We start from the raw sequence: 71,299 nt of genomic DNA, 5'->3' as shown, positions 1-71,299 counted from the left end.
CGGATCATGCAAGGCAAACTATTACATTTAACCGTGAAAAAAGGTAAGTACACCCGACGCTTATCTGCTCAAATATCAGATTTTGCTGCGGGGACTTGAAGCCCGTGCTTTAACCAGTCTCATACATAACTGTGTAGGAATGTTGGCCCAATTTTTCTTGAGTGTTTCTTCGGCTGACTGAAGTTTGCAGGTATTTGTTGCTAAGCAGGCTGAACAAGAGTGCAGTTGTTGACAGCTGTGTCTTGAGTTTGTATGTTATCAAAGCTCGCGCAAGGGTTTTATCCGGGCGCTTCGGTTTCCTTCCACGGTCCAATAATACGCATGTTGCGTTAAGTGGAGATTTTAAATTAGTGCTAGCTATGAGTGTGGGCCACCGTCTCTGCCTTGTGATGAACCAGGCATCTGTACAGTGTGTACCCAGCCTCTAAACCGCTAAGCACTAGAGATAGTCACCAGCTCCCAGGTGACGCTGAGAAGGAACAAAAAGATACAGACAGTGGATGTACGGATGTTCTTGTCCAGCCGCACCCTTTCAGTTTACTTGAAATCTGGACTTTGACTGGGCTAATAAGCGAGTTGCAGATTTCGGGTTGCGTGGTGTGTTATGGGTAAGGTTATTTTTTTTGTTTTGGGTACCAAACAACATTCAAAGGTAGCGGAAAGTAACAAAGAGAACTATGATTCTCTTCAAGACACCAGCTGTAAAACGACGCAGTCTGTCCTGTGGAGGGAGACTGTCTCTGTCTTAAGCTGGGACACTAAAGTAAAGCTTAGTTAGGCGCTTAAAGCACTGATTTGGCTAGAGGTGCGCCGAGAAAGAGCGAGTTAAAAGATGGAGGGGGGGGAACAGAGAGAGGAGAGACAGGTATTTTCTTCAGTGAAGGGGCTGGAAGCAGGTTCTAGGTTCATTGTGGCGTTTTCTCGCGACTCAAAGCACCGTACGTGTTGACGGTCTCGAGATGCCCCAGGGCACGGGAAAATATCGTAGAAGTTTTGAAAGCAATATGATGTTTTACTGTAAGCCTTATTCTATTTCTGTAATCCGCTGAAACCCAATTATCCTGAATAAAGTGTTGTTTTGGCCCCATTAACATCAGTGAAGTGATATTACAGCGTATGATGCCGCTAATTTAGACACGCAGGCAGCGTTCATCTACTATTAACTTTTCTCTGGACCCATTTCAATTATTTAAACAGTGACAGTGGACAAAATAAAATCTCTCTCTACTCTCTTCCTCTGTCTGGATCTTTCTTTTCTGTCGGGAAGCTGTGAAGAATGAATGGAGGTTTTACAACCGTATTTCTTCTTTCCGTATTTGGGTGAACTCGATGGAGCCATGCAATCGTGTTTGTTCTGACACTATTAAAGCCTATAAAGTCCATATTAGGGCAATTAAACATGGCACAAAGTGCACCGGTTATTGTACGGCACGTATATTAAAGGATCGATAAGTAATAATGAGACCTATTGGTTAAAATCAGAACAACACATATGCAATAGCTTTCAGGGAGACCCGCCATTTATCCAACTGTCCTGTATTCTGTTCTGTTTATGGTCTGTTCACCTGGCTACTCTGTTGAGTCTTCACCATAATCGATGCATCAGCAAGAGAATGTGGGCTTACTTAGTATTTATTGCTTTCTTACTTCAGAAGATACTATGCCTCTAAACAAAAAAATCACTGGAAAATCAACTGGAACGCCCTCCATAAAGTCAAAGTTCTCACTTGGAAAGTTGAAAAAACATTTTAAAGCCGGTTTTTGGATCCAATATGCCAGCTCCTCACATCAACAACAGTAAGCTGTAGAAACATGTTATTTTAAAAGACACTGGGTGTCTTATCAAATAAAAGTGGTGTTTGCATGTAGAAATTACAGCTTTAAATGACGTGTATAAGAGGCACTACAGCAGCTTTCCTGGCTGTTGCCATATTGGAATCCCACTTTGCCCAAGTTTGGGTGTGTCCCACTTTACGGGCTGCATCCTTTGAAGGAATCAACCTACGCACATTGGGCTGTTTGAAGGATGGAGCCACTGAATTGGGACACACCCTTTGTTAACTGGAACGCTGTTAACTCGCGTGTGACGTCATTCACAGTTCCACGTTCGAAATGGAACGTGACATAAATTGCTAAACAACTTTGTTTAAATTTGTCAACGATCATGCAACAAAGTGATCAGAGACACTACAGCAGTGCTGTAATAAAAAGTAATTGCCCCACTTTAATTATCACACTGAAAAGTTTTAGATTGTGAAATAAAATGTAATATTAGATAAGGATGATGTCTGTAAATCCAGACATGCTGTTGTCAAATGAGGATATAATTAATTAAACCAAAACAAGTTATCCAAGCCAGCTTAAGGTCCTGCTGCACTGTCTAAATAAAATTTGAGTCCAGACTTTGTTTAGGCCACTCCAAAACCTTAATTTGTGCTTTTTTCATTTTATAGCCCTTCATAAATTTAGTTGCTGGTAACCCAAGTGTGCTCAACCTCATGTTCAACAACCGATGACCAGACATTTTCCTTCAGGATTTTCCCGGCAAAGAGATGAATTTATGGTTCAGTCAGTTGAAGCAAGCTGCAGTTCTTTAAGAATCAAAGCTGGCCCATATCATCGAACCAACACCGCCATGTTTGACTGCAACTGTGATATTCTCATTCTAAAGTGGGTGTGTGTGTGTGTGTGGGGGGGGGGGGGGGGGGGGGGGCAGTTTTGTTCACTTTTTTTTCCTTGCCAGTCACAATAAAATGTTTCCCAAAATGAATGAGAAGTTTTATGGGGGAATGTATAACCACATTTTTGCATTATTTGGTCACCAGAGTATTTTGTTTTGTAGCTCACCCATGGATGGCATTTTTACCCGGTCTCTTTCTAATAATCAACACTGACCTTAACAGATGCAAATGAGGTCTATGGTGCTTTAGATGTTCTGGTTTCTTTTGTCAACTCCTGGACTTCTGTCAAAGCACTTTTGGAAATATTTTGGTAGGCCTGCAATTCCTGGGAAGGTTTACCGCTATTCCATGTTTTCTCCAATTGTGGATGATGGCTCCCACTGTGGCTTGCTGGACTCCCTCTTCCGACTTATAGGTGTCAGAGTCTTTGCTTCTTATCTGTTTTGAAATTTGTTTAGATGGGAATGGCATGCTGGGATATTTTTGACCTGCTTCTTGTTGCCAGACAGGTACTATTTCAGTGATTTCTTGATTCTACAGGTCAGCGGTAATCAGGCCATAAAATTTTTACAAAAGGGCAGGCTGATTTGGTTGCCATTCTTTGTCCCCCTTAATAATAAAATCATCAGTTAAAAAACTTATTTTTGTGTTTGCTCTGGATACCTTTTTGATACTGAAATGAGTTGGTTTATCTGAAACATTCAAGTGTGACAAAATGGCAAAAAGAGAAGAAATCTGTAAAAGGGTGATTTCTTTTTCAGAGAACATTGTAAAAAGAAAGGTAGAAACTACAGGAGACATTTATAATAAAAAATAAGTTAAAGAGCAACCACCTCCTCTCCACCATGTGCTTCTCTAAAAAAATCCAGTGCCATGCCCGGCCACTTGATTTAAAGTTGCTTTATCTATGAGTGCCAACACAGGTGCTATGAATGGAACAGCTTCCACTTCCTGCTATATCTGGGACATTCAAAATCAGGACTAACTGCAGCTAACTAAAGTCGCTCTGTTGATAGCAACTGCACCATTTCCAAACCCATTGAAAAACACAGCCGTGTTTTCAACCGGGTCATGAGAACTCACATAAAAAAGGGATTAACATTCAAATCATGGGGGCAAATCAAGCCCTGCGTCCACCTCATTCTCAAGCTGCCTTCTCTCTAGCTTTTTCAAAGTTTTATCCTTTTCATCAGATCTGAATATTTTCAACATGTTTTCCTCAACATAATGAAATTAAAACGCTAATAATATAATAATAACGTTTTTAGCCTGTAACTGTATAATATCAGTGCATACATTTTATTGGTGGATCTATAAACACATTTTGAATCCTCAAACAAAACCTTTTTCCCTTTTTCAAATTGAAAAGGGAACAATATAGTTACTTAAGGTGGCACAGTAAAATGTTTTGATGCGTAAAAACATATACATTGAAAACTGACTGAATAACACAATAGAAATCTTTAAACATTGTAGTGTTGGATTTTGTGAAATCCTGCACTGAAACTGAAACAACCAAGGGATATTTACAATAAAATAAATAAATAATTCCCAAATGACCTATATAATAAACAAAAGATCTCCAAATGATACTAAATTGTAATGCCTAAAAGGCATAGATTCTTCTGTTTCTTTAAAAATGTCAGCTTTATTTCCTTGGCTATAGATAGGCCACAGAATTTTTTTTTCTAGCTCTCATCAGTATCATCACTGATTATGAAGCTCCAGAGAGATAAAATACAGTCCTAATTGTACAATGAAATATTATTGATCCAGTAATATTTATCAGTTGATTTAAATTAAATACTCCAATCAATAAGTAGAATTTTACTTTTTATCATTGATTATTGAAAACTTACTTATAATATTGCTTATTATAATACATTTAATTTTAGAATAGGATGGAAAAATAGTATTCTGTCATCAATATTCACACAGTCAGTGGTTTTGAGTAGTGATTGAACACACGAATCCTGCTTTAAACATGTCAAAAAGATTCATTTGGAGGAGATGACATCACCCAAACCAAAACCAATCGTCAGGTAAGCGGACAATCAGGAGTTTAACAGCATTATAGCCTCAAGAAGACCGCATTACATTTTATCAGCAGATATAAGAGTTTAGACTCACCCTGCATGTGTTTTTTCCCCTCCCAGTCAAATCAGCGTCAACTTCGGTTGTTTTATTTAATTAAAATTTTCTGTTTACCTTTTGGAAGAAAAAAAGTAGTGAAAGAAAAAGAAATCAGAGTTTGCGTGAGATATCCTGTACCGACGCTCCGTCCGCGAGCCCGGTCCGAGCGCGCTCGCGCACCACAATCAGCAGCGCGCGCGCGCCCGTCCACCAGCTGCTGAATCATGAAGATTAAACTCTGAGTTTCTCTCGGAAACGTGACGTAGACGCGCACATATAAACATACTTATATTTGTGAATACGGCGTGTTCTTTCTATGCTTAAATCGATAAAAGACCAGCCATTTATTCACTTAAAATCTTACATGAGGGCTCTGAATCAGAAAAGTAGGTCCATGTGCTTAATTTAATTCATTGTTTAACAACATTACGCCGCATTATTGTTTATACTTAGATACTAACAGTCTTATTAATAAACAAATTAACTGTAATAAGAGCCAAATAAGCAAAGCTAGCATGTAGAATTATATTTCAGAATAAGAACAAGAGTCAAAGGCTTTTTAGGCGGTTAGGTTTTTTGTGTGTGAATGTGAGACCAAGACTGAGGACGGGTGGAAATATGTGTGTGTGTGTTACTTAATCTGATTTAATCCCAGTGAAGGGAGCCAGGAGTTGTCCTATGATGCCACAGGCTCAGTGGTTCTATAGAAAAAGGGATCAGACAGAGGATAACAGAGGGCAAACTGCAAAAAAGTTCAAAGAATGCAATAAAATCAAAATACATGCATCCTGGTTTGCATACATATATAAAAGTTTTCAAGACCAAGTATATTTTGTATACAAGAGCAGCAACTGTGTCGTTTTAACTTGCATAAGCGTTTGTGTGAAAACACTCCTGTGATTGTAATTGAACCATGGAAAATTGTCAGGGAGGAGGAGCGCAGAGGGACAGCCATGCAGGAAAGTGACGTAGGGAAGTTTGATTATGTCATCAAATTACCACAAAAACAGACACCTTAAAAAAGGATTAAAAATTAAATTAATATAAATACAAGAAGATCTAAAAAAATACTAGGATTGAGAAGTTAATTTGCAGCAGAAAGTGGAACTGTATAATATAAATTCCTTACACACATAGTAATGAACAATTCTTTGCATTTTTTGCTTCCTATTCTGCAAATATTGATGGTTATGGTTTGTAATTGAATCACTGATTCAAACTACAGTCCATGCCTTGCAAATCTTAATTTTTAATTTTTTATACCATGAAATGCTATTTATGACAGTCTAGTATTTTTTTTTTCCTTTTTAGCCATAGGGTCAAATTGGATGGTACAGGCTTCAGGTAAACTATTTATAGCGTCTTCACCTGAAAACAATGACAGAAATGGTGTGCTGGTTGAGCCCCTGCATCCTCCTCCTATTAACCAATGGAAATAAAGGACGTCACGTCCATTGGTTGTGGTGTGATAAAATGCAACGTGGTCCTGCTCAAAGCCTGTAAAATAGGATCCCTGCTCTCTCAAGCAGGGGGCGCCGACTCCCCATTGATTTAATTTGCAAAAAAATAAATAAATAAAAAACACGTGCTAGGTGCAACTGTAGAATTTTTCTTTTTAACTGGTGGTTTCTATTTCTCTCTTTCTGTTCATGTGGCACACATCAACAAACGACACTGCTTTGAACAGCTCAAAAGGTCAGAGCGGTTTATTTTTTGTTAGATCGTTTTGTTTAGCATTCAGCATTTTTGATGTGATTGAAACTTATTAAGATAAAAACAATGCCTGCATGAGGCATGAGACCGGGCAACAGAGTTCATCTCCACCTGATAAATGGTGAGCTAGCATTTCCACTTATTCATAAAAAAACAAAATTCAATGTAATTTACTATTTATCTTAACCATTTAAGAGGGTGATAAGACTAAGCAAAGAAAGGAGAAATCCTTGATGTTTTAGATGTTCCACCTTTTTTGTTTTTCAAATAAAGAACTCTAATGATAATTGTTGGTTGATGATGTATGGAAGTTAACCTGATTCTAAGCCACCGGTGTGCTTGTATCCAGCAGAGACATCCAGTCAAAGGGACTTGGAGGCTTTCCAATCTGAAATGTTTAGCTACAGGGGCTTGATGGCCGTGGATTGTCCACCTGGATTCTGAGGACATACTTACACAGACAGATTCCCAATCAGCCGCTGTGGTGGCAGTAAAGGAGACTTCTTTGAGTGATTGATGACTTCAAGGATACTGAACAGAGATAATAATGGGCACCCACTCACTGCTTTACATTGGATCTTATTCTTAAAAAAAACCCAGACTATTATTTTCCTACATGGCATTCCAAACGTATTATACCTGATTTCCTGTTTTATAACATCACAACGTATACATCATACGATGTGATACATAAAGTCATAAATGACAGTAAACAGAAGCTGCACAGTGGTGCTGTTGGTAACACTATCCCCTTGCAGTGAGAAGGTCAAATTTGGGGTCTTTCTGCTTTACATCAAGAAAGAACCCATGTACATTTCTGGATACTCTGGGCTTCTCCATGGTCCAAAAACAAGACTGTTTGGCCCAATTACCACTGAAGCTAGAACAAGTGGGTATAAAACCTTGGATGGATGATTCCAAACCGGAAGGAATGTGGTAAAGACATCCTCTCTACTTTTAAGACAAGGCTTGAAACTTTCTTATTTGATAAAGCTTATATAGTGGCTTGGGTTATCCTGAGCTATTTTTTTTAGTTATGCTGCTATAGGCTTAGGCTGCTAGAGGACATACATTTTTCTTACTCTGCTAAGTTCTCCTACTGTTCTCCAATTTTGCATTGTTTGTTGTTATTTACAACTTTGAACTTTTTGTTCTCTGTTTTTTTTTTTCTTCATAGTAGCGACACCTGGTCTGGCGTTCTGTTAGCTGTGACACCATCCAGGGGAGGCAGATCATCTGCTATTACCATATAAAATAGAAAGGATTCCTGGATCAATGTGTGCTTCTCTTTTTGTGTCTGTGTTCCCTGACGTTTGTAACAAACCCAACTGTCTGAAAATCAGGTAGAAATTCAGAGAGATGTGATTTTTTTTTGTTGGGCAAACAGTATCCTCAGTACAAATTAATGCACTGGGGTCGCGAGAGAGACCCATCCATAAATGGCGGCCACGCTGAAACGTTAGCTCCAGTAGGTAGCGCTGGCCCATGGGAAATCTATGTTGGCAACCAGCAGACAAACAGTACAACTGAAGGTTGGAAGGAGAGCTGGTGAGTGCGAGTTCGCCATCTACTGGTCGGGAGGTGTTAAACTTGTACCTATCTCTAAATGTCCTGTTTTTATCTAACCTGACCCTAGCCAGATGTATGTTGCTCCGCCTAGCTCCACTCACATCCATCTGGGACCTCTCCATAGGAATTGCCTTTTTTGAAGGCTGGGCCTTATCAAAACTTCTTGCATATGATTGGATAAGCCACTTGTCTGTCATCTTTATCAACGTGCTATTTCAACCACTCACACTGAAGCTAACCCGTGACGCTGTGAGAGCGATGCAGGAAAAAACAAAAGTTTTTTTTTTTTTTAAATGTGTTTGCGGCTTTAGTGGCAAGCATTTTATTGACAGTGAGCTGACAGGAAGAGGGGGGAAGACAGGCGGCAAAGCGCCGCGGGTCGGTGTCGATCCCGGGCCGACCGCGTCGAGGACTAAAGGCCTCCTAACATGGTTCACGCTAACCGCTCCACCACGGGCGCGCCCCGGAAAACAAAACTTGCCAAATCCGGTCGGGAGAAGGGCGAAAACATGGTTTCCACCAACAAAAGCCTTCAGAGCCGTTCTCTGATGTTCTTTTAATGAAACAATATTAGGTAGATTGGACAACACAGAAGAAATAGCAGCATCAATGTTAACGCTTGCTTCCTCGATGCAAGCTGCCATTGTTGTCTAAATCAAAACAGTCTCACGTCACGGTCGCTTCTCGACTACGTCACATCTATGAAACTCCAGCCCTGCGTCCTGATTGGCTGGACAATAAAATTGGTTGGAGAAATCACTCTTTGTGGGAGAGGTCCCAGATGGATGTGAGTGAAGCTAGGCGGCGCAAAATCCATATGGCTAGAGTCAGGTTAGTTTTTATCAGCTTTAAGCTGAAAATCGACATATCAAAAATAAAGGCTTGAAAACATCTGTCTGTGTGTAATTAATCTGTATAACGTGTTTCACTTAGTGAAATGAGATACTGCAATAAATTCATTTTTCAATAATATTTAAATGTATTGAATATAACTAGTTGACCTGTCAACAGATTCTCAATCATACAAAAAGAAAATGTCTGTTTTCTTGATTTTTCAGTCTACTAACTTTAACAACAATTCCTCAGTAATAGTGTAAATTCAACTCCCTGGTTGCTTCTTTTACATTCCAGACGGGCCTGAGAAAGATTGAGCTGAGCTCTGCGGATGGTGCAAACCGAACCGCACGAGTAACACATTCCAGATCGTATTGTGGTCGCACAAAGTCCAAGGACATGAGGGATACCTGCATCTTGGATCAGTGTTTGTTCTCTGCAAATCAAGCACAGAGGACAAATCTCAGCGATGGATCCTTTCATACCGCAGAAACTGCTGAATCAGTTCGAGAACAGAGAACAAAGGGCCGTCGGACCTAAACGTGCATCTATTTATTTAGGTGTGACAGATGCTATGATTTAGCTTTCATGAATTACTGATTGCATCGGTTTTATCAAACTAAAATTCCACAAACTACTGATTTCTTTTTATGTTTTGAAATATGTTCTGTTTTATGTCATTAAACTAAAGGCCTTTAAAATAAATGTATTTCCACAGTTTGAAAGAAAGCTTATGGAAGTGGACGCTAACTCAGCTCCGCAGAATAACCCCCTGACTTGGGTACTGAGGTAAACTGCGAAATCTGATGTGTCAGTGCAAACAGACACACGCTGTGGGGTTGGAGGTGGTTAAAAAAGAGGATCAATAACTCATCACATGTTGTGAATCAGCCTGGTCCAACAACCGTTTGTCACATACTAAAACGTCCGCCCATTTAATTAAGCCTACCGTAGGCTGAGGACAGTCAACCGGCCGGCAATTTGTCAGCCTGTTTGCTCAGAAACAATTAGGCTAATTAATTAAATGAAAGAGGAACGCAAGGACGGCCAGGAGGAGGTTAGGGAGCTGTTGGGTGTTTACATGGAGGGGGTTGTCATATTGTGACTGTCTTCTGATTGGATGTGTTGCCGATGCAGAAAATGAAGACATAAGGAAAAATCAGCATGCACCATAGAAGTTAAAGAGCACAGAGATGAAATTGTGGGGAAGTTTAAGGCAGAGTTGGGTTTAAACATCCAACAGAGGTCTGTTCAATCCATTTTCTAAATATAGAAGGAGAAAGACGCAACTGAAAACCTAAACATGGCCGTCCACCCAAACCGATGGCCTGATTAACAAAGCATTGATAGGTGAGGCTGCCTGGAGCTTCATGGCAACTTGGGAGGAGGTATGAGAGTCCCTAGGTCAGGTTGGACAATATGTTGATGGGAAAAGTGTTAGTTGTCCAGAAATTTGTCAATTGGTGTTTTGGTCAGATGTGTGTGCAGTTGAAAATTAGCTCTGCACATCCTCCTGAACACACCACGTCTTGTGTGAAACATGGTAATGGTCAGGGCTGATGGGAAGATAGAGGGACTTAAATGTAAGGGAATCCTGGACCAGAACCTCCTGTCAGAGGCGGCAAAAGGCTTCCAAAAGAAGAACATTCATGAACATATAGCCAGGGCTGCGATCTAAAATATTTAGATCAAAGCAGAATAATGCGTTAGCATGGCTGCTATTTACTCTCCAGTTATTATGACAGAGCTTGAGTGTATTGACTCAGTGGGTAGAATACTTATGAATGCAACAACTATCACATTTTTATTTGTAGAGAAAAAAAAAAAATTTTTTTTTTTCACTTAAACCTCACAATTATGCACTATATGTGTTGGTCTTTCTTATTAAATCATTAAATCAGCAAAAAATAAAAGTGTAGGTGTGAGGTGAGAAAAAGTGCAAAGAAAATTTAAGATGTGCGAATATTTTTTTGCTGTGCAGTGTGGGTGGGCTCTCTGCTGAACGTTATTTTGTTGAAGATTAGGACAGAAGATCAAAGACTTTTTTATTAAATGATTGACTAAAGCTATGCAAACAAAAATAAAAACTCTAATAAAATGAACATAAACACAGGAAAATATGTCAGATAATTAGAGCTTGCAGGGTGTGTGTTATAGTGTTATCCAAAAAATTATCTATCTATCTATCTATCTATCTATCTATCTATCTATCTATCTATCTATCTATCTATCTATCTATCTATCTATCTATCTATCTATCTATCTATCTATCTATCTATCTATCTATCTATCTATCTATCTATCTATCTATCTATCTATCTATCTATCTATCTATCTATCTATCTATCTATCTATCTATCTTTCTACCTAACTACCTACCTACCTACCTAACTACCTACCTACCTACCTACCTACCTACATACATACATCCATCCATATATATATATATATATATATATATATATATATATATATATATATATATATATATATATATATATATATATATATTAGTGCATGTTATGTCTGAGGTCAGTATATAAATACTGTGTAAAAGGGTTGGTAAATCTCCAGCAGCTCAGATAATACATATGTTTTATTTTATTTTTAAATTGGGATTGCGTGAATGCAAATGAAGTTAACTACTTTCAGATATTTTAGAGGAAAACATCTCTATATTTACTTTTAGCCAAAGTATTTTTAAATAAAATAAAAACATTTTTTTTATTAATTTAAAAATAACTCGTTGAGAGTTAAAATAATTCTTCTTTAAACCACTATAATTTACATTTATACAGACAAAATGTTACACAAAGTGTTTTAGTGGTTAAGAAGCAGACAAATAAAACACACATACACACACACACACACAAACACAGTAAAACAGTATAAATTAGCGAGGAAACACTTGAAATATATATCGAGAGAAATTAAATAAAATTCGTGCCATTTCTAAAAAAACACCAGAAGTATACATGTATCACTCGTAAGTGACTATTTAAAAAAATACTTTTGCTAAAAAACATTACAAAAATACAGATTTAATTTGTTGGTGGGTTTCAGGTTTATAGAGGAGGCAGGAAATACTTCTGCTACCCAGATGCTTGATTATAGCAACAATCATTCTCTCAGCCATTTAATTTGACCAAAAAAACAGCAATAATTTTTCTACCTCTCATCTTCGGACCTCATTTGCTTATAAGACTGATGCAAGCTAATTAACTGGGAGAAAACACATGCAGTCCAGGTCAAAGCACCAACAGGGAGCCCATTGCTCAGATAAATGTAATTAGAAATTATACTGGTTGCCTCTGCTGGCTGAGATTGATGTCCTCAGTGCAAGTAAACAGTGCAGGGCTCCGGCCTCCTTTCCCTCCATCCTGGTTTATTTTTTTTCTTCCATGGCTTCGTAAGTTAGAAAATAAACAAAAGTGTTTGAACAATGCCTCATTTAACTGGTCATAAACATTTTCCTCCTAGTTCCCTACTGAAGTTGCCTCATCAGGTTTCTTGTTACCCCGACCCTCCTACATTTCCATCCAATAAGCCTTTCTATAGGTGCGCCACCTCGTAGGAGGGAAGCAGACCACCCCAATCCCCCCCCCCCCCCCCCCCACCCACCCACTCTCATCCCCAGCTCCCCTTTTTTGGCATGCCTCTGCCAGGTATTTGTTCAAATTCCTCACACCCCGTGGGGATAGGTATGTCCATCTCTTCCCCCTCCATCGCTCTTTAGTCTGTACTGCCTGTCTGTGTCTGGCTTTATGTACGGAGCGGCTAATGTGGACTCCCCACCGGCACCGACGTGAGGTTTAGGCCGCACATTCTGCCGGCTGCAGTCACAACTTAAATCATTTCCAAGCCGCTCGGCTTTTCGGGGCTGGCAAAGCGCAGCAGTGGGTTTGACAACCGCTGAGCCAAGAACAACTCGGCGGGTAACAGGCAGCTGGGAGCTGCTTCTGATATCTCCTGAAAGGCCAGTTTATTCAGAGATGCTGCCGGAGCGTCGGCCGGTTAAACTGCACTCCCTCCCGCATGGAAAGATGTTGATCCGGGCCAGTATATTGGATAGTTAATTTCCTCTACAGTTTAAACACCAGATCGCGGTATAAATCCCTGTGTGAGGGTTGGACAGATTGAGTGCGAACAAGAGCTGTTGCGGTATTGACATTGGGTCAGAGTTGAAGTGTTAGTTATGGAGGTGCGTCACGAAATGACAGGAAATAACAGCGAAACGAGGCCCCTTTCTGAACCTCGCATGAGCAGCGAGGCTTAGCTGTGTTTAAACCTCAAATTTTACTGAAAAAGAACGGTTTAATACAACCTTTCAAGCGTATCCAAAGCAAAAACAAATGTGCACATCAGAAAGAGTTATTTAAAAAAAGAGAGGCTGTATCTGCTTTAAATTTACGTTTCTCTCTACTTGAATGGTCACAAATCTAGAATACAATGTACCAAAAGCTCACTCTATGTCTGAGAATTAAGAAAAATATTTAAAATTTAAGTGTAGGCCTCTAGTGGATCGTGCATGTACAACTTCATAGTGGTGACAGCAGAGTGCAACCTTTTAAAGTATGAATGTGGCTGCTGCGAAGAGGTTCTTCTGGTTTTGCTTTTACTATCACATTTAAATGCTTTAGAGCAGGCGTCACCAACATGGTGCCCGCTGCACCAAGTAGACCCCTAGGACCACATGTGGTGCCCCTGTTCTAAAAAAAAGCACAATCCACCAGCAAGCTGCATTTAAAACTTTATTTTATGCAGTTACTCTTCCTGTTTATTCACAATTGCATTTATATACATTTAAAAACGACAATATCTTTTTACATAAAGTTAAGGGGAACTCTTACTCTTCTAGTTCAAATGTCAGTACTGGCAGCCCATCACTATACATTTTAATATCAGACAGAGATAATCTGATTAAATATAAGTACATGATCTCATTTATTTAGGGCAAACACTATCTGAAATAACCTGGTCCTCTGTGAAAAAGTAATTTGCCCTCCTTCTGAAATCAGAACTGTAACCTGATTAAACACGTTTATTTGGAAAGCTGAGTTTAATTTCATTAGCCTTACCCAGGCCTGATTAGTGCCAGACTTGTAGATTCAATAAATCACTTGAATAAAGCCTGTCTGACGACATGAAGCAGGCGAAAAGATATTAACAAAAGAAATTCACGAACAGATGAGACGCAAGATTATTGATTCGTCTGAAAAAAAGTTACAAATTTCACAGTGAGAGTCATCATTCTCGTGGAAATATGGTGAGGGTTCCCAGGAGGGACCGGCCTTACAAAATTATTCAAAGAGGGCATCGTCGACTGATCCATGAGAAGAACCCAGAACAACGCCTAAAGTGCTGCAGGCCTTAGTGGTCTTAGTCAGCCTAAAGTATATATAAGTATGTGTATATGTATATATGTATATATATGTATACACATATGTAAATATATGTTTTTGCATATTGTTATTTATATATTTATAAATGTTAAACATATATATTTAAATGAATAAAATGCAAAATATTTCAGCACATGACTTTCTCAGTACTAGATATTTTTAGAACATAACATAAAAGTATATGGCATTTGACATTTTAAAAGTCTTAAGCCCCCCCTGAACATGAGAAAATCCTCGTTATTCGATGCTGTAGCGCACATATTCCCTAGTTACTGGGGGGAAATAGGGAGTACCAATATGGCGGCTGGTGGCTTCAAAGCGACTCGTTCAAACAGACGGTGATTAGCACTCCAGTGTATTATATAGCTCAGTGGGTCTTAGTCTGAGTTCATGACTCAACATTAAGAAAAGAGGCCAATCTGCTGACCTAAACTAACACAAAGGCCCTTCTTAGATTTACCGTAAAATTCTTCACAATTTCTAAGATTTGGGGGAAAATATTCTGTGGATTGACAAAACCTTTCGAGGCATTCATCCCATTATAGCTGGAACACCATATTGACAGTCAAACATAGGGACATGTGGCGGTGGTGTTATGATCTGGGGGCTACTTTGCTGCTTCAGGACCTGGACAACATGTCGTTACTCATGACACCACGGGTTCTGCTTTCTGCCAGAACTGGCATGAACTATGTGTCCATTAAAGTGGATCCTTCATGCATCACTGGGTATATTTACATGTTATATTTTCCAATACTGGTTCTTGAAAACTTAAACAACACTACTTTTTTCTTCTGTAAGAAAAACACATTACTGTCATTAGATGATTTATTGTTTGCAACAAAAAATAATTTTTTGCAGTTAAGCTCAGTTGTGTGAGGTACTGTATATCTGGTGTTTACCTTTGTAAGGAGGAAGTGTAGTACTCATCACAAAGGCAGCGTACTGGAGGAAAATTCTGTTTCAAATTACCATGAAAGCTGTGTCGATGCTTGTAAATTTCTCTTGGGAGGGGATTTGGTTAATAGATATAGTAGTGGTGGAGCTTCGGATGTGGAGGAGGACGAGGATTCACCTCTTGAAAAAAACCTCAAACCTCAAAAAGGACAAAAGGAAGCAAAATATCTGATTTTTGGACATTTTCAGACTAGGTGTACCAGATGGTTGTAATTAGGTTTATACTGAACTCACAACAATTTTAATTGCCCTTTTTTGTCCTATAAACTACTTTTTTCTTTTTGAATAAATTATTTCTGTAAAGATACACAATTCACCAGAGAGAGTCTTGAGTCGAGAGCAAAGAGCTGAAAGACGGATGAATGAGATGAGAGCAGAAGCAAGGTTTTAGTTTATTCTATTTCTTATCATTGCAATTAAAAATATAAGAAAATGGTAAAATATATGACTAAATTAAGTCAGTAATTTCAGTTGCAGTTACTATGAATTTTTCTATTATGAAGTTTTCACTTTGTGAAAAACATAAAATTCTTGTTTATCACAAAAATACGTCTCAAAGTCTAACACATGATAATACCTGACAGTAAAATGTAAAAAAAACTATTTGAAAAGAACAGATGTCTAATTTTAGTTTTTTTGATATGCTTACAAGGTTTTAAGCATAAACACACAGGAACACTGTTGCCTTGCAGCAAGAACATCCTAGGCATGTGTGTGTGTGTGTGTGTGTGTGTGTGTGTGTGTGTGTGTGTGTGTGTGTGTGTGTGTGTGTGTGTGTGTGTGTGTGTGTGTGTGTGTGTTAGGGCTGGGTATCATCTAGGATGAGCCGATTCGATACGATTCTCGATACACAGCTCAGCTTGCTTTGATTCCAATATCAATATTTATTACTTTGAATTAATGCTTAGTGATTCAATCACCAAAATCAGCCAAATATTATGTTTATGTTCTATTTATTGATCACAGACATATTAACAGGAAAATAAAGTGCATTTGCTTCAATGCATTTAACGTGTCACAGAAACCAAAAATGTGCCCAAACATCTGATTTTAGGGACAAAGGAGCTTCTAAAATCCTGTCGGCCGTTCCACAAATTCGTTTCACTTGCTCTCCTTCGCTGTGAACTGTAATGGTTGCGCTGTAATAACGCCCCCTAGAGGTTGGGAGGTATATCGATATTGAAAGCCAAAATATCGATATTAAATCGTTTTTAAAAATATCGATATTAATCTTTATATCGATTTTTATGCACAGCCCTAGTGTGTGTGTGTGTGTGTGTGTGTGTGTGTGTGTGTGTGTGTGTCCAGGGTGGACACACACACTCTGCCTCTTGTCCAATGACTGCTGGACATAGGGGACTTTGCACAGATAAGCATAGACAATGTATGCGTGAATGTACAAAACCACAAGAAAGAAGAAAAAAAAACACCTAAATGTCTTTATCATAAATCATTTATAAAAGGGCTATATGTAATTTATGTTAATATTTATGCTGTTTTGCTCATTTTATGGCTATTCATTGAATTTTGAGACACAGTCCTGTTTTTTCATTGTACTTGAGATTAAAAGACAAATAAACAGCTGTGTGGTCAATAACGATGAGGACTCTCATTTAATAAAACAATTAGGTTATTGTAAGCAAATATGTACATTAAAAATTAAGAAACTACATAAAACAAATGCATACAGTGATCGTAACAATGTAAGCAAATCAGCAAATAAGTTTTTTTATTGGTACAACAATCCATGTTTCGAGCTGAAACCAAGTTTTTAGAAACCCGACCCTGAGCATTTAATTGTTTGCCAAAATCTTTCTATTTATGGCCATTTTATTGGCGCTCATGTAAATTCCTCCAGCAAATTCCTGTTCAGATTTATGATTTACAGAAAGTCACCATACTATGACCTAACACATCATTTAGTGGGGCTGTAAAGCAGGAGAAATAAATGCAGACCCCGATGTTACTTTAAGCCTTTCAAATTCTTACAGCACTACTCAGAGGTGCAGCTGTGGAAAGAAACGTGTCCATAAAAAGTCATTACCCAAAACAACTAAGGCGTCCGAACCCTAATTAGAATAGAAATAGAAATATTAGAAATAAAAATATGTAGGATCAAAGCCAAGGCTCCCAAATAGATTCCAACACGGACCCAATTACTTGACAAACAAGTAGGAGCAATGATATAAAAGAAAAGTATAACTTTAAATTGAATTACATCAAAAATAAATCTTATATTTATTTCACTCAAAGGGGAGGAGGGGGGGCTTCCTGGAACCAAGCCTAATTTTACCATTGAGTCTGCAGGCGGGAGGCCCCCGTGTTTCTCATCCCACCCCCTTTCTTTGACTCTCACCAGGCTCCTCAGCAGACTCATCAGAGCGAGCAGCGCTGAGGACAGGACAGGACAGGCCAGCCCTGATCTCACCTCCAACTTCAGATGAAGACCGGCTTTAAATAGTAAACACTAGTCCTCCTCATGCTGCAGATGAAGCATCTCAAGGGATGAAAGCGGGAAGATTTCAGAATGGGAGCTGAGCTTTTTCATCCAAGGAACAGTATTTTTTAAACGCCCAGGACTTTAAAGCCCAGAAAGTAAGTTGCAAAATTATTTTTTGATTAAATTCTATTTCATTCAGCGCTTTCTGAAAATACGGATATTTTTCCCGCGAGTAAGCCCATAACTGCTCTAATAGAAAAAATATCAATTTAAAATACATTATTGACCAGAACGCCGTCTTCAAGCTTTTTAAACCTATAATTTCCTCACAATTTACCTAAGATGCGTTGTGTAGTGGCAACGCGAGACTTTAGTTTAACCGTTTTTGGATGCTCATAAAATGTAAAAGGCTGCAGATGTAATCATGCATGCAATGCGATTAATATAGCTTCCATGTAAAGGGAGCTGCGGGAAGCACAGCGGGGGCAGCGGCGGCTCCTCCAGCGGCCATCAGTAGCGCTTTAACCTCCGGAGCCGCTCGGGTCACAGGGCCGTCTCTGTCAGCCTCCTATCCGGTGTCACGAAGGCATCTCTGCTCTAAAGGCGAACATGAGGCCGTCCTTTTACTCAAAACGAGTGTTTAATGTTTTTTCCTACAGAGCGAAGCGCCAGACTCGCGTCCCGCTGCGTTATGACTCGGCAAATTTACGCGCACCGGCCCCCGTCCAAACCACCAGTGCGCAAAAGGCGCACGAGAAATGTAAACACAAAACTTGGCCATTTCTAACCTGCTTGTTAATAAGGTTGGTCCCCCCCTCTGTTCTCTTTCATGTTCCCGTACTGTTTAACCTAATTGCTGCCCCAACTGTTGACCCAAACAAGGGGGGGGGGGGGGGGGGGGGGTTCCGCGCAGATTTACCGTCATCAATTGAAGACCAACCCTCGCCTTTTAAAACCTTGCTCCCTGTGAAACAATAAAAATCGCGATGGCTGTGCCAACGAGAGCACGTTTCTGCTGAAACATAAACCATCCTGGGTTTTGCTGACATTTTCATTTAATCATGTTTATGTGACTTTCTTTGCTTTTCCCGGTGGCGGAGTTTAAAGAGGGGTAAATCAAAGTGACGCAGACGCGAAACAGGATCTGTCTTGATTATTGTTCATAATAACACACGTGTTCCACGTAGTGCCTCGCAAAAAGCGATCACACCCGCTGAGCTTTTGCTGACTTTGTCATAATACAACATCAATGTAATAAGTGGGATTTTATCTGATGAAGCAACACAAAGCAGAAAAGATTTGTGAAAGGGGATAGAAGACAATTGTTTTTATGTTAGTAAGACAAATTTAGGTATTCAGCAGCCACGTGTCCATGCTAAACCATATTTTTGGGGTACGTCTCCCTCAACTCTCAAGTTGCACCTCTGATCATAAATGGATTTGGGTGTAGACTGACTGCGCCCGTCTGGCACACTTAGATCTAAACCGTTTCAGAGCAGCCGTTATGTTTAGAGTTGTTTTGACACGCTGCAGAGTGAACCTGCTCCCCATTCTCAAGTCTTTTGCTGTCGCTTACAGGTTTACATCAGGATTTAGCTCCAACAATGTTCCTGTTATCTACCAGCTATCAGCTTTCCTGTCCTCGCTGAAGCTTCCTCACATCCTGATGCTGCGGGGCCACGTTTCATAACGTGGATTTTGTGTTTAATGTGATGTGCAGAGTTGGTTTTATGCCAAATCGCAAACAGCAACTTCTTGTTGCGCTTCTATAAAACACATTTTTTTGGACTGCATGACTAATAGTTGTCCTGTCCACAGATTCTCCCACCTGAGCAGTGGATCTCTGCAGCTACTCCAGAGTTACCAGCCTTTCAGATTAGGCGGACAGCCATGTTCTGGGTGGCTTGTAGTTGTGCCGTACTCGTGCCACTCTCAGATAACAGATTGACCAGTGCTCTGATGTTTCTATATAAAAATTGCAAAATGTGTAAAAAACAAGTTTTCCTAAGCACTACTTTGTGTTGGTCTATCATGTAAATCCCTAATAAAATAACTTTAAGTCTGTGGCTGTGATGTAACAAAGTGTGGAAAAAGTCCAATAGCTTTTAATATTTTCACATGATCTGTAACTTTCTCGAGAATCTACAGAAATTAACTGATGTTATGTTCTTCTCTCTTTTTATATTTTGATTTCTTCTCCATCAGCTGTTTGCCTTTCTGTCTCTTCTGCACTAAAATCTGAAGTTTCCCCTAACTTGCCAGCGTTTTAACATAATGGACGCTTCCTTAGCTCCTACAGCTCTCTGCACCTTGACTCCCCTCCACGACCTGTCTGTGCCCTCCTCCTCTCCCTCTGTCTCTTCATCGCCCAGCTTCGCCTCCACGGCTCTCTTCTGCTCCCTCCTCTCCCTCCTCTCCCTGCTGGGCATCACAGGAAACCTTTACACTCTGGTTCTCCTCCTGAGGCGCAGCAGAGTCAGGAGGAGACGTGCAGCAGGACCGGCCTGCTGGCTAACAAGAATACCCGTCCCCTCCTGCCTTGCGAACTCTGCCTCCCCTTCCTCCTCCCCCTCCTCCTCCTCCTCCTCCTCCTCTCTTCACCTCCAGGTGCTGAGCTTGGCACTCGCCGACCTGCTCTACCTTTTCACCGCTCCCTTCATCGTGTACGCCAGCCTGGCCTCTGGATGGGCCTTCGGGGAGCTAGGCTGCCGCCTCCTCCTCAGCCTGGACCTCCTCACCATGCACGCCTCCATCTTTACCCTCACCGCCATGAGCATGGACCGTTACAGGGCTGTAGCCCATCCCCTGCGCACCTCCTCCTCCAACTCCTCCAACTTGCTGCGGGTGAGCCTGGCGTGGGGTCTGGCGGTGGCTCTTAGCCTGCCCATGATGATCACCCTCCACCTGGAGGACAGGGAGGACGGGGAGGGACAGCTCTGCGTCCCAGCATGGGACGAACAGAGCTCCAAGGCTTATCTGAGCGTGCTTTTCTGCACCAGCATCCTCGGTCCTGGGCTGGCCATCGGAGGACTTTACGCCACTCTGGGCCGGCTCTACTGGGTGTCGCAGACTCGGCCGGCCTGGGCCAACGGGAACAGCACGGCGTGCACCCCCCGAGCGCCCAGGCCCAAAGTGCTGCTTCTCATCCTGGGTATCGTCCTGGCCTTCTGGGCTTGTTTCCTCCCCTTCTGGATATGGCAGCTGCTCCCCCTCTACCAGCCCGACATGCTTCAGACATTACCGGTGGGGACGCAGGTGACGCTGAACCGCATCCTCACGGGACTCACTTACGGAAACTCTTGCGTGAATCCGTTCTTCTACACCTTGCTGACCGGGAAACGGAAATCCAACAGGCAGGCGTCCGCAAACCAGCTCTGCCGCAAGGGAAGCCCGCTGCAGTGAAGCGGAAAGAGACACGAGATCTGACGGCGCTCAGGAGAGTGCACCATTCTGAGTTTGTGAAAAGGTGCAAAGATGCTTTAGAAGTTCCAGAACAGGCTACCAAAGATCAGCGATGGAGCCGCCGAGCTGGGAAATGAGAATAATGAGTAAAATGATGGCACTTTGTATGAAACCTTGATGAAAGGAAAATGTTTTCTCTTAAGATAATAATAGTTAATATTCAGCTTTACCTGTAAATGATGGAAGTCTTTGTAAGATGCTTAAAATCGAAATTATCTGTGTTTTTCATGATGCAGCGCCTTGCAAAAGTAACATTTTTACATATTTTTTAGAACCACAAGCTTTAATGGATTTTACTGGGATATGATTTGATCGATCGTCACAAAGTAGTGCTCGGCTGTGAGCTAGAAGAAGAGTGTGCCATGCATTTGGATCCAGCTTCCTCTGAGCCAAAACTTTCTAGAACCACCTTTTGTTGCAAATAGAGCTCAGAGCCTTTCAGGATGTGCCTCTGCCAGCTTTACACAGCTGGAGATTGAAAGTTTTATCCAATTTCTTTGTAAAATAACTCAGGTCCAGTCAGATTGGATGAAGAGCAGCTGTTAATTTTCAATTAGAGCAAAAAAAATAAAAAATGTGCAGTAAGATTTAGGTCTAACCCAGTGGTGTCCATATTTATTATTTATTTTTTTACAAAACCCGGAAGATTAAAGGACTCAGAGGTTATCGATTTGTTTTCAGCATAACCACAAAATTATTTTGTTGCCAATTGCTTTCTTTTTTTACTTGCTCAGCAATAAATTAAACTTGTATTATCTTAATGAAACATAGTAGTCCGATTTTTTTTAATTTATTGCCTTAATAAAAGAAGGTTAAATGAAAGATGGTGCCCTTCTCAGTTTTTGAGTAAGAAATGCTTTATGGTAATGGCCCTATTGACTATGAAATTGAAATGATAACAAAAGATAACTGTGCACCTAAACATTTTCTAGAAAAGAAGAATTTATTTTATCATTTAAAATCTGCAGACAGGGGCCACACAAAATTGTTTCATGGAGTAGAAATGGCCCCGAGGGTGCACTTTGGACCACCCTGGTCCAACCCATTAGAAGACATCAAAATGCTTTGATTTGGATATTATTGATTTTCATTGTCCTGCTTGAAGGTTAACCCCTCTCCCCATCCCCAACTGGATTGAACAGCGCACCGTGAGACATTCAAAGATCAGGGCAAGAGTTTACGCTTTTTCTGCTGGGTTCCTTGCTGCCCTTGATGCCATTTATTCTGTAATGTTGTCTAAGAAACATTTGAGGCCTCCAAACAACAGCTGGATTTATGCTGCAATTAAATCACAAACTGGTGGTGATTAAATTTCCTACGTAAAAGACTTCTGAGTCCAGCTGATTTTATTTAAGGCTGAGAGTTAAAAAAAAAAAGAAGCTAAAATACATATGTTGAAAATCATGTACCATTTTCTTTCCACTTCACACTTATGCACTATTTTTATAAGCTGCTCTGTCACAAAAAGTCCCAATAAAACACTCAGTAGTTTGACTAATGAGAGAAAACGTGAGTTCAACGTATGTGAACATTTTTGAAAGGCCCTGTGATTTATCTCATATATATGACATCAAAGTTTACATATTGTGTGCTTTGTTCAATGTTTAATGTAACAATGGTTAAGAGATGCAGAAATAGTCGCCACAAAAATTGAGACAGTCGGTTAATTATGCTAATAAAAGACGGCAGACCTGATATCATTTGTTGCAGGTGCACAAGCATTTCCAGTGAAACCCCCTAACAAGTGTCTGCGTGTTTTTAGAGAAAATCCAATGAAAATGTTTGTGTTTTTAGACAACTGGTTGTGTCTGGCCAGGAATACGAAGGGACACTTTTCTGAGACATTGTTTTTTTTTGACATAATGAATTATATTTAAGCATGTCCATGGGTTTTTGGTTTTCTTTTCCTGAACTTTGCCAAATCTTTTCTGTAATCTTGACCTGCATGTTCGGGTTTGAAAAAATTTACTTATTGTCATTAATCACGCTATGCTCTGCACGGCCTTAATTGATGCTGAACTTGGTTTATATCATTGGATATAGCCTTGAATAAACAGTATGCTCTCTATATACTACACTGCTAATTTCTTTCTTAATATAGATGTTATTTTCTGGTTTTAGGTCACTAACAAACAATATGACAAAGGCTATCAGTAAGAGTGTCCAAGGCTATCAATAATAGTAAACACGTGAAAAACAGCTGGGGAAGAACTGAAGTAAGAACAAAATGAATGATTTTGTTAGAAAGTAATCCTTTAGTTGCACTTTCACTTTTATTTCTGTTACTAGAGGGTTTCCCCTCAATGCAAAGGTCCGTGTCTGTCTGTCTGAACTAAAGCAAACCCCGCTGGTCTTTGACACAGATGAGCAAATATTGTTTGACAGCGAGTAGAAAGGCTAGGGATGCTGGGACAAATGGGTTGGTGGTGTTGCATTTGCTAGGTCAGATACGCTACATGTTTGGATTGATGGTGTCTGGGAGCAGTGGTCTTGGGGCTTAACAAATTGACCATGGGATGACACGCTTTCGCAGGTCTGGTACGTTTATGCCCCATATCCGTCCCCTACGCTCCTCTGCTGCATACTTTTGAGAACTTTTGAGATGGCGAAGACATAAAAACACACCGGACATTGTGCAAAAATGTTTCTTATAACTCTGAATAAGACTGAGAAAGAGGACGTTTTTATTCCCCCCTATTTTGGTTTGTCTGCTACACTTATTAGCTGCAAACCTTCCCCCCAAAAGGTTATGTCTCTTGAAAAACTAGATTTTATTGTAGCTACTAGTACAAAATAAATTACTTACATAGCCATCTTTAGATAATCTAAAAATGGCATATTTTCTAATAGACATTGGGCTAAAATATCTTTCCAAATCTAGATATTCCCGGTATTTGGAGGGAAGGTTTTGACATGAAGAGCAGGTTAGAAAGCAATCCTGACTGGGCTTAAAAATTATGTATTTTTCTTCACGCGCTCGGATCACAACATTTACATCTACTAATAGGGGTTAGTGATTTTTTTTGACAAGAGAACAACCTTCATCAAACTGCAGTTCAGCCAGAGGTTTACATACGTTGATCATAAGCATGAATGTCTTCTTACTAAATTATTATTCTTTTTCCAGGGTGGGTGTAATGTAGCAAACACTTTTAAAAACAAAAATTGGGTGAACAAGTTTGAATTCATTGTGTATTTCTCTCTAAGCCACATGTAGTACAAATTAAAGACTTTAGAGACTCAACACTTAAAAAGTCGCACAGAAACCATAAGATTTGTGTAACCATCAATGCCATCTGTAAATTCGACCACTCCTCTTAGCATAACTGGCTGAGATCATTTAAAATGGTTTATTACCTGGCAGGAACCCACCTTTTATGCACAATCAATAGATTTTCAATAGAGTTGAAGCTTGGGTTTTGGGGAGGTTGTCCATAGAGCTTAATTCTTTGCACAACCAGTTCTGATGTCTGTTTGGGCTAATTTGCATTAAATTGTCCTGTTAGATGACTTAAATGGGTCCAACATGACCAATCATTCCAAACTCTCACCATTAGATGACAGGAAATTGGTTAGGATGTTTAAGGACAACCCACGAACCAAAAAGGCTCAGGGTTATCTTAAACGGTAATTTAAAAAAAAACAAAAAAAAAAACATCAACATTGACTGTGAGATTACCAACTAAAAAAGGAAATGTCTGCTCGAAACAGACATCTGAACTCAGATTTGCAGCTGTCCAGATAGGAAAGTCAAATATTTTCTAAAGACAAAGATTGGGCTGTTGGTCAAAAATGACAAGAAGTATGTTAGGAGACATCAAGGTGAGGATTTCAAACCTGAGCAGACATGGTAGCATCATTATGAAGGGCTGATTTCACAATAATCATATATATTTGTCATTTCAACATGCATCCTAATGAAATTTGTTCACTGCATCAACCCACCCATTCCAGGGAGCAGTGGGCTGCCACTGTGCGGCGCCTGGGGACCATTCTGGGACTAAGATACAACATGCTCTAAGCCACTAGGCTCCTGCACCATGCACGTCTATTGCTGCCAGGGCTATTAATGCTCAAAAAAGTTGATGAATTATATCAAAGTTGATGACGAAATAACCCGAGAGGGGAAAACTCCTTAACTTCACCTCAAATCAACAGACATCCAAACTTGGGACACAGATGGAGAGAATGATCCCAAATCCTCGTCAAAACTGGGTTTGGAATGGAAAAAATGTATTGAATATAATTGATAACCAGAAAACTGGATCATTTAAATTCCCATTTCTGAGAGGCAGAGCGGACAAAAACGTGCAGGCAGAACTGTGCTGAGCCTGTACGGATTAAGAAAAACTCACGACATATCCAAACTTCACATGAAAACTAATTGAAGTGAAGACGTTGATGGTTAAAATGTCTAATTCTTTCATGCATGCATGTTTTTTGAGCTTGCATTAGAATAAAAACATCACACGATTCATGGCAGCAGGAGAAGCTGCAGAGGCTCTCAGGAGGTACAGGTACAGGAGACACAAGGATTTCGTCTAAGTCATTTGAGCGTTTGTCCTCACTTTGATGCCATTATTCCAGTAAACCATGCAGTCTGCATGTGTTTCCAGTTACCCAGCCCGGGTACCTCTGAACATAATGTCCCGGCTGCAGTTATATTATCCACAGTCACACGCAGGCGCGCCACAGGGGGCACTTCTGTTGTGAAGCTAATGCAAAATCCAGTCACCTTGCGCAGACAGCTGAGACTTGCACAGCGCATTTGTCCAGTTCAATGGAATTTCTTGCAGACGGAGAGCCAACTTCATTTGAAAATCACGAGCTTCCACGTGAAACCGTGTGGTTTTTGGACCCTCGGGTCATGCCACAATGACAGAAGATGGAGGCTTGCGTCTTATTTTAAGGGGAAGTGCTTCCAAAAATCATACTTAGATATTAAAGCACACAGAGAGAGAGTGTGGTTTAATTTCTCTGAGTCTACGCAGATGACAGGGTTTTGGGTATCTATGGGTAAAGCTCCATATATCATATGATTAAACTCCCCCTCAGATCTGCAGGGATGACTGAGTGTTTGATAAACGTTGAATACGTGGTGTTTGGTCAACCAAACAAAATGGATGGAAAATATTGTCTCAGTGGGGAGACCGACAGATCCATAAACTTGGTGTTTTGTTTTTGCTTCGGATGTTGCCAGCACCAGATGACCTGCTCCAATAATAACGTTTGTCCTCCCCTGCAACAGGAGCTTCTGATTTCATCCTGAGGTTACAGGGCAGCGTCTTCCTCACGCGGCCGCTGGGAAGCAGAGACGTAACTGTGTTCTACCTGAGCATTTTCATAACTCCAGCACATGTCAGTTTCCTGGAACCACCAGAGCCTCTTTCCATTGCAGCTCTGTCCCATCCCGCCCACCAGGCTCTTCCTCCCGGCCAGTGTTTGAGGCGGCTGCAGGTGCCCCTCCCCTGGGCGGCTGGCTTCAGGAAAGCACCCCGCTGCTCAGACGAGACGAGGCCAAAGCCCGGGCCAAGTTCATGCTGTGAGGTGCAGAAGAGGCTCCCACTCTAAACATGCACACACACACACAAAAAAGATTCCCCTCTGTAAAATTCAATCTGCCCCATCTGTTTTCCTTCTCTCGATCACCTCTTCTGCACCAACTCCTTTGGTACACGGAGGAGCTGGATAAACGACAGTTCATGCTCAGTGGTCTCAGTGGTATTTCACAACCTTGCAGCTTGCAGTGCCTTGCAAAAGTATTTGACTAATTTTTTTTTCATTGCATGTTGGTGGAACGTCAATTCATACACCAATACACTGTTGCACAAAAATTAGCGGAGGGAGAATGATACAAGGATTTAACATTTTTACAAATAGAAATCTTGAATGTGTGTTGTGCTGTTGTATCCAACTTAAGGCATCGTTCTTTACTCTGATACCTGTAATTTAAACCAGGGGCAACCTATATGATTGCAATTTCCGGCCTCACATCATCAGTACCAGTGTATCGTTTAATCACAGTATAAATACAGCTGTTCAGTGAAGATCTGAGAGGTTTGCTGTAGAACATCAATGAAAACAACATCACAAAGACCAAGGAGCACAGCAGACAGATCAGGCAGGAATTTAAAGCAATATTAGGTCACAAAACAATATTACAAACTGAACATCTCACAGAGCACTGTTCAATTCATCATCCAAATATAGAAAGCGTGTGGCACAACTGTGAAACCCAACAAGACAAGGCCTTGCCCTCTGTGCTTCTAAATAAAAAGCTGCATGGCCCTTTGGGAACAAAAGATATCTCTGAAAACTGTCAACAATATAAAATCTGTCACTTATATAGTTAAATTAAAGAACCTATATTTTGTTTCTCCTTGTTTTGGGGGGGAAAAAACACTTTAAACCTTTACAACAACTCAATACATAGTAGAGTTTCCCAATTGGACAATCCAAATTGGTGAAAAAATAAAAACTTATAACATAATTTATAGCCAAATCACACACCCTCCCAAAAAAAGTCATATTTTGTTTTTCCAATGTGTTTATTTATGTTTTTGACTCTTCTTTTATTTAAAAAGAAAATACTCCAAGTCTGGGAACCCCCTCCTTTAGATCATTTTTGAATGGCCTAGTCAAAGTCCAGATTAAAATCCAATTTAGAATCTGTCATACGACTTGAACAGCAATGCTCACTGATGCTTTACATCCAACAATAAGTCAGCTTGAGCTGCTTTGCAAAGTAAAATGGACAAAAAGTTAAATAGTAGAGACGTACCTCTAAAGATCTGCAGCTGTGATTTCAACTAAAGGCAGGGGCTAAATGCAAAAATGTTGAAAACCATGTGTTGTTTTCCTTCAGCTTCACAATCATGCACCATAAAATACGCAGGTGTTGTGGCTTAACATGACAAAATGTATCATTTCCAAAGGCCCTGTGAAACGATTCCAAGAAAACAAGCCACTCGTATGAAATGCACAGCGACATTAAAGAGAAAACTGCTTGCAATTACCAGTTTAACAGCAAACACTGAAATCCAGGTTCTTACAGTGTTCCTTTGTTCATTTCTTGGCATCCCCACCGAGAGGCGCCCTCCTCCCATCACGTCCCCTGATCTCACACCCCGGCGTCAGCCGCCAGGATCAGGCGAACGCCTCCAAAGGCCAGGGGTTACACTAACCAACATGCACGTTACAGTTCGCACTCCTGCTCCCGCTACACAACGCCTCCCTCGCACCGTCTCCCTCTCACCACCATCCAGCGTTTGCTCAGAGCTTTTTACTCACGCAACGTACCGCCTGGAACCAGTCATCTTCGTCAACGCAGGCGTCAAGGGTCTGCTGACCCCTGACACCACAGGGTTTCACTGCTGGAGCAAAGATCTGAGCTTAAAACGGCGGTCTGAAATCTCCAGCGGTGTTCAAACCAGACAAGCAACGTGTCACTGTGAGCTCAGGGTTCCCATAATTGTCATTCTCTGGAAGAGAGAGGTGATGAAGCATTTCAGAATGAGCTTTAAAGTCTTTATAGGGACTACATGAATGGTCTCAGTCCGACTTGTTTGCTGAATCTGATTTTATCAATTAGCTGTTCAGATAATTTAGTATTTTGACGATGAACTGAGCAGAAAGGCATCACTTAATTATAAGAGCTCTCATCCTGTCACTTCCTGTAAACCTGAGACAAGGAGAGGCCAATAATGTGAAGTTGTGTAGCTTTTTGTTTTGGCCTTTAACTTGACTATTAGTGATATATATAGTTTTTTTTATTTATTTAACCTGATGACAGGTTTGTTATATCTTTTATTTTATTATGCTTTAGTTTGACAATATCGAGACATTTCATTCATCATATTTTTTTTTGTATTTTATTTTATATTCATCTGATTAATATACTTAATATACCCATTTGTATTATAGTTCAATATAGATTTTTACTGTAAATATTTGCTTAGGTATGTTTACATATTATTAGAATTAAAAACAGTTTAAATTGTGTTTATTTATTCTATGATTTGTATTTTTATATTTTAAAAGTGCATTTATTTTCATCTATCATCTATCCATCCATTCGGTGATTATCTCCAGGGTCAAGAGTCCGAGGCAAGTTACATCCTAGACAGCTCAATTAATTTTACTCTTATCAGGATTTTAACATCAATGTTTGTTAAAATTTTTGGTTTTGTCTTGAGTGTCTCTTGTTCACCGCTGTTAACACGGATGCATTTTTTCAGTCGTTCAAACCAACACCGCATCTCTTACCAGCATCTTTTTCCCTTTGCCTTCTGTTTCTATCTTTTAAAAAATAAACTTTCCATTGCCTTCATACATGAAACCTACTATTTTAATAAAGTAGGTGAGTAAGTAAGTACGGTAATCTTTTTTTTTTATATAGCACATTCTCCTAGCCAGGTGTCATGAAGTGCTTCCCAAGAGGAGTAAACTCAACTTATTACACAGCAGAGTGCAACAGAGAAAAGAAAACAATACATTTATGATATGTATTGATGATGTATTTATGATATAAATGCATATATCATATAAGCTCAAATCTAACTAAAAGCTACCTGGACTACAAATGCCTTCTGTTGCTTATAAAATATATAAAAGTATACACAGAGTCCAAGCTAAAAAGTCTTGATTTGAAGACCTCAGACTACAGGAAGAGGTATATATTTTAATAAAATCAGAAATATTCAATGGGGCCTGTCCATGTAAAGCTCTAAAGGTTAAGATTGGTACCCAGACTGATAGCCAACGTAGCAACTTTAAAACAGAGCTTAGAGGACTTCCTCGGTTTGAGCGAATCAGTCAGCAGAGTTTGGGACAACCTGAAGGTCAGTCAGCCCATTCTTATTTGAAACAGGTCCACAGAACGTCACAGTGGTCCAGTGTCCGTGTCGAGACAAAAGCATTTATTGTCATCTCAAGTTCACTTGTTGACACAATTCATCTGAGTTTTGAGATGTTCCTCAAGTGAAAAACACGGGTTTTAACTATCTGCTTTAAATGATGCTCCAGGGAATAAAATATTCACCAAACCTAATGCCTCAATTTCTAAGACTTAATCTCCTGCGAGGGTCCTAATTCACCCAGTTACTGTTTAATGTCAGACATGGCACTGTCCAGTACAATAATCAGTTTCAAACAAGTAGTTGTTATTCAGCCCCTGGTTTATATTTGTCTAACAGTTTGCAATGTACTATCTGCACCATCATATGGTCCATTTATTGTTGCAGTACATCCTGCTGCTACTTATTCAATACTTGCACTATTCAGGTGGCCTTAAACGTAAATATTCAGTAGATATTCAATTTATTTTTTTTGGTTTGCTGCCACATTCCTAATAAATGTCAAACACTTGTCTAATGTTCGTCTTTTGTTTTTACTCAGAGCCAACAACATCTTGCTCAAATATACGGTGTAAAATGTGCCATTGACTGAAAATAAAGTATGTCTAAGTCTGAAGCAGTTAATTAAACAGGGCAGCCCGAGAACCTCAGAGAAGGAGCAGTAAAGTTGAATATCATCGGCAAAGAAGAAAATTATAAACATCACTAAACTGATGAGTTATCTGGCCAAAGGAAAGAATATATTCCAAAGACAAAACAGGCTGATTCACTGATTACTTGAAGCTTTAGTCTTAGATCTTTGGTTACATGAAAGAAGATCCTAATCTCCAATAGTCTCCAATATCACAGCTGCACTTTATCCGGAAACTTACTGCATATTTGTTTACATTGCAACTGTCTACTGTTAAATCACTGCTGCACTTTATTCGGGAATCGATTGGAATTTATCCTGTAAATTACTGCAATTTATTACAGCATTTTAATCCTGTACTGTAAATTCACAGCAACGTATCCTGTAGAGTTACTGCAATTTTTCTGAGCTGTATGAAAACGTAATTTCGTTCTGTATGCACTCTGTGCATACAAAATGACAATAAAGAAAGTCTAATCGCGAAAATCGCGAAAGTCTAATCGCGAAACTGTGGTTTGGTGTAAAATGTGCACCCAATGCCCCTCAGAGCCACTTTGCCTCCTCTTGTTGAGATCACAGTGTCAGGCTGATTTATTTGAAGACTTTTATTCACCTGCAGTTGCAGTTCGGGCATGCTGAAAATTTCAAGTTTCTGCTGCTTCATGAGCCAAGGAAGGGATGATTTGGAGGTTCTGAACTTTTGGTCTGACAAAGCAAGTAGCTTGGAAACTGAACTTTAATGATGATGAAGCAAATGCAAAACAACTAAAATGTTTCAGCTACTTTACCCATATAGGTAGACTCAAAAAAATCTTTTTATCAATATGTTAAAAATATATTATTTGGCCGCTCTATATGTTTAAGACTGAAGACTTGGTTAGTTGTCCAGAGAAAAAAGGTTAGATAGACATATAGCGCCACCTGCAGGCATGGAAGGAAAAGAACTGGGACTGAACAAAGAGGGTTCTTACAAGTGGTTTGTAAGTACAATAAAAATGATTTTGTCAAAATGTATTATTTACAGTCACTTCAAGTTCCAGTAAATACATTAAACTACTGAATTTGTACTAATTTGCTGTGTTTTTAATGAGCATTAGACTGAAACACAAATGTACAACTATTGTCCAGTTTGCATGACCATGTCATGGGTCCATCATGTCCAACATATTTCCACTCCTTTTATCAATAAAGCATCCGTACTTTGCAGTTTCTAACACATAACTTTGGACCAAAGTGTTTGGGAAACGCTGTTGCCATGCAACCATGCAATGAAAACCACCGAAGCGATAACCTGCCTTCAAATGCCCGCGCAGCATCTACAGTATGTTACACAACAAGTTCCTCCACTTGTCTGTCTTTGTGCAGACTGAACTTACAGCTCAGGTGGCTGAGTAACCGACCCAACCCGCTAACTGGTGACCCAAACAGGGGAGGACACCTGTTTGGGTCACCTCTGCAGAACACGCTCTGGTCACCTGGTATTGGGATCTCTCACAGTGATGGAAGTGAAACAGGTCAGTTCAGCTGAAAATGATTTAAAAAGCATTTCAATGAGTGTTAATGAAATGCTGCAATAAATAAATGTGTTAATAAATACAGAAATCTGCTACGTTAAACCCTAAGCTGACAATAAAATAATATCAGGAGAGTCGTACGAGTACGTCATTTTGAGAAGAAGCCATCTTATTCTTATGCACATGACATAAGTGAAAGAAAGAAATGTAAGCAGAGCTGTCGGATGTTCATCCGTGTTGCGCCTCCCCCTCCTACACAGTGCTTTTACCTTCCAGGGTTACTCGGACATGTCTCCGAGCTCCCCTGGGTGGCTTGTAATCGAACACCAGCCAGGGGGGCTTTGCCAAAACCACTAACAGGACACCTGCAGGCAAGATGCTGCAACCTGTAGCTCTGAACAAGGGGCTGCATCTTGGTGACAGCGACCAGGAGGTGACTCTCATTGTCTGTATTTAACATGTGTATTTTGATTGTAATTATCGCAGAAAACAATATCAGAAAATGTATTATTCTTAAAATAATTTTTTTGCCACATTTTCTTTAAGAGGAAGAATCCTGTTTTAATGCGGAGCCTCGCGAATGTAAAATGCATCCAAATCTACAAATGTAGAAAAATTATTATTACCATATGAGGCACCTTTCAGGCCAAATGTTTAAAAACCTTGATAAGTCTACGGTACGGTGCTGTAACTACATATTTTAATCAATCCAACAAAATAGCTTATTTTATCTCGGTAAATATAAATTAATAAGGGATACATCACTTAAACTGCTGTTGTTGTTGTTGTTACAGCTCCATATGATAAAAATTAGAAAAAAGCCAACTAAAGCATGTTGAAACAAATTTAAACAAGAAACGTGGCTTCTTAAACTTACCTTAATTGAGACGCAAGTCCGACAGCTGAATATTTTTTTTTGTCTACACCTGAAGCTTTGATGCAGACCGCAGGAGAAAGTCGCCAAGTCTGACCCCAAAGCGACGAGAAGCAGGACGGGAGAGTGCGGCTCCGGTTTCCCTTGAACTTGGAGGACTTTTTTTTTTTGCTTGCGTTTGGCGCCATCTAGTGGACAGTCTTGTAAACTGTGGTCGTGCGTGACGTCACCGGAGGCGGAAACTGGTGGTAAAAAGCAGCAGAAGAAGCAGCAGCAACAGCAGCAGCCACTGCCAGCTGAGGAAACCGTGCAGAAGTCGAATGAGGTTTAACATCAATTTATGTTTGCACTGTGAGACGAGTTAGAACTTGTTGTAACATTTTAGTAATTTTGCGGAACTCAGAGCAGCGGGTACGCGTAGAAGCTAACCGCTTGCGTATTTTCTTGTGGAAATAGTGGCTGAAATTTAAATGCCTCCAGTTAGCCGCGGCTAGCCTGCTAATGTTAGCCTTCTTATGTAATCATGTCGGTGTTCTGTCTGGCTCGTCATGTTATGGCTCGTGTTAGGGACCCGTTAATAACAATGAAACGAACCTCGTTATAAATATTTATTTATAATAAATAATCTATAACAAATAATTTGACCTGCTTTTACACCAATGTCGTATTAACAGTTTTAGTTAATTAGCAGAAGCTAATGCTAGCAGGCATGCAGAATGATTTTTTTTTGTTTCTCTCTCCGGTCCCGCTGCCCTCTCAGGCGCCGCAGTAAGTGGGACCAGCCCGACGCGGGGCCCGGAGGCCCCGGAGGGATGAAGGAGGCGGAGGCAGCGCCCTGCGGGGCTCTGGACGCTGCTGCGGCCGTGGCCGCCAAAATCAACGCCATGCTGGTGGCCAAAGGGAAGCTCAAACCCTCGCAAATAAGCTCCCCGCTCCCATCTGACAAGGTAAAAAAAAAATGCATCCATGTTAGATTAGTACATTTAGGCAGTTTGGTGGGATTTGTTGTTGTTGGCTGTTCGGCTTGTGATTTTGTTTACAATAGCTGACATTTATTATAGAGCCTAGTAAATATTTGCACAACAGCTGCAGCAAAGCCACTTAAAATGTTAGTGTGTTTGGTATTGGGATTTAAAATACTGATTTTAACATTTTAACCATCATGGCAGAACCTTCTAACTAAACGTTGGCAATGTTATTTGCAAGGATTGGCCTAGAACAAGTGTTTTATACTCTTAAATAAAATTGTAAATCATCTGTTTAGTAGTTAAGGTGGATGATATAAATCAAGATTGGTTCCCTGTCTTGCTGATCTCCCTGTCCATTTGTCCATTTATTCATCTATCAGTCTGGTTATCTGTCATTTCATCAGTCTGTCAATCTGTGTCTATGTCTGTTTATCCATCTGTTCATAGCTCCACCTGTTTGTGCATCCATCTGTTAATTAACAGCTCATTAAACCTTCAGTACTATATTATTATCTTCTAGAATTAAAGCCTGATCACTGAAGAAATGTCATCAAATTCATAATGAACGTTTGTACTGATAATTAAGGGCGAAAGCTGGAAATTATAATGTGGATAAACTGTATGAACACAGTTGTGTAGTAATGAAAGAAAGGATTTGGACTCCGTTTTGGACTAACATTTTGATGCTTTTGATGATATCTTAAAAGGAATTTTTACTAGGCAAAATTACAATTCAAGATATCTTTGATTTAGTTTTGTCTACTCATTATTTGCTTTTAAGATATCTATAATTTAGGTTTCACTAGTCAAAACTGCATATCTCCTATCTAAAATTACATTTAAGATATCTTGAATTATGGTGGCATTTGAGATGTCTTTAATTAGAATTATGACTAGTCAAAACTAAAATCGAGATATCTTGAATTTACTTCATGACTAGTCAGTAATTCATTGTAGATATCTCGAATTGACATCTCCATACAACTCAATGGTAAATCTGACGTCATTTCGACTAGTCAGAATGTAATTAGAGATATCTTAAATCGCTAAAACGTCTAGTCATAAAACAATTTGAGATATCTGGAATGTAAGGGCGGTACTACAGAATTTATGTTAAAACGGCTTGCCATACTATAAATGCTAGCTGCCATAACAAAAATTTAAGTGATCACAAAGATGTGGCCACTTAGCATAAGGCTACATAGACGCATCTTTCCTGGAGTTTCTGTCTTCTTTCAGATAGTAGCAAACACTTCTCTACAAATAGGAACGTTAACACATCTGTTGTTATCCTTGCTTTGTCAGAGTGCGGGTGCTGGGAAGTCTCCTGCCCCCACAAAAGCCAAAGATGACCTGGTGGTCGCTGAAGTCGAGATCAACGACGTACCTTTGTCCTGTCGAAATCTCCTCACACGTGGACAGACACAGGAAGAGGTCGGCAGTAAACCAGACGAACGGTTTTCCTTTTCCTTATGTGGCTCGATTGTTCCTGTGCCGTCTGTGGGACCACCGTGTGACGTCGACCATGTGACTTGTTTGCAGATCAGCAAAGTGAGCGGCGCTGCAGTTTCAACCAGAGGGCGGTACATGACAGCAGTGGAGAAGCACAAAGCAATGGCTTGGTGAATTCCTTTATCCATTTGTGTTCACTGCTAATTCACACTGTTACCATGCTCGCTTGTTCAATGCGGGTTTTGTTTCTGCACCTTGCTCACAGGGACCGACCCTTATATCTGCATGTTCAAGGACAGACAAGAGAGCTCGTCGACAGTTAGTACTCCTGCAAATATACTTTGACCCATTTTTTTGTGAATATAGGTCAGGTTCAGGTGGTAATTCAACGCACTTCTTTCACCTCATTTTTTCCAGGAGCAGTTAATAGAATAAAGGAAATCATCACCAATGGTGTCGTAAAAGCTGCGACCGCTTCATCGGCCGCTTCATCTTTCTCCCCCAGTGGAGCCTCGGTCACCGTCTACCAACAACACAACCCACCTGCCCCTACGCTGCCCACTGTGACGAACCACAAACCTCAGTTTCAGTCAGGGGTGAGTGGGTTCATCACTAGATGACTGTGTGGTACAGCCGGAAATGCTATTGTTACAACAACACAACAATAAGCTGTTTTAATTTCACACAATCTGGAGCTGTACGTTAATATAAATATGCTGCTTTAGCTTGTAAACACTGCCTTTCTGAGTTCATTATTATTTAAGTCTTCATAATGAAAGGTTCTGCTAATTTTCTGTTATGCCTCAATGAGCATTTTGTCCTTTTTTTTTTTCAGATGCATTATGTCCAAGACAAGATCTTTGTGGGCCTGGAGCATGCCATCCCTGGGTTTGTGGTCAAAGAGCGAGTCGAGGGCCCCGCCTGTTCCTACCTGCAGCACATTCAGGCCGAGACGGGGGCCAAAGTCTTCCTCCGAGGAAAAGGATCGGGCTGTTTAGAGCCCACGTCTGGACGGGAGGCTTTCGAACCCATGTACATTTACATTAGGTGCGTGCTGCTCTGTGGGGTATAGAAAAAAAAAAAAACATAAAACTGTGAATAATCTGTAAGCACTAGTATCAAGGATTATTGAGAATTTCAAAAAAGCCATACTTCAAAAACAACAATATTTTCTGCCATATTGTTCCCACAGATCAAACTTTTTTTCAATATTTATCAGTTAATGCATAATTTTTTTTAAAACCAAAAAAAAACAACTACTTTTTTAATGTCCTGTCATGAGTGTTGTTGGCTTGCTGAGTCGGGGCAGATTCGCTCTACAGAAGGAATGTTGCAACATCTAAAGGTGCTTTTAATGAAAGAGTGAGCAGTCACTGCTGCACCGTGGCTGAAAGGAGGCATTTAGTAACACAGTACTGCACCTCCACTGCATGTTGCTGCACACTGCTGTGCAGCTGGCTGAAAGAGGGCTTCAATTCTTTTTTTTGTCTTAACTTGTGGGACAGCGAGAGAAAATAAGTCTGTTTTTTTTAAACACACAGACAGTGAAACTACCCAGCAACTCTATTAAATATATAGTTAGAAAGCCTCAAGTATGTAACCACATGAAAATTTATTCTCCTAATTGTGTGCAAATATGTTTAGTTAACAGTATTCTCACATTTCACCGGCTGAAGTAAAATCAGACAGCAGCAAAATGTATTTATCAACATCACTGTTGTTATCAGTATTAGTTGTTGAATTTTATATAGTAGTTGTTGTTTATTATGTGGTAATGGGGACATATCATGTAAATTCAACTTTTTTTAGCCCTCAAATATATTTTGTTGCATACTTAGTCTGTAGAAGTGCAGAAAAGTTGTATGTAGTCTCTTCAGGTGTTTTCTTGGGTCGTATTTTTCAAGCTGTTCAGTTTTCTTCTATTAATTACGTTTTCTGAACAATTGCGTCACAATATTTGCTGCAGAACTGCTAAACGAGGTCCTGGACCTCCAGCTTACCTGCGTCATGAGTCTACCAATTTTTATTTCTCAGAGTGACTTCACAAATGACCTTTGTGAAGTGCTTCTTTTAGATTTAAAGAGACGGCACCAAAACCAGTTGCGGTCAGGCTCTTCTAGGAACAGGATTAAAAAGAGACAACATAGTGTACATTACCAAGGAGTTCAGACCAAAGCATTGCAGTTCCACTTTATATAGACCACAGCTGAAAGATTTCAATGTGTAAAGAAAGAACTGAAAACTCACGATGTGTCCCCTTTAACAAATATGACAGCTGGCCGTTGTTGGATGATTTCACAGAAGCCTCTGTGTGCAGACCAAACACACAAATGTTCCCTGCATTCAGACTGTTGTGTTTTAACAAGCCAGAATGATACAGAGAGCAGCTTTAGTTGGCTTGAAATATAATTTTTGAAGTTCAGAACTCACCGATTTATTTTAAAGGTTTGCAGGAAGTTCAGAACTCGCTGGCTGTATTGACACCTCTAAGAAAGCAGACATTCACCAAACCAATTCAGGCAAAAAAAATAGTCCTGTTGAGCACAAGCACCCTTTGGTTACAGTGTCGATACCTCAATGAAATCTTGAGATATTAGAAGCAAGTTAAATTGTCTAAAACCCAGATTATTTGCAAATATAACCATTTTTTTTACTGGCCACTGAGGAGCTATAGTATGGCAGCTGCCATTGGTAGACGACTCATGTTGTTTCCGTCTGCTTGCTATAAAGTCAGAAACATATTTTTTTGAAATCTTCCTTGCAGAGCTATGGCATCTAAATTAAAGCTACTTGTAGTCATGCCCTTTAGTGATTGTGACGCAGCATCTGAGACCATTGAGTTTTTAATATTGTGGTGATCAGAGACATTTTTAATGGTAATTCACGGTAATTTATTTAAAATCTTTGCCAACCCTTGGAAATTTTATCACAGTAATCAGCACAACCAAGAATCTGTTCATCTCTAAGCAGCATGTTCATTAAACAGCCCACTGCAGGCTCTACATCTGACCGACCATCTAATACCAGCTTTGACTCAGACTCAGACATACTTTTATGATCCCAGGGGGAAATTACTTTTGTTACAAGCTCCAGAATACACACATTGTTTTTTATATATATATATATATATATATATATATATATATATATATATATATATATATATATATATATATATATTTACAACATTCCACATAAGGTAATACCATATCACAATAGTCATATCACTTCACTAATTTGACTAAAAAATTTCGTATTATAGACGGTCGGTACTCGACAAAAGCTGCTAATTTTAGAGGGATTCTGTGCTTCTGTCTTTGTAACAAGACTTGTATAACTAATAATTCATGTGTGGTTATTTTTTCCAGCAGAAGAAAATAATTTCTATAAAAATTTTTTTTAGATCATGTCATACATTTAGTTTGCAATTGAATGTAAATTCCCTGAAACTACTATTACTTTATCACACCTGAAGAACCCACCTGTCCAGGCCTCCACTGTTGATTTATCCACTGGTTTAGCAGTCAAACTAAATTATGGACGCATTTCTCCACAGTCATCCTAAAGCGGAGGGACTAGCAGCAGCTAAGACCCTGTGTGAGAATCTCCTTCAGACGGTGAGTAATCACCGAGACCCCCAAACGCCCGTTTTCCTGTTTTATTCACGCCTCGCATGTTCCCAGTAATGATGATTCCTACAGGAGCAAGTCAGCAATTACTTTTTGGGATAGCAAAAATATAATTAGAGACTTATTTGGGCTAGGGCTGGGCAATATATTGAGATTAAAAAAAATAGTGAGATTAGACTATATTGTTTATATTGAGATGGTCTATTTTGATCTATAACAGGGTTCCCGCGTATCCTTAACAAGTCTTAAAAAGTATTTTTGTAATATAAAACTAAGGCCTTAAATAGCATTAAAATGTCTTAAATCAGTCTTTCTTAGGTCTTAAAATTGTTGCCAGGTCATAAATAGGATTTTATTTTTGTAATCCTTACCAAACAATTATATAGTTTTTAAATTTACTGAATGGCTCAATGTAACCATTATTGGTTCCGTCCCGATAGCGGAACCAATAAAAACTGTTGCGGCCGGACCATAGCTGCGAAAAAGAGCTGGCACTGGTTTATAGTTTATTTTAGTAGGGAACAAAACAAAGTTTGTGAATTCAGTTCAGTAGTTGTTAAAAATATATCTGTAATTTGTGTGTTTTTTAGCTTTCTTCCTATATTTTAAACATGTCTACTGGGCCAGAAAATAAAGGTTTATGTTAAAATAAACATTTGGGTGAAGTTGTCGCAACCAGGTTTATCTTGTTTATCGTGAAGTTGGTCTTAACTTTTTATTTCAAGTGGAATTAAAAAGTCTTAAAAAGTCTTGAATTTAACTTGCCTTATGCTGTAGGAACCCTGTATAATTATATTTTTTGTATTCCAGTGGGTTATTTTTCAGTTTAAATTGCAGGATGGTTTCCTCGGATTTAAGCCTTTTTGTTGTTTTCTAAAATTACTTTATGAAAAGAAAAACATATCGAGATAAATATCTTATATCGGCATTCAACCTAAAAATATCGGGGTATTATTTTTGGCCCATATCACCCAGTTCTAATCTGGACCCCTTTTGATTGGTTTTTCAGGAGTGTGTCACCTTTATCTCCAGTTTCATGAATGTACCGCAAATATTTGAATTGATGCTACAAATTTTTAGAGGTATTTGCTGCTAAAGGATTAAAAATAATTGCTAAGATGATCTTAAAGCATACTTTTCACAAAAAGACCTGGGAAGATTTCCCTGAGTATTGGTATTTTCTCGGACTGTCCTATGGAACACTAGTTGGTAAGTTATAGTGAAAAATAAGGATTATATGACATTTAAGTATCTATTCTAAAGTGTTTGTTTATGCATCCGTGTCTGAGGCGCCAACAAGCGAAATGCAACGCGAACGTTATCTGGCGCGATAATTAAACACGACATCGTTATCAGGCAGATTGATTTGGAAAATACGTAATCAACAAAACTTTGTGACTAAGCTAAACTCCTTATCTAGATTAATCAAATGTCATTAACCTCACTTGTACCTCTGAATCGCCGCGTTGACATTTCAACATTTAAAACAATCATTTATGGCTCCTGTCATAGAGTGACATACGAATGTAATAAAAAAAAAAAGAGAGATCTTGTGGCTTCTGCAGATGTTCCACTCAGATAATAGTTTGCACACATCAGTAACAGATGTATTTTCTCTCCTCGCCTGAAACCACAAGTATTTTCTGCAGACACAGCCATCTGCAGAGCGCCACATAAAGGCAGAGGTTCAGAGGAAGTGCGTGTTGCTGGTATGCTCTTTTTAAAATGCCACTTGGGTGACTCTAAAAGCAGTCTTTCCTTGCAGGTCCATGCAGAGTATTCCCGCTACCTTAGTCAAATGAGCACAATGATGCCAACGCAACAAGGTACTCTGGCTTTATTGCTTACTCAACCTGTAGGCAGGAAGTGGAGTTTTTGCTTTATTTTTTTACTCATGATTTGAAACATCAGTTTAACTTGAGCTTCAGTTAGAAAGCATTTATTTTGAGAAGCCATCAACTTTCTAGCTCAGCACACAGTGGTGTCTGTCCTCATCTAACACCTGTAGCATCCTCAGCGCATCATGTTGAAGCAGCAGCACGCCCACCTGATGGTGTTCTGCTCCTCTTCTTCCTCCACCAGGTTTTTCACAGCCTCCAGTCGTGAACGGGATCCCTCCTCAGCCCCCCTACTACTCTCCAGCTGGTTTCCAGCCAGGCTACAGCGCGCCTGTCCCCCAACCCCAGACCCCCCAGCCCGTCCCACCTGCTTATTCCGTGCCCCCTCCCGGCATGCCTGCAGGCGTGCCTTCTCAGTACCCCGTCCGGCCAGCCCCCGCCCCTCTTCCCAGTCCGATTCCCGCTCATGTCGCCGTTTCTATCGCTGCTCCTCCTCTGGCGCCCGTCCCCGCTCCTATTCTGGCTCCAATTCCCTCTCAAGCTCAAGATGTCCTGCAGCAGGTAGGAATGCATTTAAGCTGCAGCTTGGAAAACTCACAACTTCCTTCAGTCTCTGAGAAACCATCAACAATAATAATATTGTTGCTAATAATTCAAAATGTGCATAGTTCGGAGGTGTGCAAGCTATTCCTGAGCGGTGAACCCTGCTACAGCAGGAAGCCCGGCATGGACCAAGTTCTGTGAACAAGCATTTATCCTCTTGTCAGACTTAAATGTTTCAGATCGAACAAATGCATGACAAAGACAACCTGATTAAGTTCCAAAAATTGTTTTTAAATGATGATTTCATTCATTGAGGGGGAAACAAGTTAACCAAAGCAACCTGGCCTTCTCTGTAAAAAGTTATTTTCCCCATGTTAAATCATGAGGTAACCAGGTTAAACTACATTTTTTGATTTTTCCACAATTTCCACAAGCCGAAACCCATGCCTGATTATTATACACTGCAAAAACGGATCTAAAAATAAGTAAAATGTTCTTAAAGTTAGTGTTTTAATCCTTGATTTGAGCAGGTAAATAAGATTATCTGCCAACGGAATGAGTATTTATACCCCTAAAATAAGATAATTAGACATCCTGTACTTAAAATAAGCAGATGGAGATGAATTGTTCCTATTTTAAGTGCAAAAATCTTATTCCATTGGCAAATCATCTTATTTACCTGCTCAAATCAAGGACAAATACACTCATTTTAAAGAATATTTTACTTATTTCTAGTTCCGTTTTTGCATTGTATGACCTGCAGATGCAATAAATAATTAAAATTGAACCCGTTAGGTGGCTGAATGATCTCAAAAAGCAACACTTCATCTCATAAAGTTACCAAAAACAAAGTCCATGGCATTTATGGGCCTGGAAAGGATTCTTTGGGGCATCAGCAAACCAAAGCCATAATCCATAGCAGGAGAAAACGTGCAGCTGCGGTGAACCTTCCCAGGAGAGGCCGATCAACCAGACTTACTCCAGAGCGCAGCAACGATTCAACCAGGAGGTCATAAAACAACCCAGAACAGCATCTAAAGCTCTGCAGAGCTGTTCTGGATAGTTCCTAGGCTAGAACCGGTGCTGACCCAAAGTCATCCCTGCAGTCAGGCAGGTGGTGGTACGGGGGTCCGGCGCCTCTGTGCTTCCTCCAGACATGGACGCGTTGCCATCTTTGGAATAATGAACGTTCCTGTCCTTCCAGAACATCCTGCAGAATAACGTCCAGCCATCAGTACCGAACCTTAAGCCCCGCCCAACGTTGGTTTTACAGAAGGACAATGACCCCAAGCAAGGTCAACTTTGATTGAGAAAAAACAAACTAAATAGGTTTTGTAGTGACCTAACCAGAATCTGGATTCAGATACTGCTGTATGACTTTTTTTTTTTTCCAACATGGCCGAACCAAAACAGTTTTGCAAAGCGGGTCGAGGTTCCTCCGAGGTGAGGATGCTAAAAGACTCGTCACCAGTTATCAGAAACTCTTGATGTCAGTAGTTGATGCTAAGGCCCAGCTCGTCATTAGGTCTGGAGGCTGATTTCTTACCCAGTATTTAAATTTAAACTAGGGGAATTTCTGACGCGCGTACAGCAGCTTCAGTACCAGGTTTGTTACGTTAACGCAGAGGTGTCCAAACTTTTTGGCATGTGGGCCGAAATTCTGAGGTCAAAAGTACTCGAGGGCCAAAAAATGGATAATAATAACGATAACAATAACCCAGAAATGATGTTGTGATTCTTTCACCTGCTTCACAAAATATGATGATTTCAATTAAACAAATTATTCTGAGTTTCTGAAGGAAAAGAATGTTAAATCACTGTAGATCCAAAGCTAAAAACGGGTTTTTGCACACTTGCTTTATTAAAAGATTGTTAATCAGTTTGCTAATTATGTTAGACTCAACTGAAAATAAAAGAAACCTGAATTATTTTTGGTCTCGCAATATGAGAACTGGATTTGGGTCGGTATTTATTTAAAAACACTGTATTTAGCTAATTTTAATAAAAATTTGATGAAAAAAAAGCTTTAAATGCACAAAAATTTGCCTCTGAGTTAAAGTCCTCAGACAGATGTGGTCATATTTACTATGAAATTAAGTAGAATGTAAAAACTGTGGTTATTTAAATATGAATATATTGTGTTGTACCAGATGTTTTCAGTTGTAAGATGAAAACCTGTCTGCATTAATTGTAGCCTAATACAAATAAAATGTTTCCATCTCCATCAGCCAAATTTTTCCAGTAGACCAAATGCAGTTGGGGGGGCCACACAGAATCAGTCCAGGGGCCACAAATGGCCCCCGGGCCGCACTTTGGACAAGCCTGCGTTAACGGATTCAGAGCGCCGCAGCCTTGGTGTGAGGCGCCGGTATCGCAGTCCTGCTTCAGATTCTCTGATCGACTCATGCTGGCATAGCCTATTAGATTTAGGTTTTTTACCTTTTGAAACTTTTTTTTGTATGCACTAGTGGCATTTATTTGATCCGTCTGTGTTGTGGTTCTGGCAGCAAACGGGCCCCGTCAGAAAGGCTCGGTCACCTGTGACCTTCTGCTCCTAAAACTGGCTTATTGGAGTTTTTTTAGGAAATTAAAATCCAAAAAGTTTCCGCTGCTAGCTCAGCTATATTCGTCTCAAACTGAACTTAGTGACACCTACAGAAGCTCTGGCTGTGGCAGTGGGCTATTTGTGGAACCAGATCAAAGATAAACTAGAGCTAGAATAAACCGGTTCGTATTTGTGTGTGCAGGGGCCCTCCTTTTGTTGTGAAGTGCTGCCGTATAAATATAAATCCCTCCTCTCTGCAGACTCTCCCTCCTCTACATTTCGCTGCGCCTGCAGCGGCGCCTCCCAAAGCTGCGCCTCAGAGCGCCCCGGTCAACCCGCCTCAGAAGAGACGCTTCACAGAGGAGGTACCAGACGAGAGGGACAGCGGCCTGCTCGGCTACCAGGTAATTAAAATAAAAAAGGTTTTCCTACATTTCATAATTTTTAACACTTGTCTCCTTTTACTTTGCAACAGATTTCCCCTCCATCAGGCGATCATTGCATAAAATCCTTCTGGCCACCTTCTTGGTTCACTTTGTAGAAACCATTCAATCTAACTTTTCATTCTTCCTTCCCTTTTTGATGCGTTTAATGTAGCGTGATTAAAATACTATGGTATTTCCTTATTTACAGTTCTTGCGCCAGTTTTCTCCTTATATGGATTTTCAGACAGAGGTATAACTTGGAATAGGAAAAAAACGTAATCAGGCTCTGGGAAATCTCCTCATAGAATAATAAAGTGTCAGGACAGGGCTTAGTGGAGGATGTCTGCTAATCGTGGCTGTGTGTTTTTCTGCTCATAGCATGGACCCATTCATATGACTAATTTAGGTGCAGGCTTCTCCGTGGGCAGCACAGAGAGTTCAGGACCCGCACAGCAGAGTTCCTCCGGCCTGGCGAGTGAGAGGGACAGGTACGGCTGCCGCGTTTGTTATGTTTTGGTGTGCGCACGAGCCAAACGGTGGAAATAATAATTCACACCATCTCCCTGTGTTTTCTAGTAGGCACCTAATGCCTCCACCAACATCCCTGCGTGTGAATGGAGTGAGACCCCAGATGGAGGACAGGAGAATGCAGCAAGGCTTTGTGGGTAAGGATGTTCTCCTGCGGATTGACAAATCCCTGCCCAAATCCAGGACTCTGGACTGTAGCACTATAAGATTGGCGTCCATTTACTCGCTTCCATTAAGTAGAGGTAAAAAGAGTGGGATGCAGCTCTGGCTAATATTTCCTACGACGCTAGTGTCTAAATTTTTTTGGTATTACCGAGGATTGTTGAGCTGACGGGTCCACAAAAACCAGCTCAACCTGAAACCGGCTGCTCCTTCATGGGTTCTGCTGGTGCAACTCAGAGTCTCCAGATATGTTTGTTTACACTGCAAAATGGGAACTAAAAGTAAGCAAAATTTTCTTAAAATTTGTATAATTTCCCTTGATTTGAGTAGCTAAATAAGACTATTTGCCAGTGGAATGAGTCTTTTTACCCCTAAAATAAGATAATTAGATATCATGCACTTGAATTAAGATGATGGCAATGAAATATTCTTATTTTAATTGCAAAACTCTTATTCGATTGGGAAATAGTCTTATTTAGCAGCTCAAATCAAGGGAAAATACCCTAATTTCAAGAAAATTTTACTTACTTTTAGTTCCCTTTTTGCAGTGTAGAGCTATGGCTGGACTCACCTTTTAAGTAGAGATACACTAATCACAATTTTGTAGCATATTTCCGATCTATGGCATATCCCATGGTACCAATTTTTGCCGATTTGGATTTTTAGTATAGAATTACATTATAGGAGAGGAAAGAAGCATCCAGTACATTTCCTTTAGCCTTCCTGCTTCATTAGTTAGTAACTGTGTTTAGGTGAATTGCTGTAAATGCAGTGTTTTACTGCTATTTTAAAACTAAGACAAAATGATTAGGAAATTGTCTTTAGCATCCCATTAGCGATTTGCAAGGTTAGCATAACTAACTGTAAGCATCAGTAGCTACATGTACATGGATAGGAGTAAATGGGATAAACGGCCCATCAGAATAAAAATGCATCATGTAAACAAGCCAATCGTAATATTGTGACCAGATTAAGCTCAATCTGAATGAAATTGTAATGAGAATGAAAGGAGTGGTTTATGCCGATTGATAATCCGATTAATGTGCGTATAAACGCTTGTTAGGCTCAAGTTATTCCAGATATGGCAAACTAACTCAAGTGTGCGCCCGGCGTGTTGTTGAGTGGCAGAAATACGCCTGGAAGCAAAACTGTTGTGGCTCCCAATACAACCTTTCTGTGTGAAAAAATAAAAGCGCTTAAAATTGTTGCTTATTCAGTAACGTTTCAATCATAATTAGAACATCATGCAAGTCCAACCTTGGCGGTCAGAAGACAAACAAACTCGTATAATACTGCTTTGAGCTATGACGGAAGTACTGTGTTTTTTTTTGTTTTTTATTATTAATAAATTTAAAAAAAGTTATGTTTAGTCTCACATTATGATTAATGTGTGCCAAACGGGAAAGCTTTGCACCGATACGTTCAGCCTTCCTGTTATCCGCTGAAGTCTGACGCTGGCTTGCACCTCTGAACGACGCGCACACGTCACAGGAAATGACACCTTACAGCTCCAAGCTTCCTCTGACGTTTTTTAAAAGCCTCACTGATCGCTCCGATTAGGAACTTATTGACTCAATAAAGACGTCCACACCGAAGAGTGTCAGAGCAACCAGGCATGGTGCGTTCACTGGTTGGTAGAAAAATCAGCATTTTGAGATGAAATGATTCCCTTAATATCCTTATTTGAAAAGACAAAAAACTTCTTCATTTTAGAAACTGGGCTCTTTATTGGGTGCTTTTGACAAAATATCTGAACACCAATGCTGTGACATTATTACATTAATGTTGTAATGACATTTTGTAATTTTGGGTTTTAATGTTGGTATTAAAGTACAAATGAAATGGAATCTGCCAAAAAAAACAACACATACATCAACACATTTTAATGACCATTTTTCTCTGAAACATATAACAATATTCAAGTTATTTGTAGTATATTGGACTCGTTTTCTTAAAAATGCAGCTTTATTGCCATTGACTGTCTAACTGTTTAGAATAAGGGACTTTGCACGAAACAAAAGCTGGACTTTTGATTAAAACTGACCCTTGTTGCTGGTGGTACAGATGGATTATAGAAGTGTTGAGTTTGACGCGGCAGAAATACTCATATCGATAAAGATGCGTTTGGCGTTTTTGGGGTTAATTTGATTCGGGGCGCCTGCCAGTTTCTCTGTGCAGCTCTACTTTTAAGCGTTTGTCAGTCATTTGTTAAAGCTCGCTGTAATGTTGCGTTCTGATGACATCATCAGTCTGGACTGTTTGTAGTTTTTTATTCTCTCTCCTTGCTAACAAGAGTCTCTCCTGTTTTTGTGCTCTTCTCTTTTTCTCTGTGTTTTTCTTCTCTTCCATGTGTCTCTGGTGATGCCGGACACTGAATGGGGGCGGGGCTTGTCTCGACCTGTGATGCCGTCCCGCCTCTCGTATGGACGGGGCCCCCCATCCTCTACTCTGCTGACATAAACTTTAACCTGTCCGTTGTTTCTCCAAAACCTGTTTGAAATGATCTAACTTGCCACATTTGAACTCTCGTCGTTGTTGTTGTTGTTGCTCTTTATTCTTTCTGTTTTCTCCCCTCTTTCTCCAAATTTGCGCTGCGCGTGTGTCTCTTCTTGCCGCTCTCCTCCCTTCTTGCAGAGCCCGCTGTGAAGAGACTGCGAACCGGTCTGGTAGCGTACGCCGGCGACTCCTCTGACGAAGAGGAGGACCACTCTTCCTCCAAAGCCGCATGGCTAGGTAACCATCCTCCCACCTCTGTTGCTTCGACCTGGGCTCAGAGCTATCGCTGCCCTCCGCCGCTGCCAACTCGTGCCAAAATGCAACCCCAGCAGCAGCAGCAGTCCATCCCTTTCTGGATGGCACCGTGAAACGGAAATGTCTCTCAGTGCTTTCTTCAATCTTACAGGACCTCATTCCCCCCCCCCCCCCACCCCACCCCGCCACTAATCTCCTCTTGGATCACATGGAGGACAGCTTTTTTGACAGCTGTGCCTCTGTTTGAACAATTAATTCAGCTCTTGGATCCAAGCGGGACACACTAATATTTTGTATACATTATAGGTTGAAGATGGACATTTGCACGACTTTTGTTTGTGGATCAATAGATGGCCAGATGAGTGATGGTCTGCCCTGCGTTTTACTTTTAATTCAAGCAACAATTTTTTTAATTTTTTTTATTTTAAATGGTCTAAAGCTATAGAAATATCAGTTTGATGTTATACATCAATGACCATTTTATTTTAAAGTAGTTTTTCCTACTGTTTGGCCCTTTTTTTTGTGTCTCTCCCTGTTTGTTTGTCAGTTTTCTCTCCTAATTACTCTTTTGTACAGGTCATACAGGAGTGGTGAACCTGCTAAAATTCATCCTTTTATGAAATAAACCTAATTTATTGGGGTGACTCCGTTTGTATTTGTTGCATTTCTATTAAGCTTGTTGTGAATATTAGATTTGCTAAACGAGTCGTTGGAAATAGTGAGCCGTTGCTTATAGTTATATCACAAAGCAGTTTTAATGTTTAAATATTACAAATATATGTCCAAGCTGCAGAAAATGTCTGAATGAAGTTGTTTTGCAATACTTTCAGGTTCAAAATATGTGAAGAAATCTTAATCCTTTATTTCTACAACCATAACTAGACGGAGACTTGTTTTATGATGTTCAGATCATCTCAATCTCCTGCTTCCTTGGAGGATTTTTCTTTTTATACTGAGCGATGCGGCTCTCCATGGTCGTCCGGAAGTGACGTATTAGGCCCTAAAGAGGTTGGGAATTAAAAGGTAACAATTAGTGCCATGTTGGATGGGTTTATTGCAAGCATCAGATGCGTCACCTGAACAGGCCACGCCGCTCCGTCCCCCAGGGCGCAAATAGTGTGTCCCTCAATCTGTTTGCTGAGCTCCCAAATCATGTCGATTTCTGACACCGCTGCGTCTCCTCGGACGAACCTCCACATCATTTTATCCATCCAGTCCACTCCTGAGGGAGAGCAATAAAAACCATGGAAGACAAAACCCATAGCAGAACTTTAAGCTCCACAGAAAGCAAAGTAGAAACTAGATGAATTGCATGGTTCTGTCCCAATAAAAGTTTTTTTTTTTTTTATGACTTCACCCTCAAGAAGAGATTAACTTCACTGCCTCCTCCAGGTTTGTCTTGATTATATGTTTCCAAGATCAAATCGAAGAAGTGTCTCTCACATTTTCAGTCTAATAAGTTGTTTTGATTATTGTAACTAGTGCCAGGATGAAGGATATGCTCACCGTACATCTTGCTGGTATTTGATTTGAGCTGTGAGACGAGGTGCTGGAGTTAGCCATCAGAAGATTGCTACACTGCTCATATAGGGGTAGAGGTGTTCAGTAACAATAGTCAGGTAGACTGTGGCAATAAGGTGATCCTCTGTTGGAGCAATGTGACCCAAAATGTGCTGAGAAAATAATTACCAACACCGTCATACTACCACCTCCAGTCTGAACCTCCTTTGAGTCGGATAGTAATCAGAAAGATTAAGGAATATGGGAAGGAGAAGGTGCGATTAAATAAGTTTCACTTCTTCATATCCCTTTTCAGACATAATCACTAAATTATAATTATATCATTATTAATGGCATAATATTTATACATAATGGTAGTAGGTGTTAAATTAATAATTTAATTTGGATTGTCTGAAATTAATTACTCATTCAATTATCTGTTGCTGTAGGCCAGCTTCAAGGTTCAACATGTGCAATCAGAAAGGGTATCCCACACACTTTGGTTGTAACCTGTTATTATTATTTTTTTTTTATTATTGAAGTACTGTAGACTATCATCCTGAACCAGTCTGCCCATCAGCCTCAGACCAGCACAGAGCAGTCATTTGCAAGATATGTTTGTTCTTATTATTATTATTATATATATTGTAAAGCCCATAGACATTTGAGCCTGAGTCCCAGTAGATCAGCAGTTTCTGAAATACTCAGAGCAGCCCTTCTAGCACCAACAACCGTGCCACGTTCAAAGTCACTTAAGTTTCACTTTTGCCCCATTTTAATGCTCAGTTTGAACTTCAGCAAGTCACCCTCCCCACATCTCGATGCCCAAATGCACCCAGTTGCTGCCATATGTGAGTGGCTGCTTCACCAAAACAGTCCAGTCAGGTGAACTGGTAACTTTATTCATATCTAGACTAATGATGGGTGTGCAAATCATTTAACTTTCAATGAGCTGGCAGAATTATAACATACCAGGGGGTTTAAGTGTTTGGATCAGAAACGGCATCATAGTGGTATCAGGCATTTGCCCAACCAGCCGACAGTAGGGGTCAGTAGATGTTAAGCACGTCAGAAGTAATTAGAAACTATTAGTGGTCATGCTGGTGACCTTCATTCCCTGTTTTCACTGACAGATGCTTTGGGAACCGTCTGGGATGCAGTCACTTCGCTCATGATGCCTTCTTCTATGAGCTCCAGTGCAATCCAAATGTGCATTACAAATCTAATTATTTATAAAATCAACCCTGCTCTGTATTTGTAACAAATTCTAATGATACACCTTCTGGATGCCTAATGATTTGTATTTTTGTTGTTGCCGGGTGTAGCATGCGCTGCCTGTCAAAACCGATCAACATTTAAAAAAAAAAATTTAAATACTAAAATACAATTTTTGCTTAAACATATTCTAAAAGATGAGCTGTTTTTACTTGCCTTCTTATAAAATTGTTCAACCCATAACTTAATTAGTTTGTTGTAGTTAATTTAAGCTCAAGGTGTCCAAACTGTTTGCTGGGGTGTCAATTTTAAAGTAGTTGCGGTTTATCAAATAATTAAAAAACTATATTTAAAATTTTACGTAGACAGTAACTAAATGCAAGACAGTATTCATATTTCTGTAGAAAATGGCTCTCTAAATCATTGCAGATCTTAAACAAAAAAGGGTTTTGAATGTTTTATCTGTTTAAAAAAAGGTGATGGCCCCTATTTTTTTTCCATTGTCTACATGTTTGTAGACAAAACAGGCCATGGGTCACTGTTTCTTTAAGAACTAGATGGACGTGGCCAAGTTTGCTGGATATTTGTTGTCTTATTGCCTAAAATTAAATTGAAAGATAAGAAAATATCATTGATCAAATAAATATTATGTGCTTTACAAATGGTTTTGAAAATACTCACCTGTACACTGACTTCTCCTGCATTGTCTACATTTAAATTGTTTACTTTTGAATCACTGCTGCACCCTATACTGTAACCCAATTTAACTGCAATTTACAAGCTGTATGCAACGAAATTTCGTTCTGTATGCACTCTGTGCATACAAAATGACGACTAAAGTTGTCTAAATCTTTTAATAAAATAAAAAAACTAATTTTCTGTTTTTTTTTTTTTTTCTTTTTTCTTCTGGTTCTGAATGAACTGCCTTGGTTGGGAACTAAATTTGTGCCATTCCTGAATTGTGGTCCAGAGGCCATGCAAAATTATTCCAAGGCCTCCAAATAGCACCAAGGTTTCACTTTGAAACCCCTGATTTAAGCTTTATTCTTGTGAAAGAAAAAAAAAAATCTAATTGCAGTACCTTACCTTCCCGGCAGGGGGTGCACTGGCCACAGCTCTCATGCTTGTAAAACTCAACCAAACGTGCAATAGCTCGTATCACATCAGTCTGCAGGACGGGAAAAAACATCAGACTCCCTTTGTCAGCACTAAGAGTGAGCTCAGAGTGACAATATTCGGTCTGCTTACTGATTTGTCCATGACTATGACCGCTGCAGTTCCCAGAGCTGTCTGTGCACGCGCCAGGTCATCAAAATCCATCAAAACGTCGTTGCATACATGCTGAGGGATGATGGGAGTGGAGGACCCACCTGGGATCACTCCTAACAGATTATCCCAGCCTCTCCTCACTCCTCCTGCATCAAACACACAAAAAACCAAAGTAATTTTATTTGTAAAGCAGCTGTTGACAGAGGTCTGGACTGTTCGCACACACCTGCGTGTCTCTCTATGAGCTCTCTCAGGGGAATAGACATCTCTTCCTCCACCGTGCACGGGAAGTTCACGTGACCGGAGATGTTGAACAGCTTCGTCCCAGAGTTCCTCTCCCTCCCAAAGCTGGCGAACCAAGCGCCACCGCGGCGACAGATCGCCGGTGCCACAGCAACCGTCTCCACGTTGGCCACGGTCGTTGGGCATCCAAAGACGCCTTAAAACGTGTGAAAGACGGGGACGTGGGTGGCAACAGTTTATGATTTAATCGCATTGTGCTGTTTCTTCAGCTAGAAATAAATAAAAGTTCATTAGAGCCCGTGGAGGATTTGATTCACCTATGTCTGCAGGAAAAGGTGGCTTGAGACGAGGTTTGCCTTGCTTGCCCTCTAGAGACTCAATGAGCGCCGTCTCCTCTCCACAGATGTAAGCTCCAGCCCCGCGCATCACAAACACGTCAAAGTTATACCCTGAGCCACAGGCGTTCTTCCCTATCAGCCCAGCCTGGTACGCCTCATTAATGGCCACCTTTTGAAAAATAAAAGATAAAGTTAACATACTGTAGAACTACAGCTCATACGCTCCATTTAAATTAAGACCAGCGAAGAATTTACAGGTTTTTTTTTTTTATTTCGTGCATGTGTTATAGCTACGACGGAGTATTAGGGCCACACATGAAGGGATTTTTTTTTTTTTTTTTGCCATGACGAGATTAAACTTGACATGTCAACTTTAAAGTCGCCATGTCGACATTAAACTCAACATTTCGAGAATCTCAAATTCCGAACTGCGAACCCGGGTAAGCATCACTAGGGAAAGACGTTACGTTATTGGTAGGCCACCGCTTCCAGTGATGATTGTACAGTTGCTCCACGGTAAAGACTACCTTCACACTTAATTAAAATGCAGAGACTGTAGCTGTGGAGCACGGTTGCTCTTTTCTCCAAACTTTGGAAGGTCAAGATTAAAGTCGCCACGATATATCAACTTTATTCTCGAAATGGCGAGTTTAATGTCGACATGCCGACTTTAAAGTCGCCATGTCGAGTTTAATCTCGTCATGGCAAAAATATTTTTTCTCTTCATGTGTGGCCCCAATACTCCGTCGTACATAGCAAAGCTGAAGTAGAGGGTCAAAATACAAAAAGGAGAAACAGGAATAGAGTAGGAAAATCACTGAAAGGTTCTTCTAAATTCTGATTAGGAGGGCAAGGACATAGCCTTAAAAAGTTTAAATCAATTGGTAAATCTAGCTTTCATGTCATTTTCTTGCAGATGTTCCCATTAGGCAAGGCAAGGCAAATTTATTTATATAGCACAATACAGTACAAAGACAATGCAAAGTGCTTTACATGATTGAAATATAGCAAAATAAAACAGAATAAAAGCAAGTAGGAATAAAATGTAGATAGAAAATAGAACATAAAAAGTTATATCTGTAAAGTCTCTCTTTATAGATGTCATAGTGAACCTGCGGTCTATTCTTTCTCCACCTGCGTTCAGCTTTCCGACATTCCCTTTTTTTTCACATCTAACTGCTGGAGCATTTCTCCACGGAGATTTATTCTTCCCGGAAAAAAACTTTCACTTTAACTGGAGCAATGCAGTCAATGATGTCTAAGACTTTAGACTGAAAGTTATCTACTAGCTCATCAGCTGAGTTGCAGCCCAAGGTTGAAGTAGCAGAGTAAGCTTGAATAAAAGTTTCCGTGGCATTATCCTTAAAGGTGCGTTTTCTTATGATGTCCCTTTGGCTAAATGAATCACTGGAAATTATACATTCAAAGGTAACAGAAAAATGATCAGATAGGTCAACATCAGTTACACTGATGTTAGAAATGTTTAGACCTTTAGTGATGATCAAGTCTAAAATATGTCCCTGTTTGTGTGTTGGCTGTTTAACATGTTGAGTTAAACCAAATTTTCTAAGTGTGTTACCCCTGATGGCAAAGGCAAACAGGCGTTTATGTCTTGCAATGTGGCAGGATGACATGAGGATGCACACGCAAGGCCTCCGCCGACACCATTACTGTTGAGGTTGACTGCAAGAATTTTTATTCTCCTAAAAGATCCTGAGATGTCATGGAACGAAAAAAGTCAGGCGGAAGACACCTTCTCAAAAATGTTGCTCTCTGTGCCAGACACACACCCTTGTCCTGAACCCAAATCAAAGCCCTTACAGACTGTAGCTCAGTAGCCGTAAGATGGCATCTGCAAGAGATGAGATGAGAAAAGAACTCCTCAAAAGTCGTGTTTCGCACCACAAACTTTCCCTTTGGGAGTTTGCAAGGAAGCACCACACACAGGAGACTGGACGGTGGAGGAAAGTTTTATTCTATAACAAGACATAATGTAAGCTTGATGGTTCTGGTGTCCTCTGACGTTCCTCCCACTGAGGATGTTTTCTTCACAGAACGTTTGTGATTGCTGCGTCATGATCTGGGCAGCTGTTTTCCTTCAATCAAAGAGCTCCTGGCTATATGGAAATATTGCATTGGGCCTTTCAAGGTCACTCTGCCAATCACAACACCGGTCAGAAAAATGATCTATGCCAGGAGAAAAACTTTTGGGGCCATCCTGCATGTTCCCCTGGTCATAATAACTTTGAAAATGTTCCTGTCCAGGGTGTCCCCCGCCTCTCGCCCATTGACCGCTGGAAATACGCACCAGTGGTGCTACCCGCAATCCTGCATGGATAAGCCAGTGCAGACAATGGATGGCCATCAGTTCCAGACCACAGGTGCCTTAAATCAGCTTCACACACAAGGAGCAACGATCCCACCAGCCTATTGGAAACACTCGAACTGAGTCAACGAATCAGAATCAACTTTAAACGGCCAGTTTGTGGGTACAGGCAAGGACCTTGACTTCAGTTTTATGATGCTTGCATCATAAAAACAGACAGCAAACAATATGGCTACTTTCTGCTCTTGTTTTTTAACTGTGGTGTTAAACTCTCGATCAATGGATGAACAGCGTGTTGGAGATTAAATGCCATTTTCAGTATGTTACCTTTTGTGTTTTGATCGTCTTCTACTCCCTTTTCTTCATTTAGCATTTGGTTACAATCCAGCAGTCCAAAATGGAAATCCTTGTAACTTTTTGCCCCAAGGTCTGATCAGGAGCATGTGTGGATTTTTTTACCTGCAGATTTGATGATTCATTGTAAAACTCTCCTCTGATATAGATGTATGCAGCTCGAGCCCCCATGGCTCTTCCAGCAACCAGGCAGCCCTCGATCAGCTTATGGGGGTCGTGACGCAGTATCTCTCTGTCTTTACACGTACCGGGTTCCCCCTCGTCTGCATTCACCACCAGATACTTGGGCCTGTCGAGAGGAATAGAAGAAAATAGACTTGGACGTTGGCGTTAAGGGTGCATTCAATTAAAGATATCCATTTTAGTCTTTACCTGCCGTCGCTGGGTTTATTCATGAAACTCCACTTCATACCGGTGGGGAATCCTGCGCCCCCTCTGCCTCGAAGGCCTGAGATCTTCACCTCATTTAGGATCCAGTCCGGCCCTTTCAGGATTATCTCCTTGGTCTTATACCAGTCTCCTCTACTGAGCGCTCCTTTGAGTCTGAGAGGGGGGGAGATTTGTACAACAATCTTATTCCAACTGAGTTCTGATTCTTTATGAGACCTAGGATTGGTTAGCATTAACGTTTGCTAACCTCCAATCATGTCGTCCGTAAAGGTTCGTAAAGATTCGGTCCTGGTCACTCAGTGGACCAAACTTTGTCTTTTGGGGTTTTATCTGTCAAAGAGAGGAAAAAAGAGCTACCAGTGCTTAAATTATACTAAATATAAAACTGTTTATGTATATATATATATATATATATATATATATATATATATATATATATATATATATATATATATATATATATATATATTTATGTCAATTTGTGAAATAGACTTTAAACTATGCCAACCCAAATCGAAAAGTACACAATAGTTTTTTAAAACTAGAGGTGGCAGAAAGTTGATAAAGCGTCTGTTTGCAGATAATAGTGGTGGCCAAGGCAGAATGGATGTCTTGAAGGAAGTGGTGTTTAAGAGGCTTTACAGTTAAGGGTATTCCTGAGAGAACAGTGAGAACAGTGAGGTTCATCAAGAACCTCATGGAGAGAGGTTCAACTGCTGTAAGGAAGGTTTAGCGGGCCCAAGAAAGTCCAGCAGGTTGCTGCAATCCCCAAAATACCACTGCCACAGACTGGAGACCCCCCTTTGGGGATAGTGGGTCTAAGAATAAAGTACCAAAGTATTTTTATAAGACCTCTTCCAAAAAGTGCTGCTCTAAAATGAGGATTGTGGAGCATCTTGTAAATTTATACTTTAGTCCCGGTTTCACAAATAAAGAAATACAAAACCTTTTAGCACATCAGCATCAATTCATCACATGCCCCTGAATTTGGGCAATGTCACAAAAGGATCCCATTGCTCAGAAAGTTTTTCTGCCTTCATAACTTCAAGTAGGGCAGCAAATAAGCCTCATCTATCCAAGAAAAAACAACCAAGACAGATTCACATTCGGCGGGAAGTGTCAGTATTGGACTGCAGACAAATTGGGGGTGAATTCATTTTTCTCAGCTTGTTTGGGACATCTGAAATATACGAGACAAAAAGAAGTCATCACCCTGATTTATGTCTTGCCACCAGTGAAGCTTCCTGCGACCCTTCCTGCTTCCATGTCTCAATTTAACCGAATACAGAATATTATCTAAACGTCCTCTGAGAGCAACTTTATTGTATAAGACACAAATACAACTTTCCTTCAACGCGTTGTAAAACAACGATCAAGAGAAAAGCAATAACTATGTTTGTTAAGGAGCAAAACTTTAACATTTTGGGCCCATTGCCAGAATAACTTCTAGACCCCATCCCATCAGGGACCTGATTTGGTAAATGTTGCTTTTTAAATTGAAACATGAGCCAGAAAATAGATTTTCATAACTCTTGAGTCCTAAACCGAACCTTATTTATATTTATGCATTTAAAACAAACGCTTACAGCTCTAAAAACGAGCAGCAAGAAATCCAACAGTGAACACTTTGATTGTATTATTGTATTATATAGTCTAATAATACGGCAAGTTTGCTGTAATATTTCGAAAGAACGTGTTTCTGAATCATCAGCGCGTGTTTTTTGGTGCTCCTCCTGACCCGCAGCGCTGCTTTCTCCCCCTCGGTGTGACAGCGGACCTACCTGCGCATGCGCAGTTGAGCTGTAAGTGAGCCGCGGAGCGACCTGCCGCACCGCAGCGCCCCGCAACATCCGCGGAGGCAGCAGCAGCAGCAGCCCCGGCAGCAGAGGCATCCTGCGGGGAGACAACCACCTTCAGATCACTCCAACCTGTTTTAAACTCCTGCTGCTGCTCTTCTCGGGTCTCTTGGGTTTCTATGTAGGCGCCCTAATCGACGTTTGAAGCCTTCTGCTGCTGAAGGAGGGGAGCAGATTAATTAAACCTAAGGAGATTAGGGAACCACATTCGTCACATCCTGTTGTAACTCAGCAGTGCAAGCAGAGCTGGACAGGTAGAAGCACATCCGTAGACTGATTTGCATTAGGCAATTAATCCCATTTTACATGTTTCTTTGCTTCAACACATCTAGTTTTAACCAACGAGTGGTTAACAGGTTCCCGCTGAGCTTAATGAGCCTTTGAGGAGGCTTGGTATGAAATGTAAATTTGAAAATGTACACAATGGCTTCCTACAAAGCCTACATCCTGTTTACAGTAGTGATACAGAAAATTACCACATTTTTCAACTCTTCACTGTGGGGCACTGAAGTTACAGTGTTTAGTGTTTATTGATGCTGATCCGCGTTGTTAACCTTTTACTCCATGAACTTTTTAAACATTTTCTTAAGGCTTTTATGTGATAACATAAAGGCGCTTATAACAGTGAAATTAGAAGACAAAAAAAAAAGAGCTGCATCGTCGGTAGCGCTGTTGCCTTGCAGCAAGAAAGGGTCCTTGGTTCAAATCCCAGCCTGGGGCGTTTCTGCATGCAGTTTGCATGTTCTCCCTAACATGACTTTTGGGTTATTTGGTTTCTCCAAATTGCCATTAAGGGTGAGTGTGAATGGTTGTCTGTCCTGTGTGTATATTGCTCTGTGATGGCCTGATGACCTGTCTAGGATGTACCCTGCGTCTTGCTCAATGACTAGGGATATGCACAAGCCTATCATTAGACCAGGCTTTGCTTAAATAGACACAGACTGTTTCCACCAAAATACATCCAGTGCTCTCGGATGAATGGAGAGGATCTGTCAATATCAGTTTTCAAGTCTCGCTACGGATTTTCTCTGTATTTTGACTGGGCCATTAAGCTTTAACCTGAACTGTTACGTTGCAGCTCTGGCTTTATGTTTATGGTCACTGTCAGCAGGAAGGTGAACCTCCGCCTCGGTTTGAAGTCTTTTTCAGCCTCTGACAGGTCTTCTTTCAGGATTGCCCTATATTCAGCTCTGTCTATCTTCCATTCAACTCTGATCAGATAAAAAAAAAGCGTTCCCACAACCTGTTGCTGCCACCGCCATGTTTCAACATGTGAGTTATGTTTCCAGGGGGATGTGGATTGCTAGTATCTCCCAACTCATATTATATTGCAGGCGAGCCGTAAAGCTAAATTTTTGTCCCAGCTGAAGAGCGTACCTTCTTCCACATGAGCTGGGTTCAGTACATTTGAGATTTTTTGCATTCATCAACAGCTTTTCATCTTGCCCCTCAGACTAAACCAGGCTAAATACAAATTCAATTCAATTCAATTTTATTTATATAGCGCCAATTCATGAATTCACTCCTCCTGAAGGAGCGTAGAGCCACAGGGACAGTCTTCTGCATTGTCCAATGTAAACTAAACTTTTAAGATTTGTAGTTTTGAAAATCTATACTATTATTCTTAGCCATGGTTAGGTATATTTCACGTCCTGTATATGATAAATATTTAGTGGCCAGGTCCTACTCCCTCCCCAGGGGAGGCAATGTTTCTCCTCCTAAAGCCGAGCAAAACTTGTTTGCCAATGTTAAAAAACAAGCTACTGAACACTCACTGCAAGAATTATTTACCAAACTGTTAACTGGCGGCAAAACTTGATAAAGAGTAAGGATGTCCTGATCAGAGTGTCGATATAAGGTATTTTTAAATCACCGGTATCTGGAATGGAGTCCATGATACATGTTGGTTTACAGTATTGCACACCTATTTTCTTGTACACGGCTTGTACAAGAAAGTTACTGCAAAGTTAATTTATTTTCCTGCAAAGTTACTTTATTATCCTGCAAAGTTACTTTATTCTGAAATCCACTGCAATTCACTTTCTCGAGCTGTATGCAAACGAAATTTCGTTCTGTACGCACTCTGTGCATACAAAATGACAATAAAGTTTGTCTAAGTCTAAGTCTAAAACTGTAATTTAGATCTTGCATCATATTTTGTTGATGTAATCTGATTTTACCACAAAGAGCCAAAGCCTTCCTCAACCTTCACAAGGATGTTCACAATAAGAGAAACAGAGAGGCTGCAGAGGATCCCAGTCTGTCAGGTGAGCTGCTTTACCACAGACAGGTCTTGGTGTGGCAGAGTAATTACGGTTTACGACTTTAGTGCCAAATTCCACCTGACCTACATTTTAATGTTGTCTTAGCACTTTAACAAACTGATCTACAGGAGCAAAAGCTGAACTGACTGAAGCTTGTATCTCTATCACAAGCAAGCAGTAAAATTAGGTATATTTAGGTGTCGTCAGAACATTGTAGTAGCTTTTTTTGTTTTGGCAAAGTTAACTGGCTCTTCTAGCAGCTTATTGGGGCAGTCCAGCAGCAAGTCCAATGGGACAAAAAAATGAAACATGAGCCAGAAAATAGATTTTCATGGTGGTCCCATTGGAAAAATGGTGGTGGTGGTTGTGGGGGAGGGGGGGCAGCGGCATCTGGAACAGCAATGGTTAATCAGCTGCAATAGTAATGGTGTATCATATTATCTAACTGCACTATAAAGCTACCAGGTCAAGCATAAATATGACAATATTGTACTGAAAGTTGAAAAAATACATCTTTAGCAGGGTAAAAAAATACTAATCAGAAGTTATATAAAGCATACAACAACAAAGAATAAACTTAAACCTTTTAAACTGCAACTTTTGTAACTTCTTGCTGTAGCTAGCTGTGCTCATACTATCTTGTAAGTTCAGTAGGTATTTTTTAGGCCTTGACTAGCATATTTAAAGCTATACAAAGTTCTTTGCTGCTGTTTCTGTGAAGGTAATGCCAGGGTGAGTTACTTTATACTCTAGATACCACTAGTGGGGGATGCAGTTCCAAGAGTATCGGGTCACTCACCTTCACATGCCTAATGCTGATAATATAATAATCTTTAGGATGGCATTTAATATTGGCTCACCCTCTAAACAAGATGAAGACTTTGTGGAAAATCAACTCGCATGTTTGAAGTATGCATTCTTTTTCACGCACCTTAATTTTGAATAGCACACCCAAACTGGGATCAGTGATGTGGAAATCAATGCTCTGCAGCATCATAGCATTGTTTTTCCATGGCATTGTACTGTTTCATTTTTATATTAAAGGATTGATTGAATATCTAGTAATTAAATTTCAACACTTAGATCTCTAAAACTAAATGAATCAGACAGCAGGTGATCCCATTAGTTTGTCTTTCAGTTTCAAGCATCCAGCCGCTTGAGGCGAGTTTAGCACCTGCTTAGCATTTTCATGACATTCAGTAACGTTATTATTGAGTAGTTACTTGGATATTGAAACTCCTATTGGGTCTGCTCTGCAGCAGTGGTCCACATGGGAGGTGTGTGAGAGTTGCTGTGATCATGCAGATAACATTTTTGACACATCTAAAAATAAATTTGTGGCAGCCTAACTTAGTTTGTGATGGAAATCTATATACCACAGTGTCAAATGCAATGTAAGGTGATGTGGAAGCATTACATGTTCCTATACCATTGAAACTAAAGTGCACAGTAGATCATGGGAAACTCAGTTGGCAAAAAGCTCAGTGCGTATTTAATGTTTTCTCCTCTGAGACTGCTTAGCAAGTTTGATTTTAAAAAACTAGTCAAATATTATTTATTAATAATTGTTTTGTGAAATGTTTTAAGACTGATGCCGGTACTAATGAAAACATGTTTAACAGTTGCATAGTGTGTGCACCAGAGGGCGCAACCTTGACTAAAGTTATTAGTTTTAAGGAGTTCCTAAAGTCCTTCCAGTTGTGATAAAAAAAAAAAGATCAACACAAAAAAGCAAGCTCAGATATCTTTATTGTCTTTACATCATCTGAAACGAATCATGGGGAAATGAATCTGCATCTCTGAGAAAACAAAGTCTCCAAGAACTGAAAGACAAGAAAAAAAAAAAAAGTATCCCTGATAGTGGGGTCTCTATTCAGACCATACCCCTCAAAGTCCCCTCACCGAAGCCATGGAAAAAAAACAAAAAAAAACAAAAAAACAGCTCACATATAAACACGTTTCACAGCTGACATCAGTTTAACCGTCATTCATTCACAAAGCTTTTACCTGGGAGCACCAACACCCTTCATGCACAGGACCAACTGTCATACTGACAATCCAGTAGGACAGGTTCCCACAAGGCCAGTAGATTTCTTTCATTACTATTATCTGCACATAAGATATCCTTCATTACAAAATCTATAAAATATAATATTTCAAACTACTGGAATCCCACTTGCATGAACAGCATCAGCCACCCTACAGCACTGCTTGCTTTCCCATTGAACATTTTGTATAATCACTTAGTGCATTGCTCAAGATTTCCTGAGAATAGTTGCAGCACAAACAAACCCTAAGGCAACTTCATCCCAATATATATCCATACGTATATAGATTTCTTGTTTGACTATAACCACTAATGTGAAGTATGTATGAGGGCTTTAGAGGAAGTACAGTCTACCTAATCAGAATTTTTAAAAGTAACGAGAAAAATAAAAAGGATAAGATGTTGAAAGTAGGACAAAAAAAAAAGAACAAAAAGCTTGAAGCTCTCCAATCTCATAGTGCAAATACAATGGAAACAAATGGAGAGTTCCACGACAGCAAAGACAGGATATAGTGCACACAAGGCCAGAACAGCACATTTGCTACATGGATTTTAATGTGAAAGAGAAGATTTCCGAAAAAGCCATTAATGTTTGCACGACGCGCAGCAAAAAACGTCCACGTAAAACTTAAAAGTTTTTTGGTCAGAGATGAATAAACCCAAAAAGGAAATGGCCCCTTTTAGTCACAGCCAAACTACAAGAACTGCTTTGTAATAGCGTGTGGTACATACTGTCCCACGGCGAGTTAACAGCAGAAAAGTCTTTGTGTGTTCCTGTTCCAGGAGTTTTCTTTACCCTCTCTGCTGTCTTTGCTCTAGACCTTCTGTGTTACCCCGTGAAGGGAGGAATGTGCCTGTGTTACTGCAGAACCTGGTGGGTTAAATGTGCAAAGAATGCATTTGAGGAAGAATGGCTTAAAAGAAGATGATCGGCCTTTTAAAAAAAAAAAAGAAAAAAAAAAGAAAACAAGGCTTGGGCATTTGGGGTTGTTGAGCAAAAAGATCATTGGAGCAGGTAGGGGTTCGACAGAGACGGGTTCAGGTCTGGATTTGGTCTTAAGATGGTCATAATAAATAGCAATAAATAAATAAATACACAGAGGGGTGTATATTGTCTCAGTAATCCCTGCATTTTGCCACATTAATTTATTTAATAATGTAAATGAGGGCATAGAAAGACGGATAAAATATGTATCTTTTACCAGCATCAAACCGCTAATCCAGACCTGTGTTTTTGTTTTTGGTCAGGCATTTAGCCCAGAGCTCTTTGGCTCTGAAACGCTCCAATATGCAAGTAGAGTCTTTCTCATGGCTTTTCAAAAAGGGTTGGGAAGAAGCTCCTCTTCTTCATACCCAACATTGGCTACAATTCACCCCCTCTCTTCTGCAAAACAAGAAACGAAACCCAGCAGATCTTTGGTCAAAAGCACCAAAATAAAGCAAAGACTGAACCACTAAAAAAAAATGAATTATTGCTTTTAACCCAAGGATTGAGCTTGATTAAATTACATTGCATTTCCACTGGCAGCCACCAGAGGACCGCGGGCACACAAATCCTCCGCTGTGATCTTGTAGGCCATATGAATTTCAAACTGCATCTGAATCAACAAAAATACACGTCTTTAAATAGTTCTCCGTTCTGAAGCCCTGGATTTTAGTTTGCATAGTGAAAAAACATCCTGGTGACCAGAAATTCAACAACAAAAACAAAAAAAAAAGTATTAGAGACAACTCAAACCTAAAATACTTAAAACAGCAAACGTTAACAGACAAAATAAGTCAACAAAATGCCAGAAACCAGAAGACCAACATTTAGAACATCTCAGAAAACCCGTTTTCCTTTTTTTTTTTTTTTTTTTTTTTTTTACTTAAACGTATTTTGATAAGTTCTTTTAAGTGCTCTCTGTATGGGAGCAGCAGGTCATTAGTCCAGCCACCTGAGATGATTTTTATTATTTTTTTACTGTGGATATTTTACCACATAAACAGTCTTTTTTTTTTTTTTACTATTCCCCTTCTTCTTCTGCTTCTTCGTCTTCCGCGTCATCGGCCCATCTTTCTCGTTGCAGAGTCGGCGAGCGAGTTCCTCCGGGATCTTCTCTCTCCGTCTCTCTACCGCCTCGCATGTCAAGCCCTCGCAGGAACAGCTCGGGGTAGCTGGCCAGCCTCTGGGGGGCGAGTTGGGCCAACGCCTGAAGGGTCAGCGACCTCTCCCTGTCGATGCTGCCTGGGAATAACAGAGAAGGGCCGCCGCCGCCGGCCCCGCCCCCAACCTCCAACATGGAGCGGGGATGGAACATGGAGGAGTGGGCCTGCAGAGACAGAGGGCTGGGGCGATCCCTGGTGCCTTCGTTCTCACCTCCTTCCTCTCCCAGCTCGGGGACTCGCCTGGGCCGACGGGTGCGCAGCTCCAGGCAGTTGTGACCCTTGCGGTGACGCTGGAGGTGGTCCTCTCGGGCGAAGGCCTTGTGGCAGAGCGGGCACTCGAAGGGCCGCGCCCCGCTGTGGAGGGACAGGTGGTTTTTGAGGTCGTACGAGTGGAGGAACCGCGCGGGGCAGTGTTGGCAGGAGTAGGGCCGCTCGCCCGTGTGTTTCCGCATGTGGATCTTCAACTTATCGTTGCTAAACGGGAGGAAATAAATGATGAGAAGGCGTCAAAAGCAAGAGACAAAACGATAAACGTGTGTTTGAAGTTTTTTTTTTGTACCGTGTGAAGCGGACGCCACAGGCAGAGCACTGGAAGGGTTTCTCCCCGGTGTGTGTCCTCATGTGGCGCGGCATTTTTCCCGCTCCGTGAATGATCTTCTGGCAGACAGGACACTGCTGGGGCATTTGGGACTTCCTCTTCCTTCCCCCTCCTGCCGCTGATGGGGCTGTGCCTCGATCCGCCGTAGAGGTGGGTAAGGAGCTGGACCCCATCACCATGATATTGTCACCTAGCCCCTCCATGTCATCATCCTCAGACAGCTTGTTGCTCTGGATGGGAGGCTGGTGGGCTATCCGAGGCTGCTCCTGCGACCAGTGAAGGAGCCCTCCGTTTAGTGTGGCCCCTCTCCCAGGCTCTCTGATGGCCCTCAGATCCCCGTTTTGCCCGAGGTTGGGATGCATTTTCTCCGGTTCGGGGCTGGGAGGCTGGGTGGGGGGCAGGGAGCGAACGCTGTCAGGAGAGGCGGGCAGCCGGTTTAAAGGTGACAGGTTGTTGTGAGGTAACCCGACTTTTTTCAACTTCTTTTTGTCCGTTTTTCTTCTGGATATTTTCTCTACAACGTTCGTTGTCGCTGCCGTCCTCTCGCTGGTCATCTGCTGGGGTCTCTGCTCCCCCGCCGTGTCCCCCTCTGCGTCCCCCGTCTCCCCGAGGATGTCTCTGCAGGCGTCAGCCACACACTGGATGCCCAGGAGCTGAGCACCTCGCAGCACATCTCTCATCCCGGAGCTGGGAATGGTGAGCGTGGCGGTGTAGGCAAATTCCAGCAGGGCGTCTAAGGCGTCGGGGGCCACGCAGTCCAGCTGGCAGACGCTGAAGCCACCGCCACCCTCGCCGCCGCCTTCCTCCGCTCCGAACAGCCGGCGGAAGTAGAGGCTGACGGCCGCCATGACGGAGCGATGTGTTGGGTAGCGAGCCCCGTGGGAGGTGAGGGTGAGGTCACACAGGAGTCCTGTCCTCCTCTGGTCATTGAGGTGGGACAAGAGCTCGTTGCTGTGCTCCGGGAAGGGGATCCCAATCAGGCCGTCCTCTCCTGGAGACATCGCCACCTACAGCACATAAAGAGAAGGTTAAGGATTTGAAAGAGTAAATTAAAACCACTCTTGTTTTTAATTCTACCATTTAGTTTGGAAAAAAGCAATAGGGATGCATTTTTATAAGAATTGCAGTGCCTGGCAAAGGTATTCCTACCCAATGAAATTAGTAGCATGATAGCGGCGTCCGGGGAGCAACATGGGGTTGAGGGTCTTGCTCAGGGACTCAGAGTGCAGGCGCTGGGGATCGAACCGGGTACTTGCATCTTTCTCAGAGCGCAAGCCAACACTCCCCATACACCGAGACGCAGCTCGGTAGGCAATTTGGGGTTAAGTACCTTGCCCAGGGGCACATCGACATGTGGCAAGGGGAAGCTAGAATTGAACCCACAACCTTCTGATTGCCAGACGACTACTCAACCCATCAAGCCACAGTTGCCCATTACTATTATTGTATCATTATATTATATTAAAGCAATAGGGATGCGTTTTTATAAGAATTGCAGTGCCTGGCAAAGGTATTCCTACCCAATGAACTTAGTAGCATGATAAAATATGATAGCCTCAGTGTATTTAAGTAGTATTTTATACGCAAGAACAACATTAACCAGAAATTCCGTCCATAGGACAACTAATTGTTGTTTTTATTTCACAAATCCAGCCTTTATAGCCATTAAGGGGAACCCAGCAAACACGTGGAACAAGGTGCGCTGGTCAGATGAGACCAAAACTAAACCTTTTTGTCTAAATGGAAAAAAAACAACTATATGTACTGATTGTCCTCACAGTAAAGCACTGTGTTGGCAGCATCATTCTGTGGGAATATTTTTCTTGAGCAGTGACAGGGAAGATGGATAGAGGATTACAGGATAACGCTGCTGTATGAAAACCTGTTAGAGGCTGCAGATTTAAGCAGAGCGTCAGCTTCCAGTAAAACAACGACCATAAATAGAAGCTGTAATGGAAACTTTTAGATCAAAGCATATTTATGGACTAGAATGAGAATTGAGTCAAAGTCAGACTTAAATCCAACTGATAATGTGTATAAGACTTGAAAATCAATGCTCACAGATGCTCTCCATCCAATTTGACGCAGTTTAAGCTGTTTTGCAAAAATAGTATAGGACAGTTTCCATCTGCAGAAGTGCTAAGCTGTTGGGGACGCACATGAAAAGACTTGCAGCTGTAACTTTAAGTCGGTTCCACAAAGTCTTGTGAATGAAAATGCAAGTTCAGGTTTTAATTTAAAATGTTTAAAAAAAAGAATGTTTAGTTTTCCTTCCTCTTCATCATGCATGTTTATATCAGACTATCACCCAGAATCCAGTTAATATATAATAAAGTTTGAGGTTGTGGCATGACAAAATGTGAAAATGCTCCAGGAGTGCGAATACTTTTGCATGGCACTGGGAGGTTGAATATCATTATTATTGGCCTGCAGTTTCTGAGAAAGAGATTACCCAGACCTCCGCTTAACCGTTCTAAAAGTAAACCCTCAGTAGCGTGACTGACATGAGGACTCCTCCTTCACGTGAGGGACAATTTAAACAGGGCTTAACAACCACTCTGCCCCCCATGATCATCCTGTATTTTCCATCCAGATTACCAAAACAGGAGGAGGCTATTTCAACCCATCGGGTGGGGGTTGGGTGATTCAAAGAAGAATAGAGACGATGGCGCCTGGGCCGAGGGGAAATATTAACGCGAGATAGAGAGGGAAAAGAAAAAAAAGAAGTAATTCTCGAGACGGAGGGTGGTATAAAGCCAGATGACTGGCGGTGATGTGGAAAGGATAGAGGGTTGTGCAATGCCCTGTGGGTGCTGCAGCCAAGGGGGCAGTAGGTTAATTCGTGTGTGAAACCTTTATAGCATTAGCCAACTGATTAAAATACCTGGAGAAGAACTTGCAAAGGGCTATTAGAGGAGGAAGAGAAAAAGAGCAAGCAGGGGAGCGGCAGGGGAGCGGGAGGAAGTGACAGAGTAGAGTGGGTGAAACGGGGGGAGTACCAGTGAAAGAATGAGGAAGGAAAACAGCAAGAGGAGGCCTCAAATAAATGTCCGCCGCTCAGATGTTCAAAAAGTGCGACAGGTCTCTAACTGATTTGTTTAGATCTAATGGAGACCTCTCGAAAGCCGGTTTTTCCACAACCAGCATTAGCAATGGGCTGCCAATGAACTCCAGAAATGAAAGGTGAGCAAGGACAATAAGTTCCTCTCCTTTAAAAGAGTCCTGACTGTAATGAGACCCAACTACTCCCTGCTTTGGATCTCCAAGCACGCACTTCGCCCTGTCCGCATTGTACCTGGTCGATAGTACATCTCCCACGCACCTGAGCAGACCAGATTTTCCACAAACAAGTCCCCAACACCACCACCCCCTCCTCCCTCCCCTCCTGCACCTTGCCTCCCCTCCATAGCAACTGGCAGCCCCCCCCCGGCCGTCCAATAACAGCGTTCACACCGTGCCCAGAGGGCTCTGCACAACAACAGCACACCCACCTGAATAACCTGCTCCAAAACACACCTTATTAAACACACATGCACGCACACACAGAAAACACGCACGCAGCGGCTTCCATGTAAGTCGGTGGCTCCCCCCACCCACCATTGTTCATTTTAACTGGTGACGAACTTAACGACGGACTATTTAAGACAAAAACAAAAAAAAAAGAAACGCACTCCACCCTTACGACTAAATCGAGAACAATTACAATTAAACATTGGCACTTGAAATGTACTTTTAAGTCAACAGTTTGGATCCTTCCCAACACTAAGGACAAAGTCAAAACTTTCTTTTTCAAGAAAGCGTCCCACCCAAAGGTTTGGAGCGTCAGTCCTACCTTGCCCATCTTTATGGGCACAGTCCCCTGGAGACGAGGCAGCCTCAGTCTCGTGGTATCCATTTTTTTCCTCCTTTGCTCGTCGTCTCGCCGCCTTTCAAAACCACCTCTTCTTTCCTATTTCCTTCTCCCTCCTTTGGAGGTGCAAGTTAAAGGTCTGATCTGGTTGTCAGAGGTCGGGGTTAAGCGCTCGTCCTTGGGGATGTCTACCGCTTTCAAACATGCTGTCACTCACTCTCCTTCCTGTTGTACCAAAAGTGGGTGCACACTGACGAAGAGAGATGTAGAGATACCCCTCCCCCCCCCTGATGATCGTCGCCTACGCGCCCCCTCTCTCCAAAACCCAACGGCCCATTTTCCGAACACTTTCCGATAAACACCGTCTCCTTCCCTTCCTCGGAGAAAGGGGAACCCAAACAGGTAGATGGAGAGCAGCGGGGCTAAAGCGGGGACATCGGGTGAAATGCTTCCCCCTTCGGGGGTTAAGACCCAAACATCAGTTTAGCTGCTTTTTAGTAGGAAGGAAACATGCACATGCAACCAAAAAACACATTAAAAATACTTTCCAGACAACTCAAAGAATGTCAAAGTTGAAAAACTAACTAAGAACAGAAATCATATTGACATTCTGAGTCATTCTGCACCCCAATCAAACATTCAGGTAGGTGCAATATGAGAGCTAACCCATATTACGCCGCACCTCTGAGACAAAGTGGTGCACAGAGCTCTTCCTTTGAAGGCGAACTAAACCTCCGCTGCTCCGACAATAACACCAAAGTTTTGACGGCAAATATTTACAGCTATTTTTAAATGGAAAATGTGCTTTTGAAGGTTTTTCCTCTTCAACGCGAGGCGGCGACAGCGATCGGACGCAACGGTTGAGACAACGGTTTAATTTCTCGCACATTGTTTTTCCAACTCTCGGCAGGTTTGATGATGAACCAACAGGCTGAATTGGATGTTTTACATAACCAAACGTGAGGATTTGCTGTTCTCCTCGGTTATACCACAGCACGGTGTTATCTCTGGCCTTCTGTGAAGATGTCACCCTGCCCTTAAAAAGCCAAACTTTATCACTGCGGACAAACAGTTTCAGTAAAAAGAGAAATCAGGAATCTAAATTGTTATTTGCTTTAGCCTCAAATATTAGATGAAAAAAAATTGCAAGACAAAAATCAGCAAAAGTAAATCCAGGAGGCAACGGAATGCCTGAATCTATGTAGGGCAGAGTGCAAACACTTGACCTGACCTTGTATGGGTACATTGTGTCCTCCATGATAATAACCAACACTAAGAAGACTACAATTTCCAAAAAATCATTTGTATTATCAGCAGAAAACACAAACAGGAGGCTTAAGTTTGTCAAATTCATCTCAAAGTCGAGTCGTAGATAATGAAGCAGTGCAGCAAAGCGAAAGACAAAAGAGGGTTTTAGCAGGAGCACACAACAATGCACATTAGGTTTCCGGCTCTGGGGAAGAAAAAAAAAAAAAAAACAGACACACACATCATGGGTGGTTGGTGGTTCGAGTTCCTTATGTTAGGCGTATTGCTTAGAACTCCGATGGGTTCGGAAAATTAAAAAAAAATAATAAGTTGCAACAATTCCCATCAGTTTTTTTTATTGTCTGCTTGTGAGTCACTCCACATTGACAAGACTGTACAGTGGCACCGTTCATAACCCCCCCCCCCAAGCCCCCCCCCATCTGACTCCTTCCTCCGTCACGTTGCTTCTGTTTGTTACCAAGGACATTTCTGCATGAGATGCTGAATCTTGCAACACACGGTAAGTAAGGCAGAAGCGGCTCACAGGAAGACGTTTACAAACCCATTCGCATTCACGAGGGCAATAGAAATGGCCACATTTATCCACTTTATTCTCATAAACAAGGCAAATTCAGTTGTCTTTAACAACAGATCCAACGCGTCTTTAAATTCAGCGCATTCATTTCAATGCTTCGGATGCCATCTTTCCAGCAATTATCTCTGCTTTTGTTTTTTTTTTGCACACATCCTCCTACTCCTTTTGTCGACGGCGGATGAATTAATCACCCCGGCACCTTTACACTCTCCTCATACCTTGCTTTCGTTATGCGCATCCTCTTCCTTTCTCTCTTTACACCCCAAATTTTGCGTCTCTTCTGAAGAATCGAACGCCGACAGAGGCCGAACACGTCACTTTATTGGTTTTTAACAAAGAGCCGGGGTGGTTTCAAACCGATGCCAAACGTGAACGCAAGGCTCAAACAATCCCAACGTGTTTGGAAGATGGTGAGACAGATGTGTTCTCGAAGGGGGGAAATGGAAACTTAAAAGAATGCACCGTGAATGGCCGAGAGAAAGTAAAAAAAATAAAAAAAGGAGCAGGTTTTGCATGTAGGCCTGCAATGAAAAGACACAAAAGCACATGGTGTAAAACAAAGCTCAACCTCAAAACGCACGACTGGGGCTGTTCGTATTAGTTTTATGGCTCTTATTTTCCATTTAAGGCTGCAACTTTTCCCAGTCCACCTCAATTATATCGAGCTCCAACTCTAAAGGGGGGAAAATATGACTTTATGCTTTTCACACAAAACCCAGTCTGAGAGGGAGATGGAGAAAAGCTCTTACAAATTCTGATGTTTTCCAAAAAAAGGGGCTGTTTGTGTGTGTGTGTGTGTGTGTGTGTGTGTGTGTGTGTGTGTGTGTGTGTGTGTGTGTGTGTGTGTGTGTGTAGCACATATAGCTTGTTCAAGGATTCATCGACCCAACGCCACTAACAAGGTGAGCTTGTTTTTAGATTTAAAATGAACAAACTGATGAAAAAGAGAGACATTAAAAGCAGGACCACACTTTTCTGCACTAAATGCATCTTTAGGGACTCACACACACTCCCTTTCTCTCTCTCTCTCACACACACACACGAGACGCTACATAGTCTTTTAAAACATTGAAATAGAAAAGAACTCAGAAACAGAGTTCTCGTTTGCGTCCATTCGTCAATCGAAACACGCTGTGACTCAGAGGCTTTTCA

At 40.9% G+C, this 71,299-nt stretch overlaps 4 protein-coding genes across 6 annotated transcripts; 2 read left to right on the top strand and 2 right to left on the bottom strand.

The window, feature by feature from the left end:
* Positions 1–17,679: 17,679 nt before the first annotated feature.
* LOC105928443 (urotensin-2 receptor) lies at positions 17,680–22,555 on the top strand. The gene is made up of 2 exons (XM_021318139.2): positions 17,680–17,884; positions 19,935–22,555. Exon 2 carries the CDS (start codon positions 20,004–20,006, stop codon positions 21,129–21,131), a length of 1,128 nt encoding a protein of 375 aa, XP_021173814.2. The 5' UTR covers positions 17,680–17,884; positions 19,935–20,003; the 3' UTR covers positions 21,132–22,555.
* A 10,727-nt stretch (positions 22,556–33,282) lies between these two features.
* On the top strand, positions 33,283–48,550 carry khdc4 (KH domain containing 4, pre-mRNA splicing factor). Of its 3 annotated transcripts, none has more exons than XR_002428334.2 (14): positions 33,283–33,390; positions 33,826–34,012; positions 35,339–35,467; positions 35,576–35,655; positions 35,751–35,803; positions 35,903–36,081; positions 36,321–36,532; positions 39,042–39,102; positions 40,880–40,940; positions 41,197–41,513; positions 44,301–44,444; positions 44,872–44,953; positions 45,042–45,130; positions 47,790–47,827. XR_002428334.2 is itself a non-coding variant. In XM_036132470.1 (14 exons), exons 1-14 carry the CDS (start codon positions 33,386–33,388, stop codon positions 48,017–48,019), a joined length of 1,857 nt encoding a protein of 618 aa, XP_035988363.1. In that variant the 5' UTR covers positions 33,283–33,385; the 3' UTR covers positions 48,020–48,550. The 3 variants fall into 3 exon arrangements, 2 of the variants coding, with proteins under 2 accessions (XP_035988363.1, XP_035988365.1); XM_036132470.1 differs by having other exon boundaries at positions 44,844–44,953; positions 47,790–48,550; XM_036132472.1 differs by lacking the exon at positions 47,790–47,827 and having other exon boundaries at positions 45,042–45,135.
* Positions 48,329–57,592, bottom strand: LOC105928490 (NADH dehydrogenase [ubiquinone] flavoprotein 1, mitochondrial). Its single transcript, XM_036132473.1, has 10 exons — positions 57,323–57,592; positions 55,789–55,871; positions 55,524–55,694; positions 55,257–55,440; positions 52,451–52,640; positions 52,117–52,329; positions 51,870–52,036; positions 51,708–51,789; positions 48,983–49,128; positions 48,329–48,906 (listed from the first exon to the last, which is right to left on the bottom strand). The coding sequence occupies exons 1-10, from the start codon at positions 57,431–57,433 to the stop codon at positions 48,811–48,813; spliced, it is 1,443 nt and encodes a 480-aa protein (XP_035988366.1). The 5' UTR covers positions 57,434–57,592; the 3' UTR covers positions 48,329–48,810.
* A 3,800-nt stretch (positions 57,593–61,392) lies between these two features.
* On the bottom strand, positions 61,393–68,376 carry LOC118556026 (zinc finger and BTB domain-containing protein 7B-like). Its single transcript, XM_036132474.1, has 3 exons — positions 68,287–68,376; positions 64,416–65,461; positions 61,393–64,330 (listed from the first exon to the last, which is right to left on the bottom strand). Exons 1-3 carry the CDS (start codon positions 68,347–68,349, stop codon positions 63,715–63,717), a joined length of 1,725 nt encoding a protein of 574 aa, XP_035988367.1. The 5' UTR covers positions 68,350–68,376; the 3' UTR covers positions 61,393–63,714.
* Positions 68,377–71,299: the final 2,923 nt, after the last annotated feature.

Source organism: Fundulus heteroclitus, unplaced genomic scaffold (assembly GCF_011125445.2).
Source record: "Fundulus heteroclitus isolate FHET01 unplaced genomic scaffold, MU-UCD_Fhet_4.1 scaffold_511, whole genome shotgun sequence".
In the NCBI taxonomy this organism is placed as follows: domain Eukaryota; kingdom Metazoa; phylum Chordata; class Actinopteri; order Cyprinodontiformes; family Fundulidae; genus Fundulus; species Fundulus heteroclitus.
This window is presented reverse-complemented; position numbering and strand designations above follow the sequence as displayed.

Coding starts and splice junctions, on each gene's coding strand:
- LOC118556026 (XM_036132474.1), bottom strand. CDS start 68,349: ATGGATACCACGAGACTGAGGCTGCCTCGTCTCCAGGGGACTGTGCCC. Junction 65,462..68,286: donor TGCCCATAAAGATGGGCAAG/GTAGGACTGACG, acceptor TATGTGCTGTAG/GTGGCGATGTCTCCAGGAGA. Junction 64,331..64,415: donor TGTGGCGTCCGCTTCACACG/GTACAAAAAAAA, acceptor CCTCCCGTTTAG/CAACGATAAGTTGAAGATCC.
- khdc4 (XM_036132470.1), top strand. Junction 34,013..35,338: donor CCCCGCTCCCATCTGACAAG/GTAAAAAAAAAA, acceptor TTGCTTTGTCAG/AGTGCGGGTGCTGGGAAGTC. Junction 35,804..35,902: donor GACAAGAGAGCTCGTCGACA/GTTAGTACTCCT, acceptor CATTTTTTCCAG/GAGCAGTTAATAGAATAAAG.
- LOC105928443 (XM_021318139.2), top strand. CDS start 20,004: ATGGACGCTTCCTTAGCTCCTACAGCTCTCTGCACCTTGACTCCCCTC.
- LOC105928490 (XM_036132473.1), bottom strand. CDS start 57,433: ATGCCTCTGCTGCCGGGGCTGCTGCTGCTGCTGCCTCCGCGGATGTTG. Junction 52,641..55,256: donor ATGAATCATCAAATCTGCAG/GTAAAAAAATCC, acceptor ATTTTTCAAAAG/GTGGCCATTAATGAGGCGTA. Junction 51,790..51,869: donor TCATAGTCATGGACAAATCA/GTAAGCAGACCG, acceptor CCCGTCCTGCAG/ACTGATGTGATACGAGCTAT.